This window comes from Oenanthe melanoleuca, chromosome 3 (genome assembly GCF_029582105.1).
Source record: "Oenanthe melanoleuca isolate GR-GAL-2019-014 chromosome 3, OMel1.0, whole genome shotgun sequence".
NCBI lineage: Eukaryota > Metazoa > Chordata > Aves > Passeriformes > Muscicapidae > Oenanthe > Oenanthe melanoleuca.
In genome coordinates, this window is record NC_079336.1 from 71,012,948 (window position 1) to 71,073,895 (window position 60,948).

At 41.5% G+C, this 60,948-nt stretch overlaps 1 protein-coding gene across 1 annotated transcript; it reads left to right on the top strand.

Annotated features, from left to right (window-relative positions):
• The first annotated feature begins 37,586 nt into the window (after positions 1–37,586).
• On the top strand, positions 37,587–55,071 carry UNC93A (unc-93 homolog A). The gene is made up of 8 exons (XM_056488515.1): positions 37,587–37,837; positions 41,042–41,223; positions 41,857–42,086; positions 45,154–45,279; positions 47,557–47,774; positions 48,910–49,045; positions 50,599–50,730; positions 54,532–55,071. The coding sequence occupies exons 1-8, from the start codon at positions 37,751–37,753 to the stop codon at positions 54,795–54,797; spliced, it is 1,377 nt and encodes a 458-aa protein (XP_056344490.1). The 5' UTR covers positions 37,587–37,750; the 3' UTR covers positions 54,798–55,071.
• Positions 55,072–60,948: the final 5,877 nt, after the last annotated feature.

A 60,948-nucleotide genomic window follows, 5' to 3' on the forward strand; every position in this document is an offset into this window, starting at 1 on the left:
AGTCAAATCTGTTTTCTAAGTTTTAAAAAAAGATACTTGCAAATTCAAAAAGAGGTATAAAGGAGCCAGAAAAGTCTTCAGCTGGCCAGAGAAAATGTGTTACTCTTGGAAAATGAAGATCAGCTTTCTTAGGACAAGGAAGTCCAGATCAAGGGACAAATATCATGAACTTATTTGAAAAAGTATACAGAAATTATTTTCCTGAGATAAATGAGAAGCTAGAAAAACTCTAGAGTAATGAATAAACATGAAAATTTTATGTAGTTAGGTAAAAATAAACCTTATTTTCAGTCTTTCCTCTTACCAGCCTCATCCCTAGTCTCTCCAGTAAGGGATGCATGAAATGAACTACAAAAGGAAACAGAAACTCCTGCATATTTGACATCCTCAGATGAGGATCAAATTTGCATTAACCAAACAGAAGTTACTGGAATCAGCATGCAAGCAACTGGATGAAGTTTAGTGGCCTTTTATAGGGAAGAAGTCAAACCCAGAATATTTGGTGTCTTTTGCAAAGTTCCCTCCTTTGGCACAGTACCAGACTCCAACACTTAGCAGGGAAGCAAGCTGAGACACAGAGAGAATAAGAACCATATACGAATACCTCTTCCATCACTCTCTTCAGCCACTTGCAGGACTTTTGCCTTTTTACCTTCTTCTACATTTTTGAGAATGAGGGGAAGGATCATTTTCTTACCTTTGCAATATACTTAGCATAATTTAAGTGAAGAGTTATATCCAGTTGCCACACACCTTTTATTGTTTGTTTGGTTTGGTTTGGTTTGGTTTGGGTTTTTTTTGTATCTGTTCACAGGAAAAAAAGAAATCTAATATCTGAAATGCACTAGGTAGGAACAGATTTAATGGGAAGATGTTTCCTTCTTTCCCTCAGATCATTTAATTTGTTTGAAAGCATGAGCTACTTCATGTAACACAGTCCCAACCTCACAGCTGGATCAGATGGATCAGACCTGCCCACAGCACTAACAAAACCTTTTATTTTGTGAAGTTCTCAAAGTGAAGGAACCCACACATTTACAGCACTGAGGCTGAGGCTTTCTGTATCACTCTAGAAATGCAGGCACTCTTAAGACCCACAAATACTGCCCAGAAGGCAGATAAAATCAGAGTTTGGGTTTGTAAACATTTGAACCCAAACTATCTAACACCAAACGGGCTTTTTCAAAGAATGTATCTGAGGTGCTTCTCATTGCTAAAGAGACTATGGACACCTGGTTTTTCCTCAGTATTTCAGTCATATATTTGGCATTAGAACTGTCAGAACATGTTGCAATCACTCAGATGACTAATACATTGAGGTATTTTTGTGGCTGAGGGCTGGAATACTTCCCACATTTCCCCTTTTGTCTTTTCAATAGAGATGGATTATCCCTTTCTTTCTCACTCCCTGTTAACTCCCTAAAATGTATACTTCATCAAAACACAATGTCCAAGGATGTTAGGAGTCATAGAGCATCTACAGTCCTCCCCAAACTGGACACTCTGTGTAATCTGCTTTTCTGGGAGCTCACAGTCATGTGAGGATGAGCCAGGAATCAGCTTACAGGGACAAGCCTTTGGATTTTTGTTGTCCCAAGACCAGCACTGCTTGAGTTCCCCTGCTGCAAAATGGGAAGCTGGGGCCAGAGTGCTCTCAAAACTCAGGCTGGTGTCAGCCAGAGCCCTGATGGATACCCAGAGACCCTTCAGGCTTGCCATGCTCAGAGCAGGCAGCTTCTGAGATTCATCTCAGCAGAGATCAAGTACATGATCTCTTTCATGATTTTCCATGCAAATAAACTAAATTTCTAAAGTACAGGAAAAAATGGTTCTTCAGTTTTTAACCCCACATGATAGCCATCATAGATATGTTTAGGAAACTGAAATTCAAAGTCCAAGTTATGGCTTTACATTTCCAAATAGTCAAAATACTCTCTTGTCTCTTCTCCCCCAGTTCTGCATTGACTTCTGAAGGCAAATCCTACATAATTTGTCCTGTAAGGGGAAAACCACCTTTATTTAAAAGATTGCAGTCCTTCAATTGATATTAGCTGTATGTGAAGCACAGAAACCAATGGCCACTTCAATTGTCTGAGGATTTGTCCCCACCTGTAAGGTAGGTGAGCTCACACCTCCTGCCCAGCTTGCTCTGACCTACCCTCCCTGCCAAGGGTCCAGCTGCCTGAAGGGGCATACAGCTGCACAGCAAAGGCCATGTTTTATAGGGTTTACAGTGGAACAAGTTGGTGCAAACCTGAAATAATCTTGGTCTTGCTTTCGGGATCCAAAAGTTTTGGGATTTTGGCTCAAGACAAAAGGGGATTTTATCTTGAACAAATGACAAATGTTTACAAATGCAGAAGGTTTGTACCCTGATGGACAGAATGCAAGTTCTATTCTTTCTTGGTCTTCTGCAGTTTTGCTCTGCCTTTTCTCTAGCAGCCCTCTCTGAAACACCTCACAAGAGTTATTGACTTCCTCTCCTCAGCTTTTTCCTGGACATGTGCAGAGGCAACCTTTGTTTTATGGGGTGTGGAAGGTCACACTAGTCCCTGTTTTCTGTGTTACAGGATGAAATCTTCATTGCTGAAAAGGCTCTGGCACACGCCACACAATTTCTTTCCAATGATTTGGTACTCTGTGTGGACTTTATTCTTTGTGGACTTTATTATTTGTGACAAGAAGATGATTTTTCAAGCCCTTGCTCCTTCACACCAAAGCCCTGATTTCACAAAAGCTTCTGGACTCACTTAGGTAAGTCATCTTATAAATCTCTGCTGTGAGTAAAAGTAGCCATACAAACAAACATGCCATGGCTTTGCACTCTTCTGATGTATTTTGGGCAAACACTGATGTCCTTTTGATATAAACCCAGGATAGATTGGTTTAATAGATTTTCTTTCCATTCAATGGGAATGGAAATACTAAGCAGAAAAACAAATGGCATAATATTAACAAATGTTATATAGATGAAAAATCTTACTTTATAACACAGTAGTGGATATTTTTATTAGTAACTTCAATCATAAATATTCCCCCTTTAGAGTGATCAGCATCTTCTGGGCCTTTTGATTATTACTATTTTGTATTCTCTCTGTTTTAATCATAGTGCACTTTGCCCGTCTGCAACAATTTTCATCTGAAACCATAAATTACTTTGCAAGCTTGAATTCATTAAACTAACACAATGGGACTCACAAGGTCCCTCTGAGAAAGCTGTTTAACAATATACCCATGTTATGGATACATAAATTCTGGCACACAGATATTAAGTAATTTTCCCAAAATCACAGAATAAACCAACAAAATAAACAAAAAGAGAATTTAAGGGACTCATGCTGCCAGGTCACAATATAAACATGGAGAGAGTTCTTCAGAGCTAACACAGAGGTTACAGGTTGCCACTGATCTGAACCTATCCTGAGGTACCCCATCCCACACTGCCTGCCAGGCTATCTGAGCTGGGTGTTTCAACCAAACTGCTGAGACAGCCATGGGGTAGCATCACTGCCACCACACAGCAGTTCAGATGAAAAGAAAATAAAGCTTTTGGGTTTGCCTATGCAGGAGCTTTACTATATTTTTCTCTGGTGGGGCTTATGCCCATGATGAGCTGGAGGACAGGAGCAGGAGAGCCTCAGTGGCTGCAGAGCCTCTCTCCCCACCTACAACCAGCCCTGGCAATGGATTGTATCATTTACCCCAGATCCAAGAACTTCTAGAAGGTTTGTGGGTGCCCCAATCCTCAAAGTGTTCAAGAACAGACTGGACGGGGCTTTGAGTAACCTGGTGCAGTGGGTGGCATCCCTGCCCATGGAGGGGTTGAAACTAGATGGCCTTTAGTGCTCCCTCCACTACAAACCAGTCTGTGACTCTGTGATTGTATCTCTTAATGTCCAGGAGTCTATTGCTGCCTCTTCTAACAGCTCTGATGTGTAAGGGACCCCAGGATACAAATGAGCTTGGCAGAGACACATAAATTTTCACTGCCAAAGCTTCTGTTTCTCCAACGAAAACACTGTTAGTACATGACCATCTGACATGGTGACAGGTTTTGGGGGTCTTCTCTTCTGCTCAGGAACTGAACTCACAAGCCAGGCCTCAGTGCAGGGAGGATGCAGTGCCTGTGCAGCATCACAAGTTCTGCAAATGCAGACTTTGGGTATAGCTGAGACTGTCTGCACCTACAGTGCTGGTTGAATCAGTGAAACATCTCTCCAAACTGGATTAGCTTTGTCAGCTAACTGCTTCAGGTAGAATTACTCCTATTTACAGGTTGAATTACACCCAGTTAACAAGGATCCAAGCACTTTCAGAGCCTCACTCATTCTCTCTCATAATGCAATCTCAATTACAGTCCTATATTGACCCCAGTTCAACCTTTCCTCTCTCCCTTTTTTCCCCTCCTTATTTTTCTTCAAATGCTACAGAAATTGCTTTCCTGGAACATGAAAACTAATGTATGCAAATTGTTACCACTGCCGTGATGCCACTATATTGCCGAGGTAGTTAATTACCAGGATATTGCAGTTTGTCTGCTCTCTATCCTCTCGTGCTGCTCCTAAAAGGAAACAAAGGAAACAACATCAGAGAGACAAAGGCAGAACTCAGACCCCTATTAATAACCACCATAAAGGAAATAAAGGATTAAAGGCCTTTTGCAGCACACATGGCATACAGCTTTGTATGGCACAGATGTTGAAGAGGTTCTTGGAACTGTGTCTGCACCTGGCCATGTTATTCATCAAAAGATAAACCTTGAGATCCTTGCTTAATTCACACTGAATTGCTGCAATGCAAAAGGAATTTCACAGCAGTGAGATCTAAGTGAAAACCAAGGCCAGTGGCAAGAACACTGCTTGGAATCACACAGTGCCTCTAGTCCTGATTCTGCCACTTTCATGCAGCTATCATGTTTGCAGGTGACTTTAACTGCCCTAGCTCTCCTTGTTTGTAAAAGAAATGGTAACTTTGTCCCTCAAAAAGTATTTTGGGATTTACCTTAGCACTGAAATTCTAATTTCATGATGTGTCTCAATAGGGCAATATGTTCTCAGTGACTGAAAAGCCAGGTCCTCACAAGAGGTAAATAATATAATCACTAGACTTTTCATGCTCTCTGCAATCAATGAGTTTTCTGAAAACCAATGACAGAAGGTGGTACTGAATAAAAATGACATAATTTAGCCTTAGGAAGAATACAAAGACTTGATAAAAAAATTAAAATCAAGAAGCCCTATGGATTCTAATGACTGCATAATTGTTAGAGCTGCTCTGTGGGATTTAATAGTAATTTTAAAAAGATGGTTAAAATTGCCATATTGGATACGCAATTGCTTATTGCATTTAAAGGGTGTTTATTTTAAAATTGTTTCTATTGATCTTATTCAATCTTCCTGTGATCACTCTCGGGCTTGTCCATCCTTTTTTTATAGGATGCTTCCATAAAGACCAGGCTGTCCCTGTGGGTGACATCCATTAAAAAGGGTCAGTTGCTTTGAAATGAAGGGAAAGAGATAATAAGAAAGGCCAGCTCCCACCGAGGGGGTAGCACCAACACCTCCTGCTATCTCCAGCCAATAAGGCTGTGTGGTGATGAGGTAATGCTCAAATTCAGTGCTCCAGGCAGTGCTTCCATGGTTTATAATTCTCCTTAAAGGAGACAAAACTGGAAGGCTTCCCTGTCTGTTCTGCTTGTGCAAATGAGCACTTGAAACCAGATTTTACTGTAACAGGGAAAGGGGGGCAGTGGGGAAGTGTGCCAGTGCTCAAGCTTTTCTTCCCTTCCGCCTTTTGTAACACATAAGTGAGTTTGAAGTGTTTTACTCTGGCAAGTTAAACAAAATGTAAGCAGGTGTTTTAGTTCCTGCTGTAGACAAATCCCAGGATGGCTTGGTTCCAAAGGCTTCTGAGTAAATTCAGGAAACTACAATTTTTATATCACTCACAAATCATTCATTCTCCTTTCATCATCCTAATGAAACCAAGATAAAAAAAAAAAAAAAAAAAAAAATTGTGACTCATTGTTTAAAACATATCAGTGGGGGAAAGACCACAGAAACAGCTTTGTTTTCCTCAGCTGGTGTATTCTGCATGCATTTCAGTCATGCCTGTGTATTTCCTTTGTCAGGAGGAACAGCTCCTCCTGTTGAGACCGGTGCTGCAGTGGGTGTATGGGGCGGGCTCCACTCCCAAAACAACAGAGCACTGCCAGCTAAACCTTGGAAGTGGATTGAGTATTACAGAGCACATTTGGGGAGGAAGGCAGTAATTCCCCTCTTCACATCAGGCTGCCTCTGCAGGCTTGTGAGAGGGGAAGACAGCACCAGCTGAATATTCTTGGTGAGAAGTCAGGACAAGGAAAGGAGGGGTTGTGCTCAGCAGGGCTGATCCCACCATCACCAAAATCCCCCTGACTGTACCCAGAGCAAGAGCCATGCTGGTGGGATTTCCCCATCCCTCTCGTGACTGAGGGATTTAAAAGAATGGCTTAAAATGGATTAACTGCCCTCTGTATTTGCATATCACCAACTGGATAATTGTCCTTGGCTGGCCAAACATTTTAAGTGCTCATTTTTTCTGCTACAAAAAGTATTTCTCCCTCCAGTCAAGTGCAATTACCCCAACCATCTCTTTTAATTGTTGTATTTCCAGAAGATAAATTCCCTGGGGGCTTTCTTTCCAATATAATTTGAATTTTTTTAGGGGATTATATTGACCTGCTGGAGGTGACATCCATCTTTCATCTGCAGCAAGCCCGTGTTAAAACTTCATGGACATGGATGCTGGGATGGCTCATGGGCATGGGGGGAGGGGGCAGAATTGGAGATCCAGAAACACATATGAATAGCAGTTCTGCCTCTTGAACTGGAGCCAAAACTCCACAGATGCTCGGCTGGATGAGTCCATATGGAGCCTCTGGGGGTGGGAGCTGTGGAGATGTTACTCATTTTTGAGATGACTTCCAGGGTAGTTGCTGAAGTAGCCCCTTCTCTTTATCTCAGCAGGAGCTACAGTGGGAGACCAGAGATACACAGCTTGGCTGTTATTTTACTGTACATCCAGACTGACAAGGGCAGTGGGAAATCAAAATCTGCTGCCACTTTACGCAGCTCTCAGCTCCAGCATGATCGGGGGAATCAAAGAAGTGGGAGCACATTCCATCTTTGCAGCACATGTACTTCAGTGCACCCAGATACACAGATAAAAGTCCAGTGAAAAGAATGGAATGAACATGAACTTAAGGAAAACCTCCAGTGTGCAGTCCAATAGCCCTTCTCCTCAAAGGCAGGAAATGCACAGGCTTTGTACAGCACATTTTGAGAAGATTCAAACATAAGAGATAAAACAGCTTTGGTTAAAAAAAAAAAAAAAAAAAAAAAAAAGGAAAAAAAAGAAAAAAAAGAAAAAGAAAAAGAAAACTTGCTGTGTTCAATTAACCTTGAAAAATTAATTTGAACTGTTCTTTGATTTATCTCAAACGCACATTACAGTAGGCTTTTAAATGTCTGTCTTCTTTCTATCTGTATTCAGCTTGGTAAAATGTATTTTTATTGCACAAGGATTCCTCCTTTGCCTCTTCCCTTGTTTTCTCACACAATAGAAAAGGCATTTTGGACAGATTTCCTCACTTATCTGCACTGCATTTGCTTTCCAAGATGAACATAGTGTTACTGTTGGCAGTATGACTTACCTCCTCTGCACTAAGCAACACAGCATGAGTGTGCAGAGCCATGACAAAGATGCTCTTCGAAGTGTTCACTGATATCAAAGATGCAACACTGGTGAAAATACTTGTCCATCCACTCCTGGGGGTCCTGTTCTGTAAAAGAACTCTGCTTCCACATTTGTGTTGTCCTGCAGGAACAGCCATGTGCCAATTCAAGGATGGTTTAGCCTGAGCTAGAGGTGGTTATAAAAAGCACCTGAAAGCTGACAGCTGGAGAATAGACAGTCAACTCTCTCTTCCCGCCTGTTAACTTGATCCTCATTCCTGAAGGATAGTCCAGAAGGGAAACTGGTTACTCCATGCTGCAGAAAAAGTGGAGAAGAACAAAAGTACATTGCCACGTGGGATCGTTTGAAATTTCCTTGCTTCCAGCAGCCTGGAGAGGAACACACCTAGCCTCTAAAATTCAGAATCAGATCCTGATTTTGATGCTTCTCAGTTGTAGGTTTTTAAACCAGGCATCTGGACCAGCTCATGACAGGGATGGATCCATGCACAATACCCTGCTCAGCTCAGATATTGACAATCACTCGACTGATAGAGATGTGCCAGAATGACACTTGATTTGGGCCTGTGCTTGAGTTAAACTTTTAATGTTCAAGAGTGATTCCTCCTACAGGGGAATACTGTGAATAAGACCTGATGGTAGCAGAGTTTGATCCCTGGATCATCTACAGGTATTCAAGACTTTAATTTTGAGGAACTGCAAAAACTGTCACTTCTGTGGGAGGAGGAGAGGAAACAAAGTCAGTCACGACCAAGAAGGGAACATTGAGAAGAAAAAGAGAAATATTTTTTGGCAAAGTGATGAGATAAGAACTAAGTCACCCAGGCCTGGAGAGTCAAAATATATACAAGCTGTCATGATAAAATAGTGCTCAGAGGAAGGAGGATGATATGCAGACATCTAGTTTGCATGAAGAAGGATAAATATATAGAAGGAGAAAAAGACTCTGCAAAAGAAGGTGAGGGAGCAAATAAAGAGTGACAGGAAGCAGTGAAGTCATTGAGGGGCAAAGTATGTGCCTGACAATTTGGAGTACATCACTTTGAAGATGACCTACTGGATCTTAGTGGAACCTGCTTTCCTGAAATGCATGACCTCTCAGCTCCTGATGGTAAGGGGTGCCTTAGAAAGGCAAGCAGCATCATTAGTGGTTTTGACCTTCTCACATAAAAGAAGATAAATCACATCATTACTGCCACAACTGCCTCCTTGAAGAGTTGGCTATGACTTTCTCAATTCAGAAGGAAAATGAGAAATTTTGATATAGGAAAGAGGCTCCTCATGCCTGAAAGAGCATGCAACTTCAGGATGGGCAGTGCAGCTTCTATAAATGAGATTTTCAAGGGGCTAAAGAGCAGGCTGCAGGTAGGATATGGCATAGGAAGGAACCATGGACATTCATTAACAAGGAAATGCCATTGGCAGAGAGAATAATATATCATAGTGAGAAGGAGGAATAGCAAATCCTAGTGATCAGCTGCTCTGTGTGTGACTATAAGCAGGCTATATCTGCAGTGCCTTTCTCATCCCATTATCCCATGGAAAATACTTCCCCCTCTCAACACAGCTTTACTTGTCCATTACATAAAGAGGGGAGAGTCATTCCCTGTCACAGCTCTCTACCTCACCTGCATCCAGCATTAGGGCTACAAAGTCTCATCTTGTATTTCATCAATCTGACCTACGAAGAACCCTAAGCATTTTAGCTCTATGATTACAATTGTATCCTTCTATCCTGACTTCATAGAACTTCTTTTGCCCCTCCTGCAATATTTTATCTCTTTCTCCATATACTTCCAGCACTAAGTGCTGATGTAAAAGCACCTCTTCAGAGTCTGTTCACTATATGCTATACTATGGCTGTGCTTTCCATCAGCAAAACAATCTACCTAGTGAGATCCTTAGCCCTGCAGAGGTGACTATCACACCCTTGAAAGAAGACGAGGTAACAATAAGGGGAAAGGTAACAAACAACTGAGGGGAATCTCAGTGACCACAGAAACTGGATGTCTGAAAATGTCTTCTAAACAGAGACACCATCATTCATCTTGACTGATGAGCTGTGTGCCACAAAATGAGCAGACCCTGGGATTGAGCTGCAGTGAATAACCTCTAGTGCATGCTGCACTAATAGGTAAACATCACCTGGTGAAGAGGGAGCAGGCTTAGCAAGCACAGCAGAAGTTGCCTACCATTATTACATGAGAGAGGGAAACAAACAGCAGTTATTTGAAAGAATGCAGAGAAGAGGTCTTTCAAAATTCTTAAAATAACCATCTCTGTTTACTGTTTTTACAAGTCACCCTCATGGAAGACTGAAATTGAAGCATGGCTCCCTAAAAACCTCTCTGCTCACCATTTAACTACCCTCACTCTGTCTGTTGGGCTGTGACAGTGGGGATCTCTTTGAGATCAGAGGAGGACATTTGTGCTTTGTGCCAACAGCAAATGCTTTTTTACTGGGACACATTTGAGTGGCACAACTTAATGGCTTCACAAATATTGCCAAGGCAAAAGAATAGGTCACTGACACAAAAACCAAGAACAACTGGCACCAGAATTTTTAGTTCTCAAAAGTGATGTGAGACTATTAAAAAACATGTACATCTGTAAGCTTCACTGCACTGGTGAGCTATTACTATCTGGTACAACCCAGGTGGCTGGAAGATGGACTAGCTTCTAGGATTTCAGGATGTGCAGCAGTGTGTTAAAGGAAGACTGAACCTCCATTAATGTTAATGGGAAAGCTTTTATTATCTTCAGTAGTATGGACACAGTCCTAGCTGAGCCAGCTTTGCTAGGCACTCTGAGGCAGGAAAACCCAAAAGGTAATGCCTTAAAGCACTGCTTGGGTGCAGAATGTAAGACAAGGCATTGTTCTGGGGATGGAGAGGCAAGCAAAGGACAACAGCAGATCAATTTGAATCCATGGGGAGAAGCAACAAACAGAATGTGATACTCAAGCTGCAGACTGGCCAGAGAAAGAGCAATATCTGTCCTGCAGGGGAAAAACATTCATCTGAGATTCAGATTATTTAAGAACACAAGGCATGAGTAATACAGTCTTATTTATCCCAACTGTTTCATTCATTCCTGTTCCAAAGGAAGGAAGTAAAAACAGCAACTGATAATGTTTAGAGTTTTTGTGGCACTGCTCATTTCAAATTAAAAACAGCCATTTAAACATTTTGGTACAAAGGATAATTTATACATGGTCACTGAACCACTGAAAGGCAGCCTCCACAAGAATAATTTTGTTTGAAGTGGCAGAGAGGAAAAGTGGGCTTGGTGAAAAGATGATGAAACAAATAACTGTTCCAATGAACAATGTCAGGAAGAGCCCTTTGACTGCACAGGGCTGGGAGGCTCCTTCACCTAAGGCAGCATCCAGAAGACACCTGCAGAATACACCACTGGCCTCAGCTCCCCTTGGAGAAGGGGGGTTCAATCACAAAAAATGAAAGGTATTTTTTTCTGAAAACAGTTCGTTCCTGCTGATATAGCTCCTAAGCACTAGGAGGACATGAAGGAGGGACAGACTTAGTAACATCCAGATATAGATTCTGGGGTGGCCAAACCAGAACAGGTACTTCTCAAGGGACCCCAATGTGTGGTCAAGGCCTGCTGTGATGTTTATGTGCAGGATACAAAGGCAGTGATTGTCATCTTCTTAATCATTGGCACACTACACTTACCAGAAATTATTTTTATATTCAGCAAAAGAGCCATTAGCTCCCTGCACCTCAACATTCATGTTGCCAGCATTGTTCCAACAATAAAATTGCTGAGTGCCCCCTGGATGAGTGGAGAATGGCTGAGAAGGGCACCTCTTTTCTGGCTTGTCTAGGTAGCATTTCTATAGCCTTACTGCTCCCTTGTAGTGTAGTTTAGGACAAAAGATGAAGCAGGACAACCTGGAAACTGTGCAATGGAATGAAGAGGTTTGGCTTTTCTAGGATGTCTTTGAAGGACAAAGCAAAGAGCAGGAAAAATGGCTTCAAAGTAGAGAAAGGATTCCTAACATCATCTAAATGAAAAAAGCATCTCCTCATTTATGCTGTCAGGATATTATTGACTTTTTAAACAGAATAATCCAAGAAGTAACCAAGTAAAAAAGGAGGGCTGTCATTGCTGAATACTCCTTTTATTCTCCTATTTCTGCCTCTATGACTACAAGCTGCAAGCTGAAGGAGATGTGTCAGCTGGTGCTGCCTATGACTCATGGGGACTGCAATGGGCTGGGCAAGACCTCAGTGGCTTCACTAAGTTCAAATTCTTCCATTACAGGAGAAGAAAAGAGCTGGAAGACATTCCTGACCAAAGCACTGCTCCACCCTTCCCCTGCCTGAAAAATCATGGGAGACAAACCCAGGAGAAAGAGTAACCCTGAGCATCCCTGGTAGAGACCCTCCTTGGGACTGTTCATTGTAGGGGATGGGGTTTTCATGTGTGTAACATGGGTAACAGCTCTGGAAAAGGACTGCCATGAGTATTGGGTAGACAGTGATGCCCAAGGATCACACAAAGCCTTCAAAATCTCTGAGGGGCTCTTCCCATGTCCATTTAGTAGTGTCATCACACCCCACCAAAACAGCAGAGGGGTGACTGACCATCAGCATGAGACCAGAGGGAGCCTCCAGGGCCAGTCACTTGGAGTTTGTCACAAGCAGTGCTGGTTGCACCAGGCACTATCCTAGGGGGTCTCTTGGAAAAGGCTCTCTACTTTAAAAACTTGGTTTAGGCATAACAAAACCCCAACAATTTCTATCTTACACCAGACTGGATTAATCCTTGGGGGAAAATACCTTCTATATACACAAAAATACTGATATTTTATCTATGTCTCCTGTCAGTGACTGCCTACTAACCCAGTGGGTGGTGCTGGCCAGTTATAAGCATATTATGCATGTTGCCCCAGCACTGCAGGCCTGCTTAATACTGAAGATTTCTGATTGGCATGAGGCAACAGAGATGTCCAAGCTCCTTTTTTCTGCCAGAGTCCCTCAGCCTCAGGCAACAAAATAATATTTTATTTGTGGCACATAAAAAACCCCAAGCAGTGCACAGCTAAGGTAGCATTTGCACACATGTAGATGTGTCAGCTAGCTAGCTTTGCTTCATTTTCTCCCAGTTTCAGAAATTAAACTTCTGGGAGGCATTGGCAACTTTTACATAACATTTGACTTAAAAGGAAAGAAAACAACACACTCAACAGTGAATTTGATTGCAGAATGATTATTGTGTGACTCACCCCTTTAAGTATAATAATGGAGAGTTTATTAAGTATGCACTTGGGCTCTGGGCTGCCCACCTACACTCAATTTCCTCTGACTGTGGAATGTCCTTTGGCAGCTTCACAGCTAACCAATACCCCAGAGTCTGAGGAAAACATTACAACTTGTATGGTATTACTGCTCTAAAGGCTGTGGGTTCATATTTCAGCCAGCCAGCATAAGGTTACTTGTAAAACACAACCACACCTTGTGTGAGAAATGAATTCATAGGACCATGATTGGAAAATGTGTGCTCGGATAACAGAGAGATGATTACATTAAAACTCCTAGATAGGTATCACATCAAAAGGCAATTTTTCCCTTTCTGCACCACAACATTTTGGCTCACAAGCCAAGCAGCACAGTAGCTAAAAGAGGAGTCTGTCTGGCTACAGACCTGTGCTAGGTTGAGTGAAACACTTAATTCAGCCACCAGGGTGCTGTGCCCTAATGCACATCCACCACCCCACGTCGTGCTACCAGTGGAGATGTGACCAGCCTGTAGAAATCCCTTGCTGGACATTTCATGTCAGAGCAAGTGGAATCTGCTGTAAAAGTTTTGTCCTTCACTTCTGGCATCCTTCTTTAGCTGGATGTGTATAAGCCATCCTGGAGAAGAGACCTTAGCCTGTTTGTAACCCTCACAGTCACTAAAGTAACCATGACTGTATGCAATTCTCAACCACCTTTGGTTCACTGAGGTTCATCTCATACCCTTTGAGCAGTTCAGTCTTCCTACATACAACTTTTTCTGTAGTCTCTTCTAAGGGAGCTGAGCCCCTCCCCTCCGAAGACAAGGGCTTCTCTTCTTGTCCTGCCAGTCTGGTGTTGTTCTTAGCCTGTCCCAGTCACAGCACAGCCATTAGTTCTAAAACCTCCTGGGTTTTCTTTCATTGCTTATGTAGTGAGAAAAGGTGTATTCTGCTTGACTCACTGCACAGCTGAGCAATTTATCAAAAACAGTTCCATACTTATTACCTGTAAGCCCTAAGAGGTCATAGCAGTTTTCCTCAGCTGTGACACCATGAGGATTGTTGTTTGTTTTTCCCCTCAGGTTACTCAGACTCATAAAATCTCATAAAATGCAAGCAGGGAGTGTGATATAAATCTCCAGGCTTGACCTTGCTGCTAACCTAATCTGTGAGCATCTCCTTTCTACTTCTCCCCTTCACCTCTGTAGATGGACAGAAAAAGAAAAGAATGAAACGTTTCCCTGAGTTTGTAGCTGAGCAACTTTTTCTTTTTCTGAAGAGTTTTGACCTCTAAACTAAAGATTAGCACAGCTCCAACCCCACCCCAAACCGTGCAAATACATCTAGCCCCTTCTAACCCTCTGTTGGTGACAGAGCAGAGCCTTCTGCCAAAGCTGCAGGTGTTGGAAAGGAGCTTGTGTTGGAAGGGGTAGGGTTAAGGAATGTCTCTGCTCCCAGTGCAGTATCTTGCTCCAAAGCAGCCCTTGCTCAGCAGGGCAGGTCATTCCCTCCTGCTGCCCAGTTTCCATGGTCACATCCAATCTCCTGTGCTGATATAAACTCAGTGTTATAGGTAAATAAACACTGAGCTGCTGGGTCCACCCATTTGCTTCAACATATTTGGGTGCAGCTACAGCACATTAGGTGCCTTCTGAGCAGAGGAGAATCCCATACTTCTCCCTTGCACTATTCATTTAAAGCAGCAGGGAAAGGGCCAGTTGTGTGTCAGCAGCCCAAACAATTGGATGGTCCTGTTCCAAAAACTCCTGAAAGCAGTGGAAGGACTCCCACTGACTTCAAAAAGGCCCTGCCTGAATGGCAAAGTGAAATGTTACAGAGAATGCTGTACATCTTAGTTTATTTCCTTTATGGAACTGAGTTCCGCCTTTTCTCCTCATGCTGGTAAACTTTCCCATGCAGCCACCTTTTTTTTTTTTTTTTTTTTTTCCCTCCTTATCTTTTGCCTCCCTGCTTTGACAACAGGCTGATATCACCTGGTTATTTTTCAGTGCTGCAGCTTAGTTGTTATTGCCACTTGCTCCCACAAAGCAAAGCAGAGAGCACTTCCCTCTTCTGGGAATTTCCGAGAGTGCCATGTAGTGGCAAGGAGCAGGCCACCAAGCTGCTTCCAAGTGAGGAAGGTGTGCTCCTGGCACTCCACACTAGCCATGCCACCTTCTTCACCTGCACTGAAATATTTGTCTCTAGTGAAGATGGAGGGCAGCCTTGCTCCTGGGAAGGAGCTGACTTGCTCCTAAACCTCTGCACAGGCTTCTTGTTACTTTGGTTTTGCACGAAAATCAGGATTTCTGCTTAGATTTTTAAACCATCTTTTGGGACTACAAAGCCAGGGCACTTCACATGATGTTCTTGCTTTACTAAATGAAAAAACCCAGAGCTCTCATATTTCAGCTCAATTTTTTCCTTTCTTCAGAATCCAAATGACAAAGGACTTGACAAATGCAGGAATGGTCTTGACAATTACACCCATGACACAGGACAGGAGCTTCAGTGCTCAGCAGCAAAGCTGCTGCAGTGCTGTCTGAGGAACTGATTGCCTTCTCCACCCCAAATTCCTCTGAGCATCGAGCTCAGAGACAGTCAATGGGCTGCCCATTATCTCCTGTGCTTCAGTCAATGCTAAACACAGTGCTAGTTCTTTGAAATACAGAAAGGAGATGTAATAAACTATCATATCAATGTTCCGCTTCACTGACTGGAGCTATTCAGACCTGTTTTAGAACAAGCAATATAATTTTGCATGGGGATTGTATTACCCGAGGATATTACATGCTGAGGGGAAAAGAAATCAAAACCTAACCAATCCCCAAATCACCAAGCCACAAACCAATTTTGAGTCATTTACAAAAAAACCTCTTGCTTTTATTGTATTGGAGTTGCTTTATCAATTCAGATTAAAAAACCCCCACAAACTCAAACAAACAAAAAACCATTATCTATTTCAAACAAAGAATGCCATCTAATTATTGTCTTGTACATGTGGGTACATTACTCATGTACATATACCTACAAAAATTGCATGCATGCCTGCATCACAGGACAGCTGATTTAGCAACAGGATGCATGGTGCTGCAAGTGCTGCAGTGTGAAGGACAGCCCACCTGACTGGCAGTGATGTAAGAAGCCAAGAAATTCCAGTTCTCGGAAACCTCTTGCGTCCTGGAAGGCTGTAAATAAAAGAGGAAATATCATCTTTGGTCAGAAGATTGTGGTGTTGTGATAAACAGATAAACTAAGTAATTAGGAGCATTTTGTCTGATTTGGGAAAAGTTGTAGCTGAGTAGTTATAAATTATATCACCATATTCAATTACTGGAAACAACACTTCCTGCAACCTTTGCAGTCTGTAGGGAGATATCCCAGTTTCAGATGTACCTTTGTTAATCACTGCATTAATTTTTCCACTTGAAGGGGAAGAATAGGATTTGTGCAGAGCAGGAAGTTCAAAAAGTCTCTCAATCTGAAGTGTTAAAACATTTGACCATCTTTGTGATCTTTAAACTCATAACAAACACAGTGTAAACAGATATCCTAAACATACTTTGATTGATGTGCACCACTAATAAAAACATCTTCAGTTTTCAGCCATTCTACTAAAATGCTGATTAGGTCAAAGCAAGAATATTTCATCAAAATATACAGACTTTGATAAAGATTGTAACAGAAGGTCTTGAAGCATTAAGGTGGAGTCTAGCCATTTCTTCAGAGACAGCATGAACTGAAAATCTCATCTTTTCCCTTGAAAAGCCTTGAATTTATTCCAAGGCAGAATTGGAAGCAAAATTTAACACTTCAAAAATTGTTCCAAAGAATTGAGGTCTTGATTGGAGGCTGTGCCCTGGTGAAAAAGGACACCTCTGGTGCACATTATGGCCAGGAATTCATTCAGGATTGTAGATACATGGAGACATGCTTGTATGTGTGTGTCAGATGTGGTAGGCCTAATTAAAGGAGCCAAATGGAGCCCAGCCCTCATTCTACTTTGTAAAGAATCCTATTATGCATCTGGCCAGCAACTGCAGAACAACAATGCACCACAGGTAAGTGCTGCTGTATAAGTAAGAACTGACCAGACTGCAAGCTGACACCTCAGGGCTGTCAGTGCTCCAAAAGGTACTGCAGACTTGAGAAAATCAGCTGTCAGGGTGACACTTTTTACAGTGGGATACAATGGTAAATACCAGCCCTTGACAGGGTACCATCCAAATCAACCTCAGGCATGAAAGCTTATCCAGGCTGCTGAGCTACCTGGTGTAGCATGGTGTTCTCCAAGGAACCAAGGCAGGAGAAAATAGAGGTACAGGACACAGAAATATCTACATCAAGGAGGCTGAGAGTAGCAATGACGTGACCACATCTTCCTTGAGCCTTGCTGCACTGCATGAGCCTTTGCTCCAACTCCACCTCTCTCATCTCAGACTGTCAGGGTCCTATCCTTCGTGTCCCAGCACCTCACTGGTGCTCCCAGAACTAATGCAAGAGAGATGACAAAGACAATGGACAAGTGGTTATGACAAAGGCTTTATAAGCAGGAGAGTCCTCTCTTCCCTTTCACACTATCCATAACTATCTGTTTGCACTGTCTGTTATCCCACTGGTTTACATCAAGTTACTCTGGCATGACAACTGTAATTGGCAGTAGTAGATCCTCTTGGTGTAAATCCCAGGAGAAAAACTGATTTCTCTCGTCTGTTTTGGTTTTATCTTCTTCAAACTTCCCACATTATAACTCCAGCATTTTCAAGAAGAAAGTGTAGGGTAGATAAGACACTGCCTGCCACTTTACAACCATGTGCCCCTTTGAACACGAGTATGGTTAGAGGCGATTGCACAGCTGATTGCTGGAACTCACTTGCACTTCCACTATTCCTGGCTCTTGAACAGAGGCTAGGGGTTGTGCTTTAGGTTGCTAAATCTTGGGGAAAAAACACTGAAAACAGGACCCATGAATGGTCACTGATAACTTCTGAAAAAAGGAAAATTAAGTAGTCACTGTTTACCATTCAATCACTGCTTTTCTCAATATTCTGAAATTCATCAGAATTTATCAGATCTTCAGCCAAGTAAGCCAGTATACGGAGGAATTTTTTTTGTTTGTTTGCTTGTTTTGAGTTTTTTTTTTAATGGATAGTGAGTATCTCACTCTATTCTGCTGTCCTGTCCTTCCCATCCCAGACTGTGTCCCACCAAGCAAACCTCCAGGGAACCAGCCTGCCACAACACAGCCCCTGAGTGCTCACACTTTTCTGTCCTATCAATCCTGTGTGCTGCCTGCAGGTAATAAGAACAATTAATAATGTTTTGGTTACTTCAGGTGAGGGAGGGCAGGACATGGAATGAGCAAGCAGGATGGTTATGTACACATTTCAGCTGTGAAGTCTCATAGAAGCAGAAGTAAAGAGCAGACCTCTCCCAGCCTATGATTCTTCACAAAAGCAGCTACAGAGCCTGCCTTGTCCTGCAGTACAACACAAAAGATTTGCTGGAATAACTAGTTCAGGGCAGTGAGATTGTAACATGATCTTCCAGTTGTGAGTGAAGGTCAGGGGGATCCTTTGTGGGGCTCCAGCCAACTGCACTGTGCCATCACCAATCACTACACAAGGAGTCTCTAATAGGGGTGAGTGCTTGATGGGCTTTTATGTGAGGCACTCTGATGCACAGAAAGAGACAGCTGGAATTAGCCTGTCTTGTCAATGACTGCATATGAGGAGCCTGATTTTCACTCTGATACTCATAGAAAGGACTTCCATTATTGAACTCCTTACAGCCTTACAATTTGGGGATGAAAAGACAGAGACAATAGCAGCCCTTTAAACTTTAGTCCTTAATGACCTCAGTAGCAGATTTCTTTATGAGGCAAATACCTGTTACAGCTTCATGCAAAAAAACAAAGAAAACCAAACAAACTTCAACAAAAAAATCTCATAGAAATGTCAGAAACAAACCCACAAGACCTGATTTAGGAAACAGCTTAAGATACAAGACAAGCTGGGAACCTCCATTTTCTGTTGTTTTTTTTGAGACAAAAATTAAAGGCTTTAAAAACCCATTACCTCAATACTTCAGATGAGAGCCACAACATGGAACAGCTCTGAACCTATATGGCTGTTATGAGTTAGACTTGTCAGGCAGGTGAGCATGACCCAGCCACTCATTCACATCCTTCTCATAGCAGCAATGGGAAGAGAGTGGGAAGAGAAAAAACTAGAAAACTCATGGGCTGAGATAACATCAGTTTAAACAGTAAAAGAAGGAAACAAGGAAAAGCAAAACCAGGAAAAAATAAGTGAAGGAAAAAAGTCCTGCAAAACTGCTTGCCAACAGCCAAGCAATGCCCAGCCAGCCTGAGCAACAGCAGCTCTGGCAAACTTTCCCCCCTGACTTTGCTTGCTGGGCAGAGCACCACATGGTACAGAACATCCCTTTGGTCAGCTGGGGTCAGCTGTCCCAGCTGGGACTCTCCCAGTCCCTGTGTACACCCAGCCCACTTGCTGGCAGAGCAGGTGAGAAGCAGAAAAGGCCTTGATGTTGAGCAGTGCTTAGCAATAACTAATAAACATTCCTGTGTTATCAACATTGTCTTCATGACAAATCCAAAACAGCAGCTGTGATGAGGAGAATTAGAGCTCTCTTTCAGCTCAAACCAGTACAATGGCTTTGATGGGGTAATGCAGGGTTGGCAGCACCTTTTACACCCAATTATAAACAAATCTTCCCCCACTTCAAAAAATGCTGGGCTGGGAGCCAAGGAAATGAATTGACTGTCTGAATATGTATTCCTTTTGCTTCTGATATTTGTAATCAGAGCTGCTGGTGATATGCTTGAATGGCTGCTGACAGGAATGACAGTGTCTGATTGCAGGAACAGTATCTGTTGAGGCACCACCATCAAATGCTGTGCAGTGAGCTCCTGCATCCGGCTGCCCTTCTAAGATTCTGTGTTTTCTCTCTCCCCCCCTTTCAGCCATCCACCTTTCAGGCTGATTTCAACATCACTGTTCCTCCTTTTTCCTCCCTGAAAGGATATTTTGGAAGTATGGCTGATCATTGTCAGTTGTAATTCTTCAAAAATGTAAATGTGCTTCAGAGAAGAGGAAATATGGTGTCTGTGACTCATCCATACTTCAGGCAAATTCTCTAGTTCAAGGGAAAATAAAAAGACATGGCCTAAAAAAAAAAAAAAGTTTTAAGACCGGAATAACGAAGTTAAACAGGAAGAGATGTTGAATACAGTCAACAGGCTTCAGAAGCAGCAAATGTCTGATACACAAGAAAGTAACAATAGGCTAAGAAATTAATTATTCCAGATGTATTGCATATCCTGCATGCAAGTGGAATAGCAGACCTCCACTCAGACCTAAGTACAGCCTATTTTGGTTTGCTGGAGGACAGGCACCCTTCTAACACCCATACAGAGGGAAGCACTCAGCCCCACACAGCCAGGGCATCAGCACCTGGCTCTCTACCAGGAGCCTCTCACTTGGAAACAATTGTGTGCTGCTGTGCTACTTCCTTTCTGCTTCTCCAGCGTGAGTCACTGGGCTCAGGCAGGACGGCTTTAAAGGGACACAAGCTGTGTGTGTGCAGAACGAGTGGGACAAACCCTTGTCATCCTTCCACTGCTGCTCATGAGCAAGGCTTGCAGTCCTGTGAAACTGCCACCGTGTCAGTGCCTGCCCTGCAGGGACAGCTCACTCACTTCTCTCCCCATTCCTGGCCATCCTGAGGAGAGCAGCCCATGCAGCACACTCATCCTGGGCTCCACCGCTGCTGGCGTGGGGGTGATCACTCTGCTGGTTTGTACAGTGTTTGGTACTGTGTTTCACGAAAGAAACAGTGAACTCAGGGTTTGGGTGCATGATTCTACCTGCCATAGCATAAACAGAAGCTCAGGTGATGCAGAGGAACTCACATCAGGCTCTGCTGTCACAAACAAGAGTGAAGGCAGTCTAATCCCAAAGAAATACTGTACTTCATATTTCACATCTCAACATCTACAGTCCACAATTTAACATCCCTGCAATGACCTAATGCATAGCAATTGCTGGTGGACTGGAAGTGTTTCCATGGCAGACTGGCTTTGCAACAGGAAAGCATAACAGGTGGTTGCCTAGAGCAGCAAAATATTAGGAGCTACAGTGTGTGAACAGTGGCAGGCTTGGAAAAGCTGCAGGTTCCCCAGTCACACTGCTGATCCCAGTGTTGGATGCTTCACTTGCACACACCTCTCCACAGCCCAAAAGGTACAGTGCTGGTAATGAGCTTTCATGGTGAGCAAGAATGTATCACTGAGCATTAACAGACAAATCTTGGCTGGGTTTTGATGTAATGTTCATTGCTCTCATTTAAGATAAAGGACAGTCAGAGCATCCAGTCCAGATCTTCTGAAATTAGTGCCCAGGCCTGGTTGTTTTTTTTTTTTTTTCAATATAAATCCATCTCCATCATTTGATCTATTTTTAAAATCTATTTTATATTTTATTTTCCCTGGGAAAGCATAAATGTAATGCCCCATTACAACATGTTATATATACAAGTCTGGAGTATTCAAAGAAGGCCTGACACAATGACAATGTCAGGGAGAAATCTTCCCTAGGAAACCCCCTACCTGATGATGGTGTCATTCACAGCACTGCTGGTAACAAACCAAGAAAAACTCTTCCTACTGAGTCACTGATCTGATCTGGCATGGGGAGTTAGTTCCAGTGCTCAGGGTGCCCTCACTGACTCCTTATGCAGCCTTGCTCCAGGGGCAGACTGGCAAAAATAATTTGGAGCTTGGTCAGAAGCCAGGGAAAGCAGTTGTGTGGCTGTCAGATTAAAGTGGATGCAGCTCTCTTTATTCATGAGCTACTTCTGCTTTTTTCCTTGTTGTAAATCTTCCCTCTGTACCTGGGGATGCCTGCAGGTCCCAGCAGCAGGGCTGCCGAGGGGGAATGGCTGGGAGCTAAGGGTATAAAGGAGGGTGGAGTGCTGGGGACAGGGTGGGCAGCTCTGGAGACATCCCTGAAAATGCTCCCAAAGTATTTCCCAAACAGGGAAATACATTGTGACACAATTTCGAGAGTGGAAGATAACAGCTATCAAGGAAGAGCATGCAAATCACTGTGAAAAGGGAAAAAAAAAAAAAAAAAAAAAAGAGAACAGATCCAGACAGCTGCTGTCCCACTGGCATAGGCTTCACTGGCTGTGTCTGTTCCTGAGGGACAGATTTGTGTTCCCAAGTGCAGCTCTGTGCAAGCCCTGGGCAGGGTGTGTGCCTGGGCCAGGGAAAGGGGGCAATGGCAGCAGCTTTCAGCAGCAGCCCCCAGATTACCTCCTGTACCTTTCATGTGCTCACTCTCCCCATTTTGCTGCCTGTGTTTCCTCAGGAGCCTTCTGAGAGAAAAGCTGAGGCAGGGTTGTTTAACCCTGGCTGGCAATGAAGTACCATGCAGTCACAGGACTGGCAGCTGGAAGGAAAACTGGATGCTGCCCTCCAGCTTGCACAGCAATAGCTGCCTTCCCACCTTCAGGCTTCTCCCTTTCTTCCTGTGACTTCCCCAGGCCCTGCATCTCTCCCTTAATTCAGACAAGTATTCCTTGCTAGGGGAAAGCCTGAAGGGGGGCCAGGTGAATTCAAAGCACATGAGGGTAAAATCTGTGCTGCCCAGTCATGAGTTCCTCCTGTCCTAGTTTGATCTGGGATAGTGTCAATTTTATTCCTAGTAGCTGATACAGTGCTGTGATTTTGGTTCAGAGTGAGAAAAATGTTAGTAACAAGTGGATGTTTTAGTTGTTGTTGAGTGCTACTTCCTAAAAGTCAAAGACTTTTCAGTTTGCCATGCTCTGCCAGTCAGCAAATCCAAGAGAAGTGGGAGGGAGCATGGCTGGGGCAGATGATCCAGGTGTATTTTATAAACTCAGTGCTGGATTAGCAGCAGCAAAAGTAAATCCAGTATTTAGAATTATTGGGAAAAACATAAAGAATAAACCAGGAAAAAAAAAAAAAAAAAAAAAAAAAAAAAAAAAAAAAAAAAAAAAAAAAAAAAACATCATTATGTTGACACAGTTTTGAGGAACCAAAGCACTTTTTTTCCTTTTGGGGGGGCTAAAAGAGATCAGTGAGATCACCAGAGGGGGATTACAAACAAGTACTGTGTCAGACTCGAAAATAATTTGAAAACCTCTCAATACTGGAAGAGAGGAGCATTGAATGCTCTTGCTCCAACCTTATTCCTCCATCTGTCACTGCCTATGGCACAGCCAGAAAACAAACCATGGGACAGAAGGACCCAAGGCCTGAGCCTGTCCTGCTGTTCTGATGTCCTCACTTCAGTCATCACTCACAAGCAGTGGCTTTTGGTTAGTAACCCAGCCAGGACAGGCAAGTGCCAGAGGTACATAGGGATACACATTTCTGTCAGTGACAACTGGGAATAAAACACCACATTCTTTTAATTCACACAGGCAGAAGTGGTGGAGCAGGTTGTGCAGGATTCTGCTCTCACTCCTGGAAATGTGCTGACACTCATGAGTTCTTCTGCCAAGAGACCTGAAATGAGCCTGGAGGTGCAAGGCAGCAGCAGGTTATACCCAGAGGGTTTCTGAATTACTGGTTCTGTTTCATTCCTACTCTTTCCTGTTTGGCAAATTCATTCCAGCTCTGAAAGGTCAAGAAGGCATGCAATGTTATGTCTCATTAATTGACCTGAACTCTGTGTTCAGGCCCCCCAATTCTTTGGACACAGACAGGAGTGTCAGGCTGATTTTTGTTAACTGGAACATCATGTCCATAACTGGGGAGCTTCCAGCATTGCTACTTTTAGTTCTCCAAGTAGCTGAGGAGTGTCAGCCTGGAAAGGCTACTTGGAAATAGGAATGACTTTGTTTCCAGACTGCACTGGTGGCAGCTGGGACTGGTTTACTAAAAGCAAATATTTAAAGTCATAGGTGGTTCCAAAAAACTTGCCTTCTTCATTATGCTTCCTCCAGACCAAGTTTTCCTGATTTCTTAATGGATAGTTTCCCCTCTTCTTCAGGCAAAATCAGGCCTGGGTGCCTCCAAGAATGGAGATTTCATGTGGAAGCCTCTCACCTTTGTGCCCTTCCTGATCCCTGGTCCCACAAGAAACCACTACTCCTTTGACCTTTCATCTCCATGTTCCTGCTTTTTCCTCCATATCCACTGCTAGCAAGGATGGGTTGTAAAAATACACATCACACCAGAATACTTCCTGGAGAGATTGGTTTGGTTTATGAATTTGTCTGGAAAAAGAAGTGGCATGCTGATAGAGGCTTTTTTTACCCTCACTCTCTCTTTTTCTGTCATGCTAATTGGTATTTTTGTGAAGTCCTAGTTTCCAGAATTATGTACAAGGATCTCAGCTCTCATTTTGAAAAGCACAGTGAGCTGTTACCTTCATAACTATAAAAATGAAACTTGTACCTCCAAAACTAGGTGTTAAATGACATCTTATAGTTCTGATTCTTGAAATCTTACTGCCTTGAAGACAAAATGGTAATATTAGTAACAAGGATTCTGGTTATAATTTTGAGTGTACAGAAACAGTATTGAGCTTCCATGAGCACTAAGAACGGAGGGCATTGAAAAATAATTTCAGACATCCTGGGGCTCAAAGCAGTACAGACTCTCCTCCAGCTTATCAGTTGCTAGAACAGTATCTTCCTGCATGAATATGCATTCCTGAATAACATACATTGAACCTGAATGTTTTAGTTTGCACCTTGAACAACATTTAGGATGCATAGTTTTTCCCTAGGAGAAAATAAACCTCACAATGCTTTTACTGAAAAGCTGACACAGGACTAAGCAGGACATCTTGGGTTACTGAATTCAGTCTGACAGGTGCCATTTGTCACTTTGGTAAATTGATACCATTATTTTTTAAATTATCTGGGCTTCTCCCTAGTCACTTGCTCTGAAAAACACCCCAGAATTTTTTTTTTCCCAGATAATTTGACAGCTTGCTTATATACAGCCTCTTTTTAGCTCTGGCTACTTTATAGTTATTTGATCTTTCATCTCTGTCTTTTAACCTGCATAAATCTTTCCCTGCAGTGTGATTATTTGTAGATAGCAAGCACATGGCTCCTCAGCCTTTTTTTTTTTTTTTTTAATTTAATTTTATTTATTTATTTTGCTCTCTCAATCTCTTTCTGTCTAACTCTCTCTTCCCTCCCCACCTCATCTTCTTGCTTTTTAATTCAGCATGGTTGGCTGGGATTGCATGTGATGTGTCCAAAGAAGGGTTTGTTTTTCTTCCTGTGCTGACAATCAGTATTCTTCAAACTCAGCATACTGGAATTCTGGGGGATTTAGGATGGGGGAAAAAAACATAATCCCAGTTCACAACACTCAGATATTTGATAGTTCAGCAGTGTAGTGAAGCAGAGTAGAAGAGAAGAAGCAATAATTTCAGATTTCAAATCATCCATATGTCAAGGGGCACCACAAATTTTTAAAACCTAAGTCCTACCCAACAGTCAATGAAATACATGGATAATGTAGCCCAGTATTTGTCAACCAGGATAGCACCTGATTTTACATACTGCCTTACACAGCTAGAGAGTCTTAAAGTACTTTAAATAGTCTCACTTCCCAGATGGCTGTGTTTAGTAGATTACACCTATAATTAGCAGTAAGAGGCTGGGGAGTGCTTCCCATAGGGCCTGTCTCCTCAGAGGGACTTTGCCCAGGTATGCTGAGATGTGCATAATACAGTCTGAGAACCAAATTCCATTTGCTCTTCTTTCTGCAGACCAAGCCCATATCACTCACCTGCTGCCAGTTTATGGCCCTGTGATCCACCCCTGACATGCATTACACAGGGGAGAAGCAGTAAACATGTGGATGGTTTTGCAAACCAGTGATGCAGATATTCATTCCTTGGGGAAGGAGGAAAGAGGCAGACTGGATACTGGATCCCATGTTTTATGATATGTGGTGGTTAATATGAAAAAGCAAAACAAGGAACAGGGGCCACATCAATGTTTTCTCTCCCAAGCACTGTAAGAGTGATTTCAGAGACTTGCAAAGACTAGTTTGTCTGTGGATCTGTTTCTAAGCCACCAGAAATTAAAGTAAAATATTGCTGTTTCACCCGTCCTATGTTTTCCTGTCAAATATAAAAGGAGAGAACTGTTTACCCTTTGAATCATTTTGGCTAGACTAGGAACACAGCACTCACCAGCAAGGCAAGAAGATATGCCTGCTTTTACAGGCAATTCATGCAGTCTCATTAATGTGCTTTGGCTTGCAGTGGATGCCAGATTAGGCAGAAAAAAACCCAAACCCCACAGATTAATTTCATCCAGGCAGTGCTCAGCTACGGTAAATCAGCCTAGACTCACTGACTTCAGCGAAAGTACACGAGTTCACATGAGTACAGATGTGGACTTTGAGACTGAAAACAATCCTAGATTACTTTCCTCTTATTACAAACTTACTGGAATCACTCAGATTTCCCTCTGAAGGCTGTGCCTCTCCCAGGACAGTAACAGCTCATCAGTCAGTGATACAGCTTCCCAGCCACCCATTAACTCCCAGGAGGAGCAGAGAGGAAGCACCACGTATGACTTTGTGCACTTGGTGATGTACAACTCAATTCAAACCCTGTATCTACTGGGTTGCACTCAAAATGTGTGTGCAGGTCTGTGCAAAGGGGCAATCAGTAAAAATTGACATTGGGAATCATCTGAGTAAGCATATGAGAAAGATTACAGTGTGTAATTCCCAGAAGGATTTAATATATGTGGTATGAAGAAATCATTTGGATTTTATTTGCTTATAAAGCAACTGTAGATGTCTGAGAGCAGGAAAGTTGGGTAAACTAGACCTTGAGTACTGAGGAACACAATCACTTGTAGATTTCCCCACTGTTTTGCCAGAAGGCAAGGATAAATAGAAGTCATACAACAATTTCTACTCTTAGCACTGGGTTTTAAACACTCCTCTGATGGTTGAAATTCTCCATTTGGAGAAAACTTACAGATCTGATGACTTCATTGAGCAGTGACTTTCTTGTGAACCACTAAAGGCCCAATGCTGTCTAGGTAGGCAGGGCTGTCCAATGCAATACATACAGGTTCTCAGAGAGGAGAAGTTTGTGCCATGTGGTGAAAATACAGGATAACACATGAGAGACTACATGGTGCAGAAAACTAAGATACAAATGGAAAATTTCAACCTGCCAAGGAGGAAAAAAGGATTTGCTTATAGAGCAGACACATGGATCTTGTTGAAGGGTGGATTGTGGGGATCCTGTGTATCTTTTCAGTGCAGGCTAAACTGCTTTTCAAAGGTTCATCTGAAAATTACAGACTAAACTGCGTTTTCTGCATATTTTTACTCTGAAGTTTGGCTATCCTGATAAGAAGAGAGAAATTATGTTTAAACAAGCAAAAATAAGACCTGTTTTTCTAGATGAAGTCGTGTTTGCCAGCATGAATAGCAGTAACTTCTATAAAACATCAAGAACATTAACTTCTATATTCCTAATTTAGCACTGACATTTCATGACAAGAAATACTCTTTGTGCTTCTTTTCGTGCTTCCATATGCAGGTCTGTTAAGTGGTTTTCCAATAACACTTATTTCACATGGTTTGTTCCACTAAGACAGTTCTTTCCACCTGTGCATTTAGTTATCTGGCCTTAAATTTTGCACATTACAGTCTCTCTTTCCAGTTTTTCCTGGAGACAAGAGAAGAGTAAAGATCACATTTGTCTTCAGAAACTGATGGGGAAAAATTAAGGGAAATGTCAAACTATTTCAGACATTTTACCTCTCTGTTCTGCCTGGTATTAGTGAGGTCCTAGTATCTGATTCCTACAGAAGGAAGAATGACAAAAATTATCTATCAAAAGAAGATTGTAAGAGTAAAGGTCTGAAATAGCTTGACAAGGGAGGCCCACACCAACTTCCCACTTGGTCATGTTTAGGGAGAGATTTGTAAAAATGTTACTGCCATGGGATAGACAGAAGAACTAGAGGAGCTCTTTAGGTCACAGGTCACATTTCTTTTTCTCTTTTCACTTTTCTCTTTGGTATCTACATTCTTTCTTCTGGGAAAAAAAACAGACTCAAAAAGTGCTGTTTGATCACCTATTTTCTAAGTACAGCACAATTTTAGCAATCATACACAAATAAAGCAGTATTTGATGTTACCAAATTGCTGAATATCTACCTGGGTTTTTAAACTCAATGGCTAATCCACATTAGATAAAAATCAGGTTACTTGATTGTTCTGGCCCCAGTTTATAAAGAGTTTTCTGTATTAGGTGCCAGAGTAGTAAATGCATAGAAACTCAGAATGTTGTGACACAGTACCTACATATTAGCCACCCACAAACCCCTATCCTTTAAAAGCTGTATTCCCTCCTGGATACTCGTGCTGACCTTGCAGTTTTTAACATGATATCTGGCTTCCTTTTTCATAAAGTATCTATCAATGAACTTCTAAGGGAGCCTTTGAGTCTCTAGAAGGCAGCTTTTTGCTTTTTTTTTTTTTTTCTTCTCATTTTATATACTTTGTGATACTAAATAAATCTTCAGAGAAAGTTCTTAGTGAAAGCAGAAAGTCAGAGGCAGAGCTCCCTTTGGTAAATTGCAATGCTTGATTTTTGTCAAACAGGGTTAGATGCTGAAGAAGCAGGTTTCCAGGTTCAGGTTGGCACGTCGATTGCATTGCTATGTTTAGCTTTTCTCTTTATCAACTCATGGCTCAGAGGCTGGAGGAGCAAAGATGATAAAATAAACAAGGTAAAAGAGAGATCAACCATGACAAAGGTGAGATTGGCGACCTGTGAATAAATCTGGAAGCAATCAGTGAGGAAAATTAGTACACTGAGCAAGCCTAGGGAAGTTACTGAGACAAGGTGTTAAATAAGTTCAATACCTGAGATTTAATTTGGTGGAAGGAGTTCAACCAGACAGAAGGAGCACACCTGAGTAGCAGGTCAAACAGAGCCTCTGAATTCCTAAAGGAATTATAAAATCCTGTAGTGTTTGGAGCATCAGACTGCTCCCCTCAAGAGAAAGGGTCTGCTGTCAACTGTACTTAAAAAGTATATAAACCCCACAAAAACTAACAATAGGTTTTCTAAATCTCAATCTAGATCAGAATTCTCAGTCTTCCAAAGAATAAGTTATTTGAACATAGTTATTTGCACTAGCCCATTACTTGCAAAATGATTGAAAGTATGAACCCAAAGTGAAGACTTAGGCATAAGTTGTGGCTGTAAGTCTAATTTTGCACTACAGTCAATTCTAGGAAGTAGAGGCCACACTGTACTACTTGCTGTGTGAGACTACAAGGGATACCCACACAGTGTGTGAAGCAGCAGCCTCTCTCTGTAAGCATCTGGTGTCTGAGCAAGATGGTCACTTGTATCTCTTAGGAAATGTCTCAGCAGCAGGACTCCCTGCCTTGGGAATAAGTCTCATCAGCAGAACTGTCCATGGGAATCTCCCATTGTCCTGTGTCATGTCATTGGAGAGAAGTGTTGTGGCAGTCCTTGGGACAGGACTTCAGTCCAGCTTCAGTCCAGGTTGTGTTGTACCAGGCCACACAGCTGACCTAGTGCTGGTGTAGCACAGATTGGAGTGGGAGGCAGGACTAGCTGCTGTCTAGTGGTACATTCCTCCAGGATTCATGTGATTCTATAACTTTTGTCCAAAAATCTGCTTTTGGATCTGCTGCAAACAAACGATACAATGCACTTTGATTTTTGCTTCCCTCATATGCATACATTTCTAGCAGCCTCTCAATTATAAAAGTCAATTTCACAGTCAGTAAATGGTTCATTTATTGATTCTCATCTACTAAATTCAAGCAGCTGCAAACAACAATATACTGGTTATGTATTGAGGGACAAAAGAAATAACTCACATTTGCAGGGAGGAAAGGCAGAAAGTTACAAACTGACAGCCTTTTTCTGGTACTGAGGCTATTATTTCAAATGTCAAAAACCTTTGACATGTCGCATAGATTACATCTTTGGAGAGTCCTACTTCTGTTTAAAAGCTGAAATTAAAGGATTTCTACTTATTCTGAATTGTAATTTTAGCAAACTCTTTAGGCTGCAATATTTAATCTATTTCTCTGAGGTTTGCATTACTTATGCTGCCAAAGAACTCTTAGCAGAAGCCAATCTCCATTGAAATTCTGCACCCACACTCAAAACGTAAATAGAAAGGAGAAAGATTTGAAAGTAAAATTAATCAAAAGCCCATATCAGGACCTTGACTTCCAAAGGGTAAAAGAATGCTTGCAACCAAAAGACGGGTTTGAGTTCTTCTTGTTGCAAAACCAAGCCCCTGGGATTAAGGTCCTGGTGATTCTCCAATAGCAATGCCAAGGACAAGAAGCAGATGACTTCTCCTGGCTGAGTTTTCATCTCTGCAGAGGGATTCTGCACAACAGACAGCTCAGTTATAGTCTGCCCCAGTACATACCAAACCATGCCTCATTACAGCTCCAGTTCCTGCAAAAGCCACCATGAACAGCTGGATTCATGCTGAAGTCACACTTGTTTTTATCATTTCTCTCTGTTGCATTTTAGGCTATAGGTGAGCAGCAAAAAGGATAATGCAACATAGTTCCTCATGCAATGGAGAAGCAGAAGAGTGCAGCTTTATTTAAAGAAAAACTACATATATATATATATATATATATATAGGGTAATACATGAAAAACAAAATAGAAAAGACTCATTGGTCCAAGAAGGCAACACATCTCTGAAAACATACTTTCTGCAAAATATCACGAGACACACGGCTCTCACACACCCTGCAGGTGCATAATCATTGTTATAATTCCTTGACCTTGTAAAGCTCGAGGAAAACAAGGCTTCAAGTCTGCTTTTTCCCTGGTTCCCAGCAGCATCCAACAACATGTCTCCACTGTAGGAATGCCTTCTGGAGAAATGGCCCGTGCACCCTGCACTGCCTAAATTCTGTGCTGATCAAAGGCACTGCAGCTGTCCCAGGGGCAATAGCTTAAAATAGCCTCAAGGCTCAACAAAGGTTCAGCTTCAAGAAAGTGACAGTAGCAGGGGGAATTGGGCATATTTACAAACAAAGCAAAACTAACTCATTATGAAAGTCAAAATCAATTGCCATTCATTGCACATTTTTGTAGCATGAGTTTTGTCTGTTTACTGAAAGCCTCTTCCTGTGCATTCTGCTCTTTCAATAGAAAAGTGTGAAAGAGAGACATAGAGAGGTGTATCTTCCTTAGAAGATTTAAACAGGACATGAAGATTTTGATTGTTTAAGTATTTAGTAATCAGAAAAGCAGGCCACTAGTTTATTTGCTTTTGTCTAACTGCTCCAGTAAACTCCTTGGTGCTCCTTCTCCATATGGTATGGCTTTACTCCCTCATTTCCATCTCTCTTGCAGAGAAAAGATCTCACAAAAAAAAGACTGGAATTTTCTATAGTACACTCTGGATTTCTTCCTATTTGTCTGTTTAAGAAAAACACTTATAGTCACCTAAAAAGCTATCTCTGAAAGAGAATCTTTAAGATAAAACTTAATTTAGCCTGACTTTAATGCTGAATAATTAAAACTACCATACCTCCAGAGGTATTGCATGGAGGAATTTACGTTTAGCATAATTTTTGTAATTTCTGACAGTTAATTGTATTGATTTTTTTTTAAAAGTAGCTACAGACATATTCAGTCCACTCTTATCTGTCCGTTGGCCATAAGGAATCCAGCAAATAGAACAGAAATGTCTTTTCTCACAAAGAGCCTTTTGCAGTCAGCAATATTGGTTAGGAACTAGATACTTCTAGATTTCCTGCCCACTGCTCTGAGAGTTTTTCCTCCACATTTCTTCACAGCTGCCCTACAATGCTCAGAACTCTTTAGCCTCCTGCTTAAGCTGACTTCACCAAACTTTAACTCTCTCATGTGGGAAAGCCAAGGGCATCCATCCCCAGGAGTATGAATGGATGAAGCAACTGTTGCCAAAGTAGGTAGTCTTCCAGTGATTGCATGGGATACTGGAACATGCTCCATCAGTGACTTTTAGTAGGGAAAAACCCTAGAGGAATGACTTTCCAGGCACTATGCAGGCTGAAACTCTCTGTATGCAGTGACTATTCCTGTGGTACTGCTAAATGACAAAGGAACTTTTCACCTTCGAGCCCTCACAGTGTGCCCATCATACTGTGGTGTGGGTGACTGATAGTCCCCACTGTCCTGAGGTCATAAACAGCTTCTGTGAAATGGATGGAGTGACTGATAAGGAGCTTCTTAGTACTTCTCTGGAAGTGGGAGCAGTTTGGTGGAAAAAAAAACATTTCAAGTGATTACGCCAGCCAGAGCACAAATAAAATAGCAATTCTTTTTCAGAAGATAAGCAAGAGGTGGAGTTGTATGTGACCTGTCTTCCTACATACTTTTAGCTTCTTGGTTCTAGTTTCACATAAGGACTGACAAAAACGATGAAGAATTTCAAAACAAGGATGGGATAGGAGTTTTGCAACTCTTTTGACCATATTGGGGCTGTTTCTGTATGTTTAGAAGCACACAGCTTGTTCGGAGCAGCAACCATCAAGACGTTTCCAGCTGGACGCCGGTACCTGTTTCCATGGAGGTCTATCATAATTTCAAGGTACATCACTGCAAAAGGTAATTTGATTTCTTTGAATGCAAGGATATGCAGGGCAGTGATTGGTGGGAGAAGGCAGGGCCACAGGTGGGGGGAAAAGGGTCAGGGACAGCTGCTATACAATGTCCTGGATGGCTGCATGATTCATCTATACTGGCAGTGTCTGTTGTTCAGACCTGGGAGAGACTCCCTGTCACCCTAGGGGAATGTTATGTCACAGAAAAGGCCATGTAAAACAGGTAATCACCTGCCCAAGCATCTGATCATGTCTACTGGAATAGGGAGGAAATTTTATCATCAAAATTTTCTGCAGGATTGCCTCTTCTGATTAACTCTAATAGATATTCCATTTTGTCCATAACAGCACCTTTCTCTCATACCAGCCTGTACAGCTGCTTTTTCTAATATTTCACTCTCAAAATTCCCTGCTTGCACTTCTGCTTGGTAGCTCTTGCTCTTACATGCAGTTGTAGTATATTCAGAGAAAAAAGCAAAAGTGAGGCTTTCAGAACAGACTCAGGCTGCTTTCTCTTTTTACTTAGATATCTTTATATAGATAGAGATTTACATTGATGGCAAGTGGGTGGTAAATAGGCTGTGCATATTCCCCTTATGTCAGTGTCCAGTCATGGATGCAACCAATAGACAAAAGAAAGGTAGAAGGTGAGAACCTCCACATTCCAGGACATAAACACAGATACTTTAGGCAGCCCTGCTCTCTGGGATCAAGTCCCATTCTCATCTCTTCTTTTTATTTCCACTGGCTGATAAATTTATCACAAATCTTAGTGACAGCCTTTCAACAATAGGAGCATCCTGACTGATCACTACAGACCTTTTTTTGAGCTAGCTTTATAATGGGCATTAATTATATGAGCTGCCACCTCTGAACAAAAGAGAAAAGGTAAAAATGTATATCATTTAAGTTGCTGATGGAGTCCCATCCTCCCAGCCCACATCATGGGTGTGTGCAAGGAATTTCTCATGCATGCTCATGTGAACAACCAGTAAGCAGTCAGGCAGTTTCCAGAAAATGACTCTTAAGACTTCAGAGCCACTGCCATACAAAAGTCCATTGTTCATATGCAGGATCTGCCTCCCTACCCATTCATTATAAAAGCACAGATCACAACAGTGGCATGTTTATCTTAGCAGGGTGTTAAGTTTTACCAGCTGAGTCACAGTCCCTGGTTTAGGCTTGGAAATGGGATTACTGCATCTATTCTGAAACATCTAAAATGCAGGACAAGGCACAAGTACTATGTCAGTGCTCAGGCAACACTTTAAGGAGGTAGAATGTTACTTTGGCTGTCTTCTGTGGAGAAACTGGCTGCTCTTCAGGGTAGTGTCTTACCTTCAAAATGCTTGAATTTCTCCCTAGGCTAGAATTAGTGTCTGTGAACACTCTCATAGATGTGTTCATGCATTGAAAACTCCAGCCAAAAGTGATGCAAATCTCAGGAGGTGAGTAACAGCCATAAGAAGTCCAACACTTAAAGGAACTGCTTCTCCAGATCATAAAAATTTATGCGTGAGTCTGGATTGGCATCACATTATCCCATCCTAAACTGAGTTCTGTCTTTATAATGAAGACAATACTGGTTATCTGGACAGTGCATTCAACAGAGCAGAGAAGTGTCCTACAGAGAAAGTCTCCTACAGAAAAAAAAGTCAATTTCCTTCAAGCCTGTACCCTCTAGGATCTTTTTACCTGTGGTTCCCCTTCTACCATGTCTCCCAACCCAGAAGACAAAGTGTCTCTTCTCCTCTTCCTTAAGGAGTAGGGAGTGGAGCTGGAGGAAATGGACCTCGTGAGAAATTAAGAGTGGTGTTAAAGGTGGGGAGAGAGACAACCTACAGCCAGTGAGGCTGAGAGTAGTGCAATAACCTGTGAAACAGCAGCACAGCTGAAGTTTTCAAGCCAGTCCCTTAAGAATCAAAAAGTCTGCTGGCACTCAGGAGATGAGCTAAGAAGGGAGAAGCAGAGAGACAGAGGCAGGGTCATGGCTAGGGAACAGCAAAGCAGGAATGAAGGAAGGATGGCATACATCATGGACATAAAGGAAGATTTAGACAGACAGTTTGGTTCCTCCAGAGAAAGACAGAGAACCTCAGCAGACAGGATTCAGACAGAATGGCATACTCGTGTCTATGTAGCTATGCATGCAGAGGGAATCCTAGGAGGAGACATGAAAGGACAGTGGATGTCTGCATGGTAGAAGTATTTAAAAGGGGAGATGGGAAATACAGGAAATTTGGAAATGAAACCTGAAATACTGAAGAAGGGTGAGATGTTCAAACCTTTGTAGACAAACAGGAGCAACTTACAGTTCTTGAGCCTTTGATACAACAAAAATGATTTTGATCCACTTCATGGGCAAAATGCAGTCACTGACTGGCACATCCCTTACAATTGCCTTCTTGGAAGAAAACAGCTTTTCTAGCTTGATCTATTCAGTTCACTGTTACCTCACTTTCAGGTTGTGACCTTCTTTCAACAAGTATTTTCCAATGCCCCTGTCAGAAATGGTTTGGCTTTGCAAAACATGTCACATTTAGTCACACCTGCTCCACATCCAAAATAAGCAGGGCACAAACAGAGGTGAAGGAGGAGGAGAATAAGAAAGTAACATGCCCAGGCTTTCACATCAAGACAGGAAATGCTATGTAGGCAATCATCCTTTCTACAGATAGATTCAAGGGATACTGTGTATCACCAAGGAAATAATTAATTAAAAGCATCCCAAGACAGAACATCCTATGATGAATATCCTGTGTGTTGTGGGTCTTTCTTTTGTTATTGTTAAAATTACTACCTAAACAATAAATTGACTAGAATAGAGTAAATAGGGAATTGATAGTTATGAAGGACAAAGCCCCCAAAGATTAGCCTCTGGTGCTATAATCTTTTGAGCAAAGTCTGACCTCATTTACCCTGAGAAAATAAACAGGTGAAAACAAATCACATGTGGGATGGAGTAATAAATTTAAGCAGCCTCTTCTATCTCCTGTGTTTATGATTGTGATCTGCAAGTAGTTTTCATTTGGTGGCTGCAGTCTTCTGTGTGAAACCTAATCCCCAAATGCAGCACATAGCTCCTGAGGCTCACTTAATCTTGGTCTGGCAGAAAGAATGAAAGAAGTGTCAAGGGGGATACACAGCAGGCCTGCTGGAGCTTTAGCTGCCTGGTACCAAAGGAAAAGATCCTTGGCCCTATCAGATCTCTGTGGTAAAGACTCTGCACATTCCTAAGGAGGGGCTTGGGGCCAGTCAGTTGGATAACCCAAAGCTCTGGGCAAGGGATGGGGAACAGGCTGAATGTCTTTGATCAATGGAAAGAAGAGAAAAAAACCCTACACACACAAATTACCACTATCTCCCAAATGCTCTCCCATATTATGCTGCTGAGAAGATGTGATGAATTAGGAGTTAGGAATTCCTCCAGGGCAGAAGTGCTGATCAGATAACCTGTCCAACACTGCATTTTAAAAATAGTGTCCAGTTAATGCTGAATTTTTAAGCTTTCTTGTTATTACTGCTAATGTCAACAAAGAGAACTAAAATAAATAGTGCTCTTTGCACTATTCCTGGTTCTTACCTGTGCTGGAGTGGATGTTAATTGTCCTTTTGTTTAGGGTAAGCATTATTCTTACATATTTTATTATCAATATTTTTTTTTTCAGCTGTTTTAGACCTGCGACTGCAAAGTCCTAGACTTCTGCAGACTTTTTCTAATGGGTCCAAAACAGAAACAAGCATGTTATCACCAGGTGTAAATTTTTTCTGAAATATTGTCATGTGAAAGTTGCAAGGATCCCTAAACCTGAAAAGATGGGGGAAAGTACCACCAGTTTGGTCTTAGCTCCTTGCAGAGGCTTACAAACACTACCAAACAAGAGCAGCATTGTGATCTCATTCAAGGACTCTGCATGCTGAGCACAGTAGCCTGTAAAATAAAAAGCCACTATCTAGACTTGCAACATAGAAGTACCAGCAACAACAGAGAATTAAAAGATTATGTTTTCTGCGTTATTTCATTCAAGATTATAAGACAAAAGAATAAAATGAAAAGGCAGATAATGCAATGTTTTCCAAAGCAGAAACTGGCTGTGACCTCTTAAATGTTTTAAATGAATTTATGCTTTAGAGCTTCCTTCCATCACCTGTGAATGTCCCCATGGGAAGCAAAATTGTGCCATCTAGTGGGATTTAGACTAAGTCTTAGCTATGCATTCCCAATGGACTCTGTGGACACCCTACAGACCTGTTTACATCAGAGCATGGACAGTTTTTGATTCAACTTTGCTCCCAGGTTCAAATTCCTCCTCTGCCACAGATGCAGGAAGTTCACCCTGCCAGTCTTAGGGCCAGAGAAGGGGAGAGGAACTTGCTTTTTCAGTTATATGCTCAATCCACCTTTCTTTTTTTGGCTTCTGACTGGGAAAAAACACTACCATGGGTATGACTTGGTAAGCTTGAGGGATGAAAGCCCCAAGATTCCTCATGAATAAAGGCTGTTCCACTTGTCAAGCATCCAGCAGCCTTGAGATTCTGTGCTGCAGGTATGGAGCTGGTGTATGCAGACAGAGCTGCAGCACAATCTCATTTCCTAGCACACTTTTGTAACCACAGTTAAGCAATAGGCCTGATGTAGGTTTCAGTATAGTGTTTAATCTTTGTCCTTTGTGGATATTTGTGTCCTTTTTGTCCTTTGTGTATCTTTATGACAGAAAGTGATTTCACAGCTTGCAATTTTTTTCTTCTGTGCTGATCATTGCAGAGAGCAATATAATATATGGCTTCAATACTCAAACAGGTGCAAATATTGCAGAGACTTATATACCTCTCTAATAAAACATGATAGATGCCCTTAGGACTGCTGGCTATTGCCCAAGTCACAACAGGTGAATGAGTAACAATTCCATAAGAAGCTTTCAGTACTACTAAAAGTAAAGTTCACTGGCCAGTCTTCAAATAATTAACAACTCTCTTCTTTACAAACACAGAAAAAAGTGACCTTTTCCAACAAGGCATAAGCTGTTTTTCTCCAACTCAAATCATCCCCTGGAATAATTGGATCAGCTTTGCCTACCAGCAGACCTTTTGTCTTCTATGAATCAACATGGAAAGGAATCTTAAGAATGTTTTGGTCATTTCTTTCGGATTTTTGCTTCTCTTTACTGCTTATGGAGGACTCCAGAGTCTTCAGGTAAGTGGGGCATCTCCCATTGGTTATCAGGATGGTTGGTCTGGAAGGGCACCAGGCCAACTGGTAGTGTGAAACACATCAGTCTTTCCATGGTCTCTGTGAGGAAGGCATGCATAGTATTTTTAATGAGGTGGGTTAGGATATTAACTTGCTGCAGGTTAATATTCCTCACCCAGATCCACAGCATTTACTAAATCTTTTATCCTAGTATCTCTCAAATAGCTCACATACTTGTGTCATGCTGCTACTTTAGATCCACAAAACTAGTTTCAATGGAAACAGAAACAGAATTAACCTGAGATGACTTTTCTCAAAAGAAGATACTGCAAAATGGAAAATACATTCAGTTTCTGGAAAGGGCTATTTTTAAAATATTTCTAAATTGCTATGATTTTATAATAATACAAAATAATTTAAAATTATGCCCAAACCATAAAATAATGTAAGTATAAAATAATACAGTAATTTCTAGGATCATGATATAACATAATAGTAAAAAACATGATTTTTTTAATAAGGCAGTTGTGGCTTGCACTGGCATTGACATTTTAAAACACAGTAGAAGAGATGGGTTTCTAGAATGACTTGAATACTCAGGTTACTGTTAGAGCTCACTTGTTTATCCAAAATAAAACACTGAGGGTTATTGTTTCTGTCTATGAAAGCTTCTGAGTAGATAAACACAGGGAGAAATTTCTCAGCCTAGAAGGCTCTGCTGGTCTAATGGCTGATAGACATCAACGAGTAACTTTAGGAAGGATATTAACATATGATCATTGTCAACTGGATTGAATTTTCCCACTGGAGTGAGAATCTGTACACCTTAAAGGTGGAACTTGATACATAACGTGATGAATTTGTTTGCAGTAACAAGGAGTTGACCTCATTTCAGGAGGAGGTGCCTTGTTCCATACATCTCTCTTCTCTACTTGAACAGCTTTTCTTTGCTGGCAGAGTCAGATTCTGAACTCAGGACTGCTCTGCAAAAACAGTCCCAAAACTAGATGGAGATATTATGAGTTGGGGAGACTAATGAGGCAGGGGAAAATAAACCCTAGAAGCTGCAAGTCAGTCCCACCATCTGAAAGGGCTGGTTAGAGCATGGTGTTAATGACACCAAGGTTGTGGGTTCAGTGCCCATACAGGCCATTTACTTAAGAGGTGGACTTGATGATCCTGTGGATCCCTTCCAACCCTGAATATTCTGTGAATCTGGGAGCCTGTAAGTGCTGCAGTGTTAAAAAATTTCATAATTAATTTCAATATTCCGTCACCCAGAAGCCCCCCGCCTCCAAAAAAACCCCACCAAAACCAAACCAAATCAAAACCCAGACAACTAACAAAAAAAAAAAAAAAACAAACCCAGAGAGTAAAAACCATATGATTTTGGAAGCCTGGCTTCTAATTTTTGGAAATTGCAGCTTCAGGCGTGTGATATTTCACAAATAAGACCTCTGAGATCAGGAAGCCTCTTTGCCTATTTACAAAACAACCACTCCAATTCTCAAACACCTTGACACTGCACTGACAGAGACTGTCCTCACCTCGCTGTCCTGGTACCTGTTTGTCTCCAGGTGTGCTGCATGACTGCCACCATGGTCCTACATGGCCAGACTCTCAGCCACTGCAGGTTTGGAAAGTGTTCCATGAAGCCATAAACAGCTTAATTTCCCTACATCACTCTCCAGTGCCTCCCCCTCAGCATCCAGTCCCCCTTCCAAAATCACACTGAACCATATCACCTATTAATCAGAGCAATCAGGAAAACATTGCTAAGCAGCACAGAATTGCAGAATGGCTTGCTTGGAAAGGACCTTAAAGATCATCTTGTTCCAACCCTCTGCTGTGGGCAAGGACATCTTCCACTGGACCAGGCTGCTCAAATCCCCATCCAGCCTGGGCTTGAACATCTCCAGGGATGGAGTATCCACAAACCCTCTGGGCAACCTGTTCCAATGCCTCATTACCCTCACAGTTAAGATTTTCTTTCTAATATTTACCCTAAATCTCTTTTTTAGTTTAAAACTGTTGCCCTTTCTAGGCTGTCACTATCTGCCCTTGTGAAAAATCACATCCCCACTTTTTACTGTGCCCTTTGAATACCATAAGGCTGAAATGAGGTGTTCCTGGAGACTTCTTCTCTCCTTGCTGAACAATCCCACCTCTCAGCCTGTCTAGGAGAGGTGGTCCATCCCTCTGATCATCTCCATGACCCTCCTCTCCTACAGGTGCATGTCCTTCCTGTGCATCCCAGAACTGGATGCAGTGCTTCAGATGGGGACTCACCAGAGCAGAGGGAAGAGGGAGAATCACTTCCCTTGCCCTGCTGGTCACACTTACTTTGATGCAGCCCAGGATGCACCAGACTGGCCTTCTGGGCTGTGAGCATGCATTATTGCTCTTCTCCAGCTTTTCATCCACAGAATTATCAAGTCCTCCCCTTCAGGGCTGCTCTCAATAAGTTCTTCTCCCAGTCTACTCCTCTCTGGGATTGCCCTGACCCAGGTGTATCACCTTGAATCAGGACTTGTTGAACCTCTTTAGGTTTGCACAGACCCATTTTTCAAGCTTGTCCAGGTGTCCCAAACTGATCTTGTCATTTCAATTTTCAGAGCACCAAGACAAGAGGAGAACTATTTTGAGCATAAAATTATAAAACCTTGTCAGATCAGTAAAATATTATTCCTTCTTTGTGAAAATGTGAGTGAATCAATTACTTCCAATTACAAAGGGCCACTGTGAGCCCACCAGGATATTTGGACCTTGGCCTCTGAAAATCTTAGAAATTATCAGACCCATAGTTTAAAGCAAAGAATCTCCCACTATGGCTATGCCAGCCCTTGCAATGCACATCTGAGAATATTCCTGCCTGAGACAACAAATGAAGGCCAAGAAAAGAGGTTATCCTTCATTCAGCTTGATTTCAAAGAGAAACTCAAAAAAAAGAACATCAAATAATCTAAAGAATTACTTGCCAAAGCTTTGAATCTGAGCAATCCTTGCCTGGTTTTGTATCATGTTTTCAAAAATGATACATCATTTTGAGGAAATATTCCAAGTCCATAATAAGGCTGTCTTAGGGAAATGAGACAGTAATACCCAGTCAGAGATGCTGTCTCTCTATTTCTGCCTGAAGCTTCTCTCCCTATACCATAGTAATTTTTAACTGTGATAAAAATTTGTCTCAATTTTTTGTCTCTGCAGAGCAGTCTCAACTCAGAAGAAGGCCTGGGTGTTGCTTCCCTAAGTGTTCTGTATGCTGCACTCATCCTATCCTCCATGTTCCTCCCTCCAATCCTCATCAAGAAGCTGGGCTGCAAGTGGACCATTGCCATCTCTATGTGCTGCTACATTGCCTTCTCCTTAGGGAACTTCTATGCTAGCTGGTATGATTTAAATACTTTAACCCTCTCTGCTGTGTTCAAACTAAATAAGTAAGGGCAAAGTTCTTTTTTCTTCTCCATTCCTACTCCAACTCTGTGTTGCAGGTCAGAAAGTTGGATGCAAAAGGTGCTGCTTGCAACAAACTGAGATAGATGAACTAGGTGGACCAGAGAGGTGAAAATGTGCAAAGAGTCAGAATGAATACATCCATTTACTCACCTGAAGCTGCTTCTTTAACTCATGTTTGTAGCAAAAATCCTCCTTTGGGGAAAAAAAAAATAAATCAGAAGTTTCACTGAAAAGTCAAAAGCAGTTTTTGATAAAGTTGAAGGGAAGGCTATCTTCCAGCAAGTAGCTCTGGGAGAAGAGTAATCAGTTTGATTCTCAGTTATGAGAAGTTAAGGAACATGAGCACAGACCTAGCCATCCTGGCTTAACCCTAGTTTCTGCACAGAGGTGCATGTGTTTGCACACCTAAATCTACAAGGCTGGCTCTTTCTTGATCCATGTAGCAGATTTATTGTATCATAAAAAGGATAAATCTATTTCTTTGATGTCTATTTTTGCCTCTGGATCTTTGGGCAAATGATTATTATGCTAATGGTAACAATGCTAAATAAAGTGTTCTTTGGCAGGTACACACTAATCCCTACCTCTGTGATCCTGGGCTTAGGAGGAGCACCACTCTGGTCTGCCAAATGCACTTACCTCACCATTGCTGGCACTTCATATGCTGAGAAAGCAGGAAAAAATGCAAAAGACATTATCAACCAGTACTTTGGGGTCTTCTTTCTGGTGTTTCAGTCTTCTGGCATCTGGGGAAATCTTATCTCATCCTTGATACTTAGCCAGTCTTCCACCAAAGGTAATATGTATTTAAAATTTTGGCACTTCTTTCTATAAACATCAACTAGTTCTAGATAAGAGGTAGATTTCTGCAGCTGAGCTGTCATAGTCAGTGGAAACAGGCACTTCAGATGAGAGTTAGCTCATCTGAGGATTGATGTCTGAAATAGATAATTTTTTTCTCTGGAAATGCCTATTTTCTATCAAAAATCAACCATAAAGAGATTTCAGACAAATAGCTAAAAAATAGAACTCTGATGCATTCTGTTTGAATTTTACCCTTGTATTGCAAAGCATAGATAATCTGCAGGAAGTGACAGTCCTTCACATCTGACTTCTATTAAAAGTGGATTAAAACAAAAGGCAAAATACTGAAGCAGCCTTTTTGCAAAGCTTGTAGCATTGGGTTAGTTTGCTGTTGAGCATTCAAGGTGAGCCAGACTGGTTGCTGGTGCTTGCTGAAAATGACTGCTCTACAGAACTGTCAAGAAGAAACAGCAGTGGCTGTTGGCAGGAGCCCATGTGCCAGGGCTCCTCTGCTGTATTTCAGGCTCAGACAGCAGATGCCAATGTAGCTTGAAGAAATCACTCAGCAGCAGTTGCCCTCATTTCCCATGCATGTAATTGGTGTCAATTTTACAAGGGTAGTTCTGAAGATAAATTAATATTTGGATGCCACCTTGGAGATTTGAAATGCTGTGGTGTCTTATCATTGCAGTCTCCTGTACATTCCTCATCCTGTCAAAATCAGAGCAGGGTTGTTCTCCAGACATGGAGAGAGCTTTCCATGTACACTGCAACTATGAGTAGCAAGAATTTACCTCTTTCCTGTCTCAGTTCAGAGCATGTCCTCTGAACAGTTCTGAAATACCTACTAGGTTAAAGCTGAATGTCAGGAAGTTGGCATCAGGTTTTAATCTTTGAATCTTTGAATTTATGGCAAAGAAGTGGTCACAAGGTGGGATGTGGGATTCTACTTGTGTAGAATCATACTTCTTTTAAACCTAAGCACCATTAAAGCAGAATGCTTTAATGGCAGAGCTTTTCAGGTGCAGTGGAGCCCTGCTGACCTGATCCCAGAGCCACATGGTATCTCAGGAGGGACTGTCTGTTCTGATTTCACTTGCAGGGCAGAGGTGGTGGTGCAGACTGCAACCATTTGACTGTCCTCTGCCTCACAGCACACATAAATTTAACGAGAAAAACAAAACACTATTTTTTTTTTGGTCCTGCAAATCTCTTCCTAGCTTTACTTTTGAGGATGTTCCTCCAAATTTTAAAGATGCTCTTATTTTTTTATCTATTACATAGAATTTCAGAAAATGTTGTGTTCCTGTGAATGGCTCTCAAAGCCAAAGGCCTTGTACATCTTCACAACAGTGATGAGCATTTAGGAGTTTCTCTACTCTGTCTTCTCAGGGACACACATCTTTAATCAGAGGGACTTTTTTGGAGGGGCAAGGGGGTAAGAATCTCCAGTCAGGCAATTATTTTTCTCTCCTCTGTGACTTGTGCAAAGGCATCCATTCATGTTTTCATGTACTTAAGATGTATCATTTCACCAAGCAGCAGGAAAGATACAGCATGTATCTGGAGAATCAAAATGCATAAAATTCAGACATACCTACTCTAGAAGTATTGTCTGCATCACTGCATCCAGACACAGCAAGAAGTTACATCATATGGTAATTCCACAAGTGAGGACAATAATCAGTGCAAATTAAGAGAGTCATCCTTCCTCACTCATCAGTATTGCAGTTTTAATTCAAGAGAAACAGTGCAAACTCTGCCTTGCAGCTTGTATATAACTAATTGCATGTGTGGCTTCATCTTCAGATGATGCAGGAACTGATAAAAACTTGTTTTACACACTTCCACACTTCACTCATGTGACTCAGCTTTTGCATATGGCAATTTTGCTGAAGGTCTGTTTGCTCATTTTTTGCTGAAGGTCTGTAGTGGTAGCCAGTGGCTATAATAAGGTAATGATTTTCTCTACATTACTACATTTTATCTTATGTTGAACCTAAAGCTGTTTATGAAGCTGGTTAGACAGCTGATTCACATCACAGCAGCTTTGATTGGAAGCAATGAGGAAAAACACACTAAAAGTAGTTACACAATAACCTTAATTGAAAAATTACAGATCAACTCTTCTTTAAGGAATCAGCCAAGGTACAGCTGTATTGCCCTTTATTGTGCTTGGACCAGAGACAAATTCTGAAGTGAAAGCACTAAAATTATTGTGTGGGGTTTGGATCATCCTCCTCCAGTAGACAGTTCATTCAGACTTCCACTTTGGGTTAGCATTTATTCTTTACCAAAAGGGTGCTGGAAGAAGTGAGCACAGTGTGCTGGTAACACAGTGTGTGTGGGTATTTGTGTACAGCAAGGACAGGACTGCACAAAGCAAAGGTCTTACTCCAAACCCTGCTGAGCTGTTAGCTTCCAGTGTGTTCTTAGAAAGTTATAAAGGCAGTAGTAAAATCATAATGTCAGGAAAAGCAGGAGATTGTGATACTGAGTGATCATAAATTCAATTCATTAAAGAAAAAAAAAAAAAAAAAAAAAAAAAGAAGGATGTCTTGAGGTGCTTTCTGTTCCTATAACTTATACAGAAATTATCTGGAGAGGGAAAATGCAGGATGGCTGTAAGAACCAAAGTTCTTCAGCCCATTACTGGGGTAAACTTAGAGACCTGTCTCATGAGGTACTATGATTAATAGGTAAAAATATACACTCAAATTTTGAATAGTCCAAATTGAGCTTAGATTCAGATTTCAGCCTCAAACTTTAGACCCTATTCTCATGTAACCATTAATTCAGTGTTCAGTCTCTTTTTGGTTTCTCTTAAACCAAATTTTTTTTGTGTTAAACTGGAATTCTAAACTTAAATATCTCTAATCAGGAAAGACTGGAAACCAGGACCAATCACTAAGCACTGGATTCCTTATATCCTTACACCCTTATACCCTTATATCCTTACACCCTTATACCCTTATATCCTTATACCCTTATATCCTCACACATAGTGTGGATTTACCTGATCTCTCCACTGACCTGCCCTTCTTTTGGTTCTTAATTAGTGAATATCTCAGAAGAAGACCTGGAATGCTGTGGAGCATACAACTGCCTGACTGATACCACTAACACCACTGGCTCAACAAAGCCCTCCAACTCTTTAATCTACACACTGCTGGGGGTCTATACTGGTGAGTAATCCACACAATCTTTTATCAGTATCACTGATGGAGAGCCCAGTTCCTGTGGAAGCTAGCATGGCTTTGCAGATTAAGTTTCTGACTTTCTCCTTCAATACAATTTGCTAAAGAAGAATAAGATGCATGAGAGCTATAAACAACTCCTTCCTAAATAGTTCTAATGCTTTATGCAAAGCTGTATCATTTTTATCTAAAGGAGAAAGATATTCCTTATATTTATCACCTTGAATGAAGCTGAAGCCCAGTATCATGACCAAAATTCAGCCAGGCAAATTGACATACCTCCCATTTAGTAACTACAGCTGCTATAGACCTTCCTTGCACAAGGCTAGAATAGAATTAAAGACAGGGAAACTATAGCCATTAAAAGAAAAAATAGATGTGCAAGGATTCACTGAGTGAGGAAAGTTCCAAAAAGCATCCTGCTCAAAAGAACTTATTCTCTGGATAAAGGAAAGTATCTGGCAAGACAATGTGCACCTTAGCTCTGTCAAATATGTTTGCAGTCTCTGAACATAGATGCACTTTCTGTGCTGAGACAGAAGCACAGAATTTGCCAAACACTCCAACAGTGTATGAGATCCAGGCAGAGCCAGCTCTCTGCCCAGTGCACAAGGACATGGCAGAAAACCCTTCCTCTGTCCCCAGCCTCCATTCCTAATTGGTGGGAAAGTGTAAAAAATATTCCCCTACTCTCCTCACAGAATGTACTGGAGCTGATGACTTTCTGCTGAAGGCATGTTTGTCTGTAAAGTTTAAATTTAAATTTGATGACTAACATATACAGCATTTCCTTAGGCTTTGTGAATGCAAAGTGGATGCAACCCTGCTGTCTCCTGACCCTGTGTCAGTGGGGTTTTGTTTTTCTTTAAGCTCTTAATAAAAGAGATGTCTTTTCTTACCTCGAGGGAAAGTAAATGGCTAAATATTTTATTCACAGATATTTTTCAAATGTGTCCTCTCTTTGGTGGCTGAGTACTTATTTTGCCCAGCTTGGGTGGAGACAATAATTGATAATTCTTCTGCTGTTTTACTTTCTCAAGGACTGTGAAAGTTTCTATTTATGTTCATACCAACCATGAAGCCATGCCATTTTCTCCTCTAATTGCTCTTGATTCATTTAACATATTAGTTATATATATATTTCTTCTGAAAATGTGGATGTCATATTCTCATCCATTTAAGCCCAGCAATTACGTCATAAGTACTAATAAACAGAACCAATAATGACTTGGAACCAGGACACTCAAGAAATTCTTGGAGACATGGATGAAAAATAATAAGTAATGAAAAATTAGGCAATTTATTGTAAATCTTGGATATTAAAAGTTCACAAGAGAGACAATATCCATACACATAACATAGGAGCACATTAAACCAGCAAAGTGGATGGAAAGAAGGTGCCTGGTTCTCATCTTACTCTGAACTGTAGTTCTTTCCATGGATGGAATTCTAGTCAGCATAAGTGAGGAAACATTATCATGCTCTGCATCCATAATGAAGCCATCAGTCTCATATATATTATCAGATATGGTTATTTTCTTGATAACATGAAAAAAATTGCTTTGATTCACTACAGAAGCAACAAATCTAGACTGATACATGCATGATCATTTTCTGATCAACTACTCTATATATTGTTTTATATGCTGCTTCTGCTAGGAAATTATAGGTTTAAGGATGTAACTTCCATCTTTCAAGTTAGCCAGAGCTGCTCACTATCATCTTCAAAACAGCACATATTCCATACTCAAAGCACGGCTCTGACCTGAAAAAAAAAAAAAAAAAAAAAAAAAAAGAGGCACAACATATAGTGGGTTTCATGACAGCATTTATTTTTCTTTCCATGTATCAGAAAGAAGAGCCCTTCTAGCCATGAAAACCTTGGCACTGGAAGTGAATCCTCCTGTGTCTTGTTGACTGAGAGGCTTCTGATGGCTCCCGAGGGAGCTGCCTGCGGGCTCCCAGCCCTGTGCCCCGGGCTGCCCTGGGAGGCTGAGCATCGCCCTCTGCGGCTGCCACAGCAGGCTGAGGGGTGTGGGGCACAGCTGCATGCAGAAGATGTGAACGTAGATCAGGCCTTCTTGTTTATTCAGAAACGGCCTTTACACTGACGTGGAGTCAGAGGCAGCTGCCAAAATATCCCATGGAGAGTTAAGCACCAAGTCAGAACAATAACAGCAGCAAGCGACTTCCCATCATTCTTTCAGCATTCCTCAGTTTTTCATGAACTTTTTGTTTTGTTTTGTTTTGTTTTGTTTTTTTCAGCTAGTGGTGTGCTAGCTGTGTTGCTGGTTATTATATTTCTGGACCAGATCAAATCTGACCAAGCAGAGACTGAGAAAGAAAAACTAGAGGCACCATCCTTTTGGTCTACGTTCCTAGCAACTTTCCGGCATCTAAAAGATAAAAGGCAGTGTCTTCTAATCCCTCTGACAATGTACAGTGGGTTTGAACAGGGATTTCTTTCTGGTGACTACACAAAGGTGTGGATGTAAATGAAAATCTATTTCTGTCTGATTTTTTTTTTGTGCCGTTGCGTCTTACTATTTCATCTGATCTATATTTACTTGTCAAATGAAGTTGTTTTTAATGATGATTTGTAGATTGCAAAATTACTGCTCACTTCTCCGTGAATGAACTCTCAGTGACATTTTCAAACAGCAGTAAATATGTCCCTTGGAACAGACTCTGAAAGAATGCAGTAGAGAGCTTCACTCACCAGTGGAGGCCACAGCAGAGAGCTACAGGTTCAAACTCTTCACCTTGTTGTAAATAACAAACTGGGAGAAGAGCCAGAAGCCAGCAAAGCTTTTATATCTTCCTTCCTCTTCTGGTTTCCCTAGAGCTTGTATAAATGCAAGTCAGCACACATTCCAGATATTTTATTTTGACAACCTTTACGGTAAGAGGGCAAGTCCTCAGCATGGCTGGCTGACAGCCCTCACCAGCCACTGATGCAACGGGTCCAGACCCTGACAGATTGAAATTATTAAAACCACCTCTGCTCCTCCAGCTTCTCTTCAAACCTAGACACACAGCAGATGTGTTTCCCCAGCATTTGTTGAGAAAGCCCCCAAAGAAAGAGGGCAACCTTCCTGAGCTGCTTTTTTCATGCTTAAGGCTTTCAAACCTTGCATATAAATCAGATGGAAGGGTGCACTTGTTGCTGTGTTGGAATGGATTGAAAGGGGCACTCCATGACAACCTCCACTGATTACATGCTCTTATAGAAGAGGTCCTCTTCATTTTTTGGAAGCTGTTCTGTAGTGACCATAGTCTGAATTGTCAATTTTCATCTTTTGGTCCATGACAGAAAGGGCAGAAAATTCCTAATGCTGCTTCCAGGAGCTTTATCTGTACAGAAAGCAGTGCTCAGATTTGTTGTGCTTGTTTTTCCTCTGTTTGCATGGCATCAGTCTGATTGGGAGCTGGATTAGGAAAGCTGCTGCTGAAGGCCAGCTATGTCAATGCACCAGGGACTTGTCAGCAAACTCTCTGTCCTTGCTCTTTTTGTCTCGTCCGTGCTGGCTATTTACCAAACCTCAGGCTAAGATCCTTCAACTTCAGCTGTATATTTTCATCAAAGAAAATGTGGCACCACTCTCCCTTCTCTTCCAGGTATATGTGACCTGTGCCCTGGGGATACAGTACGTTGGCTACGTGATGATCTGCTTTGCAGCTGTAAATTCCCTCTGCTCTCTGCTCTTCGGAAAGATCTCCCAGTTCACGGGTAGAAAATTTCTCTTTGCACTAGGTAGGTAAAGATTTCTTGAATGGCTGATCACCACATGTAATCAGATCCACTACTCCCCCCTTTGCATGTACAAAGGGATAGCTTGCTGTCAGCTACCAACTAAAAACCAAAGTCAATCTCATTCATGAGAAGAGAGGCAGCTCAGCTCACAGTTAAGCACTTACTGCTGTCTTTGCCTTGATTCACTTTGCTGGTGATGTTCAGCCTGCTTTTCAGGACTTCATATATGTAGAAAGTGCCCTATAGCTTTGATGCTTTATAGCTCTGATGCAGTCAGTGACAAATGACCTTACAATGCAGATGTTGAGACTCGCACTTTAATAAGAAGGATTTCTCTACTGGGCTGAAACCTCCTCACCCTTATGGAGTGAAAGCAAATCACTGTTGATCTGAGTCTCAGGAAATTACAAACTTGGAAATTTGAGTGAAATTTCAGGCAACTTTTTAAAGGTTGGCCAGCTGTCCTTTTTACTACTTGTTCTATGGGGAGGAAAATAGGAGAAAGTCATGTGTCAGGCTGGAGTGACTTAAGGGCTTATGTATGGGACAGTGATTTTCATGTTGCCTTGAGAAAATACTTGTGTGTTTAAGAACATCTTCCCCTCCAGAGAACATTGTTTTAACAAGTAACAGAGTCATGGAGGCATAAAAAAAATACCAGGAAATATTTCTTTTGTGCCTCTGTATGCATTATGCATACTGAAGTGGAATAACACCTTATTTCCACTATGCAAAAATTTTTATTATTAGAAACATCACTGAATAAATCAATATGTATCAAGACATTCTAAGCATTTTCTCCACAGGAAATTTTAAACCTGGACAAGGAAGAAGAAATTTAGAGTGCCTAGTGTTACAGTCATTAGCTCAAAGATTCTTCTGTCTGATCTAGGTGTGTGTCTCAGTCTATAAAATTTAGATTTAAAAAAAAAATCAAAACAACATCTAATAGTAGCAATAAACAATTAAATTTCCCCAAAACTGTAGTGTTTTGGGGAATGGAGAGACCTCTGAACCTCTGAATTCTGTTTGGTGGTCTTTGTACTCAGCCCGTGAATGTGCACCTGTGGGGGGAAGAATCTGAGACTCATTTACAAACCATTTTATAAAAGAAAGACCCAAAGCCACCAGACCCTCTAGAAATCCTTAATTGTCCCCTCTGGCCTTAAATGAACACCTCATTTAAGGCATGGAGAGCAGAAGGGTGTTTGCTGCCCCTTCCCACATGCCTCACATGGTGACTGCAAGCCTTTCAGAGGCTCCTTCTCCCACTCAGTGGTTCATGTCCTTTGGGCTACAACCATATCAGCACTGAGGATCTCTCAGTCAGGTCACTGCCCAGAATTATGAACTGGGCACTGTCAAAGGCTTGCATTGTCTTGTGTTTCATGTGATATCAACTCAGGCAGCACAAAGCTCAATGAACCAGAAAGATTTTTAAGATAGCCTTGTGCTTTCGTTGGGGGTAGAATAAAAAAGTGTAATCTACCACAATCTGTCCTGATTATAATTGCACCTATATTTCTCTTCTTTATTTCTTTCTAAATCAACAGCCACAGTCACGAACACAGCCTGTATAATAGCACTACTGCTGTGGAAACCTCATCCCAAGCAGCTTGCTGTGTTTTTTGTGTTCCCTGCTCTCTGGGGCCTATCTGATGCTGTTTGGCAAACCCAAACTAATGGTAAGTCCTGGTGACAATGAAATGTATTCTCTGGAGATATAAAAGTCTGCATGTTTGCATCTATGAAACAATGCTGCATAACAATGATAATTGCTTTAAGACAGCATCTCAAAGAAATATGTTAAATTATTGGAAAGCAGAAGAAATAGAACAAGTTGAGAGTAAGAATGCAATATAATCATTGAACCAATATTTCCAAGATGAAGAGAGAAGAATACTGCAGAATATGGTAATGAGTATTCAGAATAAATATTCTAGAGGAGTATAAGATCTTTTATTAAATAATAATAATAATAACAACATTAGTAGTAGTAGTAGTAGTAGTAGTAGTAGTAGTAGAAGATCTCACCCACTAGATAAAGTGTCATGTTCCTCCTGGAGAACCAGATGGAAAACATGGCAGCTTAGCACTGACAGTGATCTCCTTTCAAGCTCATGTAGAGTCCCTGCCTCTACACACAAGGGAGTGACCAGCCAGCATCTTCTCTGCCCCTCCAGTAGCTCCAGCTCAGATCCCCTAGAGGAGAGCTAGTACACACATCAAGGAACTCCCTCTCATCATCTCACATCCTTACCCAGACTCTCCTGCCTTAGGTAAAAACTTTACATCGGTGCTCTTGATAATGCTCAGGGTCATGGAAGGAGAACATCAATGAGGATTTGCTCTCTCTTAAGTAAAGATGTTCATTAATTTCCTGCTTCTTCAGCCACAGTCTATCTGCTCTGCAAGCTTCTTCCTAACACTCTTGAGAACCATATCTTAGTCTTCCATGGGATAAAGGACCTGTCCTTTGTCCTGCTTTTGTCTATCCAGAAAGCCCTGTCCTCAGATGCTGTGCTTCTTTCAGAATCACAGTGGGGTTAGGGTTGGAAAGGACCTCTGGATTTCAGATGGTTCAACCCCCTTGCTCAAGCAGGGCCACCCAGGCACAGCCACTTCCTCAGGACCATGTCCAGGGAGCCTTTGATATTTTCCAGAGAAGAAGGCTCTGCACCCTCTCTGGGCAACCCATGACAGTGCTCAGTCACCCCCACAGTAAAAAAAAAATTCCTGATGTTCAGAGGAAAACTCATATATTTCAATTTATGCCCATCACCTCTTGCCCAATTTTCTTGGACAGCACTGAAAAGAACTGGGCTTTGTAACCTCTTTTCTAGGATTTACTTGCATTTGAGATGTCCTTGAGGAGCATGTTTCTTCAGCAAGGTCCCTGCAGGACTGACAAAATTGGACCTGAGGCCCACATTAGAGAAAAAAGGGGTAAATACAGAGGACTTAAGATTGGGGAATGTTCTGGGAAGTGAGTGTAGTTTCCAAACTCCCAGAAGAGGCAAAGACAGGGGACAATGCTTCATGCTTACTTGATGGTGAGTGAGCTGTGCAGCTATGTGACAGGATTAATCTCTATTTACAGCACTGTACCAGGTCATCTCCATTTTCAGATTACTGCAAGATACTTGTGAAAATTTCACATTTGTGTTAGCTTGGAAAACACCCAAATGTTCTTTTTCCTTGCATAGTGTCTTTTTTTTTGTCTGTACCTTACTCAGCTGCTTCACAGCTCCCATTTATAAAATTGCACAAAGTTTGCTTTGTCACATTGTCACAGTGAAACATCAAGTGATGACATGAAACCTTAACAGAGAGGTGCAGTGACATTACCCCACAGTGCTGCATCCCAGAATAGGATCCTCAGTTTGACATACCCATGTAGGACTAAATGTCTTCTCCCCTTCAAAAGTTTTATACAGATATGCATCACATAAAAAATTCCCAGCATCAAAGACTGAGAGGTGAGATAAGACCTCCAAAATAACACTGGTTTACAAGACCTGTGGTCCTTCCTTGGCTGAGATCCCACAAGTGCTGCCTGGGCCTCAGAAGATTAACCAGTGAATGCACAAATGGCACAGTGCCACATACTTAAGGCATTCCTTGGCTTGCTTTGTGCTGCTGTGGATATTTAATACTCGAGTTCCCCCTAGAGGATATGTGGATGAGTCACTTCACCTTTAAAAGTTTTCCTGACATGTTTGTGTTCATGTGTGGATGCTCTCACTTTTTTCCAATGGAAGCTCCTTCATTTCAGAGCATGTAGTGCCCTTTCTTATCTAACTTGAGCACAGATGCTGATATTGTCCACTGACAAAAATTGCATCCTGGGACATGAAAAGTGGAGCATAAGAAATGTGCAGAACAGAATTATCAGGTGGACTACAGTAAAACTGAGTTCTTTCCAGGCTGATTTGTGTCTTTAGAAAGGATGTAAATGAGTCTAAAGAGTTTATAAACCCCTATTTATATAAACTCAAATAGTTTCCAGCAGTCCTGTTATATACTCATGCCTACTAGTACCAGGGGAACGAGTAGGAAAACAGTGTCAAAAAAACAGGATCATTTCCATGGAAGTGAACTGTGAAATTTCAGAACTAACAGCCTCTCCACTCACTCAGCCCAGCAGGTCCTGCTGAAGCTCATCCAGTCAATTTGCTTCAAAATAGCAAATATGTACCAGCTGAAAACCAGGATCTTTAGACATAGAACTGCCATGGCATCAGAAACCTTCCTATATTAAATTTAACTCACTTTTATCTTTACAGAAGATAATACTGGGCATATCAGGAAATTAGTATGGACAGCCTGTACTTGTTCATTTATTAGGCAAAACCATGAAGGACTATCATATCTACACTCCACTCAGCCATTTTAATGAACTAAGTACATCTTGTGATGCACTTGTCCAGATTTTCCATCATGTCTAAATTGAAACAACTCAGTAAATGTCCTCTTGCAGTCACCAGGATACATAAGCTTTCTCTTACAGACAGTGTCTCCCCCTACTTAACAAAACTGAAGGGGTAGTTGAGTCTACTCAGATTTTCAGAGAACTTTACATTCCTCTTTGCTTTTTGGCTGAGTGTACACATTTCAAACAGATGTGTTGTTAGACCAGTGGAGAAAAGGGTCAAAGTTCATTATATTCCTCTCCTTCCCTCTGTGTACACCATGTCTGAGTCAGAGTAAATGCCTGTTCTTTATCACCCCTGCTGCTAGCTCAGCACCCAGAGGAAAGCAAGCTCTTTCCCTTTCCCTGTGTGCTTCACTAGTCACACCTGGAGGCTGGAATCCCTCCCTGGATCCCAGCTGTGTGTGTGCAACTGGCTGAACTCATTGGCAGCTTTCCAGTGAACACAACTGCATTAGGATGATCAGTTGAACTGTATCTCCATGTCAAATAGGTTTTCCAGTTGATGCTTGGAAGTTCTGTGTGCATCAAGGAGGATATTCTAGTTGCTAAGCCATCCAGGAGCTGAAAATTTGAAAACCTGATTTATTCGGAGTCATATCTTTCTGCATACTAAATCTGGGCCCATGTTGTGAAAGCCTGTAAGGATTTGGTACAAGCTTCTCAATAGCTATATATGGAGACTCTACAATGTCAAAGCCTCCTTTTTCTACTTACCTACTTGTTCATCATTATAAACCCCTTGATTTTTGTAGCTAATACTTTGAAAAAAGAAGTCCTGCCCTCTTACTTCAATAGATCACATCCTTTCTTCCTTCCTCGTATTTTTGTTCTTCCCTTTTTCTCTGGTGTTCTCTATTTTGTCATGTTTATTTTGTTATTTTACTTGTTGCAATTCAAAGAAGCACAACAATTTTTTAAGACAAGGCTTGTATTTTCCTTTCTCTGACATTTATGAGGGAGTGCCTGTCTTCCCCATTGTGCTCTATTTATTCCCTTTGCAGATTTAATCTTCACAAGACACGTTTTTCCTTCCTTTCTTCCTTCCTTCCAGGACTCTATGGCATTTTATTTGAGAAACACAAGGAGGCTGCCTTTGCAAATTACCGTCTCTGGGAATCCCTTGGATTTGTCATCGCCTTTGGTTACAGCACCAAGCTGCAAGCCTACATCAAACTGTACATTTTACTGTCTGTGCTTGTGCTGTCCATGGTGACATATGGAGCTGTGGAATACCTCGAGGCTAGGAGCTCCCCTGGGACACCTACTGCTGCAAAGAAGGAGAACGGAGGACCCCACTGCCAGGAAACACACATGTAATCCAACAGGGTCAGAGTGATGGAGGCAGAGCAAACTGGCCAGCTCCTTACAGGCGTGTCTCCAAGGGCATTCCAGTGTGAACTGCATCCAGAAAGATGGTAAAGGAACAGATTTCAAAGCTATTATAGTGCAAATGTCTTAGGAGTAAAAACCTCCTTTTACATGTCACCTTTATAAGGGAAGATTATCTGACTTTACCCTTTCATGCAGATGACCAACTTAATGTTTTCTCTTTTTATTTTGATTAATAAAGTCTTAATAATTGTAAACAAGATTCCTAAAGTCCTCTCATTTTTGTTTCTGTGAATAAGACCTTGTATAGCTTTACAATCAAACCACATGCAGAATGAAAGAAGTAGCTTGGGTTGATCAGCTGATTGCAGATAACACACCTAATTTCATGGAACTGTTAATTATAAAGATTTATGTTGTTTTTATGCTGCATTCTTTAACACCTGCTGCAAATAACATCAATCTACAGGCTGGCTATATCTGCAGATACATTCATATCTGCACACCACAGAATCAACAAACTACTGAATCCACCAGCTTGTCTTAGGGCAGCAGACAGCTGTGAGTCTGCCCATGTTATGCCTTCATCCCAGCACTCTTTTGGTTTTCCTGTCTCCAGTTTTTCTGTCACCACTTGCAGCAACATCATCCTGAAAGAGATGCCTTCTACAAGACAAAATACACAGTGATTATGACCTTGCCCCACTTTCCCATCCAGGGACAGAGCTGTTTTCAAGATGAGCAGCCAGGCCATGGGGAACCTCACCATGAGAAGAGTGCAGATGGCAGTGCAAGTCACAGAGAGACAGGGAGAAAAGGTGGATGGGTTTACATTGTAATAAGCTCTTGAGACCTACAAGTATCCTGCAGTGGTTCATCTCATTTCAACTTCTCTTTAGTTTTACCCATATTGTTTTAGATGTGGATTTTTGTGGTTTACTGCAAAGAGAAGAGTGTTACAGTACTGTTACTGTGCATCTTAATGAGAGAGCAATGTACAGACCTCATGCTCATTACTGGTAATGACACTATTCAGATTCTCTGTGTGAGGCAGACAGCACCAAAGGAATTGCAGACAAATGCTCTTCATGTCCAAGATTAGTGCTGCTTCTGGAAGTAAACTACATATAGCTATCTAAGTTGTTGCCTGCCATGGAGACAACACTTGAAACTGCTTCCTCTCAGTTACTAACCACAGGAGGATGTGGCACCACACGGTGTGACAACAATAACACAATTTGTGTGACAAAAACCCACAAATTGTTAGGTCTTTTACATAGTGACAAACTTCATGCTACTTTACTGTCTTTCTTATATTTCTTGTTCCCAACCATCTGGACTCCCCTTCAGACTTAATTTGTGTTGGTTCATGGCTTTTCACACGATGAGCACAGGTCTCATACAATAAAGTAAAATTCACCATGTCCTACAGAAAAGAAGGTGACAGGTGGGCTCCCTCACAGGTGCAGCTTTCTCTTGCACCTTTGCCCTGTCAGCTCAAAGGCATGCTGTTGATCTCTCTGTTGGAAATACAAATGGCAAAACTATTGTGGCTGAAGAATCCTGACAACCTCCTATATGCCCAGCATGCACAGATGGATATTCTAGGCTGCTGCTGATTTTCACCCCACACTGCTTCCATCTCATAAAGAAACTCAGCATTGTGTTTCATTGCATCTGTGAATCCTCCCCTGATTCTCTTTTACAAAGTGGTGCTTAATGGCAAGTGAAGCAAAGGGGATTTCTGAGGTCAAAATCATGACGAAAACCTCATCTGTGTGAATGTAATAACTTTTTATTTGTAACAACTCAATACAGAAGTCAGGATTCTGCTACATGTCATGCTCTACAACCTCAGAACAAAAAGATGACTCCTACCCAGGCACTATACAGTTTTCTTTAAAAGTAATTTCACTTTTTTCACTTAACGAGTCTGGCTGGGATGGAGTTAATTTTCTTTGTAGCAGTCCATATGGTGCTGTGTTTCAGATTCTTGTAACTAAAACAGTGTTGATAACACACCAGTGTTTTGGCCATTGCTGAGTCGTGTTTGCAGAACATCCAGGTTTTCTCTTTTTCTCTGCTCTTCCCCCTCAGTGAGTAGGTTACAGGTGGCCAAGAGATTGGGAGGTGGCAAAGCCGGGGCAGATGAGACAGGGTGATTGATGAAAGGGATATCCCATGAGCATGAAGCCATGCTTAGCAATAAAAGTTTGGGGCAAAGGAGGAGGAAAAAGATATTCTGACCTTGTTGAGGATCTCATTGAATCAGCACAGGAGACAGGACATTGTGGCCTGTGGTTTGAGGAGCTGGCTTTAACTCTTGATTTTTCACATGACTTTATGTAGTCATTTTTTGAATGGCAACTCTTCCATTTACAGGCACCATGAGGAAAAATTATGTTACCTTGGAAATGAAAGCCACAGCTACAGGCAGCAATGCAATGAACATCCTTTTGCCTGGGACAGGATGAATATAAAGGTGCACATCAGTCTTGGACATGACTTAAATGAAAATTGCCACTTACATTGTTATGCATGGACAATACACAATTATAAAACTTATATGATTTTGTTTGTAAAGTCTGTAGGGATTTTGCTGCATAGTATATATATATATATATATATATATATATATATATATATATATATATATATATAAAATAATGCAGAAGTTCAGCTAGGAACATATATTCACAGGAATATCTGGAAGGAAGGGAAAAATGGAAGTTGAGGTTGCTGTGAGACATTTCTTTTACAGTGAAGAAAGACCCTACAAGCCCTGCTGCAGTGTAGCAGGCAGCAAATAGCACAGTCACATAGTCTGTGCTGAGGCCTCACCAGCAGCAGGGTGTAGGCAGACTCACACTTCTTACTGTGTTTATCTCCTGTTCCTGTAAACCACTCACTCCGGGAAAGCTCTCACTGAGGATAATTCAGCTTCAGTCTGTCTCTTATCCATAAGGAGATTCTCAGAAATAATCCCAGAGCAGTTTAGGTCTTGCTGCCTCCCTTCCAACACCAGTTTAAACCTGAGGTGGAAGGTTACTGGAGGTATAATTGTAGAACACCACTAAGTATATTCATATACATATTACCACTGGAATATAGAATTACATACTACTTTGCAATATGGAAAGTCATTGTTTACAGAAGTTCAAATTTTGGCCACAGTCTCAGCCATTAATTATGTCTAAAATCTCTTTCCAATAGGAGCCTTATTCCTCACACCTTGGACCAAAAATTGCTTCAAATCCCATCTGTTTTTTAGGCAACAATTCCCTCACTACAGAATATAAGATAGTCCAGGAATCACTAGGTATTTTCCTTCTGTCTACTGTTGGTTTTGCATTGGGCTTTATGATTTTAACCAAGAGAGTTTGCTCAGAGCAGGGCAACATACTGAGTTAGTATGATGTGCCAGTAGTGCAGCAGTGCAAAGAAAGTCACCTTAAGGTAAGATGGACATGAAGGCAGATGTCTGTGATACAAGAGATGTCTTGAAACTATTGGAGTTTCATCTCCATAAGAATGTTTGTGACAAATTCAAGCCATGGCTTTTAAAACTCAATTGAAAACTAGTCTTATGTTTAGGCTGTTCCATGGATGACACTGTGAGAAGAAAACTTTTTCACAGTATTGCTGAACTGCTGAACTACAAGCAGTTTGACACTTCCAGGCCAAACCAAGTGGCTGGGGTGAAGTCTGGCAGAAGGCATGTGCCCTGGAGCACAGCTGGTGAGAGTGCCTGGCTCACTCACTTATGGAAAAGTGGCAAAGTGTACTTCTGCTTCTTCTCCATGACCTGCCCTACAGGCTGCAAGAGGATCAATTCCTAAGGTGGCTGTCCTAACTAAGAAAACTGCCAGAGCACTTCCAAGAAAAACACTGACTTCCCAGCTGCAGGAAAAAATTTCATGCCCAAAATACCCTTCTGAGCAAAAGGTGAAGCTAAAAATGAACAAATCCCAGGAGGCTGGGCATTCTCCACAGCAGCCTGCCCAACTCAGCTGATGGTTACCTACACCTCACTTCTGCAACTATGAGCTAACAACACACATATTTCCTCTGATAAAAACCAGAGACCCATATCCCTGGCTGAATGATTTGAACTAGCTCTGTTCACACATCACAGCATATTCTAAATGTGAAAAAACTGAGGCCAAATACTGGCTGTAGCATGTTTTTGCTAATGCCAGGAAAAGCTGTGAGAAGACAGTGGTAATTCCCAAATGTGTTCCATCTTCCTGAAGGAATAATGAAAATTTCATTGTAAATGCTCCAGGACAAAAAACATCAAGGAGTAGCTATGTCTGTTGCTACAGTTTAAGAATATGCACACTTAATTTGGATTTTTTGGTGATTATTTTTGTTCCTACAGCTATGAACTAAAAATGGTAGAGCCATGCTTCTGGTTAGTGAGGCAAGTGGAAGGTGGAGGAGAGAGGGTGTGAGAATCAGCCTGTGAGAAACAAATTGGGATGTGTCAGAACTCATCTGTGAAGGACTCTCAGTTATAGAATCCCTGACAGAGATTGTCATGCATGTGGGTTAATTTTCTGCCTCCCTGTTTCCAAACACAATGTGTACCCTTTATGTCGAAAATCCATTTACTATTGTACTATAAAATATCACCTGAAAAAATGTGTCTTGGTAAAACGGTGGTTGGACACAGGCCAGCAGAAGTGCTACAAAACCTTCAGTAGGGTCACTCTTGTGCACAGCCCTGCACATATTCCCCATATGTCACACTTTGTGCAGGACTGTGGGACAGATTATTCCAAAGTCAAAATGTTGTTTAATGAAGCAAAGAGCAAGCAACATGATAACAAAATTGTTCCTAATTTAGTTTACAATTAGGAGGGATTATTTGTTCACAGGATTCTGTGATTCAGTGACAGGTTATTGAATCATAAACAGTGATTTAAGGCTAAAAGCTGTGAGAAATGCCTGTTTTCTGATTTACAACAGAAACAAAAAGAATGTCAGCATTTAAACTGGAGAACAGGGACCTTTTGTTAGAGGAATTCTTGGGACTAAAAATGGTCCTTTATAAAACATTGGTATCATATCTAGTTTCTCAGCCAAACTGAAAACACCAGCCACGTTCACTTTTTTATGCTGCTTAATTAAGAAAAAAAATCAACACAGATCTGTTTTGGTCAGCATAAGGTAGCACAAACTGAAATTCTTAGAGAACCACATGGAAAAGAATGATGTCTTGATTTTATTTTGATTAGAGTTTGCTTTTATAAAACAAATAAAATATATTAACTATTTCAGTAGTTGAAAGCAGGAATGTTAGGAAGCAGCTAAGGGAAAACAAAATTTTATCATTACACTAGCTGATATCAAACTGATCATAGCTTCATAATTAAATTGATAAACTGAAGTATGCGTATGATCACTATCAGCAATGCTTCTTGCTCTCTCTTTGAAAGATGCTCTGTAATTTGAGTGATGATTTGTTGACTGTCTGAGCCCCTGGAAACAGAGAGGAAGAGAAAGCAATTCCATAATGTTGCAATTTTTGCACTTAGATGTGAGAAAAGGCTAAAGCAGAATGCTATAAGAGTGTATTTGCTGCTACAGGAATTTGAAGGGCATAAGGAGATAATTGGATATCTCAGTCAGTGGGCAGGCAATGAGCTGAGCTCTACAAGAGAAGAGTTTCAGTGATTTGGAAAAATTCACTTCACTGGAAGTGTTGAAGGCCAGGCTGGATGGGGATTTGAGCAACCTGGTCTAGTGGAAGGTGTCCCTGCCTTGGGGAGTTGGAACAGCATGATCTTTAAGGTCCTTTCCAACACAAACTATTCCATGGTTTTCAGACAGGCAGTCTATGGGGAAGGCAGTTGAAAGCAGCATCTGATAAATTATTAATCCTTCTAAGTATCAGGTGCCATCCAAAGAACCTTACAGGTGGAGAGACTCATGGACCAGAAATATTTGTGCACTACTGGAACAATAAAAGCAATATGAGGAAAGGTTATTTCAAAGACAAAGAGATACAGAGGAAAGACTGCTGGAGGAAGAAGAAAGATCCAGAAGATCCAGATCTTTGATCCAGAATGATCACTGGGATGGAATAAACATTTCATTTTATTTTCAAATTCACGAGGCAGGGTTATTATGATCA

What these genes read in the sequence shown, in the direction of transcription:
- UNC93A (XM_056488515.1), top strand. Translation starts at nt 37,751, where the DNA reads ATGGAAAGGAATCTTAAGAATGTTTTGGTCATTTCTTTCGGATTTTTG. An exon ending in GAGGACTCCAGAGTCTTCAG is followed by an intron (nt 37,838 to 41,041) that starts GTAAGTGGGGCA and finishes TTGTCTCTGCAG; the next exon opens with AGCAGTCTCAACTCAGAAGA. An exon ending in TTTCTGGTGACTACACAAAG is followed by an intron (nt 47,775 to 48,909) that starts GTGTGGATGTAA and finishes CTTCTCTTCCAG; the next exon opens with GTATATGTGACCTGTGCCCT.